Source organism: Neofelis nebulosa, chromosome 8 (genome assembly GCF_028018385.1).
Source record: "Neofelis nebulosa isolate mNeoNeb1 chromosome 8, mNeoNeb1.pri, whole genome shotgun sequence".
Lineage (NCBI taxonomy): Eukaryota > Metazoa > Chordata > Mammalia > Carnivora > Felidae > Neofelis > Neofelis nebulosa.
In genome coordinates this window covers 49,813,153-49,885,241 of record NC_080789.1, presented here as the reverse complement: position 1 = coordinate 49,885,241, position 72,089 = coordinate 49,813,153, and the positions used below count along the sequence as shown (strand labels likewise).

General features: G+C 41.2%; 1 long non-coding RNA gene across 1 annotated transcript; it reads right to left on the bottom strand.

The window, feature by feature from the left end:
- Positions 1-39,744: 39,744 nt before the first annotated feature.
- Positions 39,745-70,112, bottom strand: LOC131519248 (uncharacterized). The gene is made up of 4 exons (XR_009265556.1): positions 70,054-70,112; positions 65,495-65,712; positions 43,344-43,548; positions 39,745-42,029 (listed from the first exon to the last, which is right to left on the bottom strand). It is a non-coding gene; the product is annotated as an uncharacterized LOC131519248 (long non-coding RNA).
- Positions 70,113-72,089: the final 1,977 nt, after the last annotated feature.

Here is a 72,089-nt window from a genome sequence, read left to right as displayed (position 1 = left end):
GTTTATAATGGTAATTACACACACAAGGTGAAAAAATCCAAATATAGAACTGAATAAGTCTCCTGTAGTCAGGATTGGGTTACCAGATGCAGTAAAAGTCAGTTATGTCTATTTTGCATATTATTTTTGTCATAAAACATAAGACTCCAGAGATTTAGGTTTTTGATAGGATGATTTTGATTCAAGTGTGTTCAAATGGCCTGGCTTGTCGTTATGTCCACCCCGTCTGGCCCATCTGTCCCTCTGTCCTCCATCCACAACTTCTGGTGTCTTTTTTCCTGGATTTGCTCTTTACATAACTTTTCTACAGGTAACAGTCAAAATATACATAAAAGACTAGTGATCTATTTTTTAAATTAAATTTATTAACTTTTTAAGACTTAGTTGAGTGTTAATGTGTATCTTGTGGTGGAAATTATTTTTTCTTTGGGTTTTCGCTTGATCCTTTTGCCTCTGCAGATTTGGTGCCTTAATAGAAAAGAATTACAAGTATTTGATGTTCATGGACTATTGGCTATAAAATTTCTGAACCCTTCCATAGACAAAGAATTATAAAAATGAACTTGTCAGCATTTTATTTTGGTGACTTCTATAATAGCCTAAGGTGTGGGAATTTAAGTACAAATAAGTAAACAATTCTCATTAACTGTGAAGGAGTTGAAGTGATTAATGGGGATAGAAAGGAGTTTTCTCTAGAAATAAATATCAAAAATAGTTTAAGCACACATTATGATATTAAACTCTTGGACTTGTTTTACTAGCAATGAAAATGGGAAAATATTTAACATGTGATATTTAAAGGTCAAAGTGTTTTCTAGATAAAGAAATTGTAGGACATGAAAATTATGTGATATTGGTATAATGTTTCAAAGCCTAGGAAATTCTGAAGGCTATCCCAGAATAGCCTTATTTTATAGACTTATAGATCTCTATACAGCTTTTACTTACTGAAGTTAATTTTTTCCTTCAAGGAAACAATCATGAAAAATGCATATTTAATATTAGGCTTTTAAATACTTACAGGAAAAGAAGTGATTTATGAATTTAAAATTCCATAAGATAAATAGGGTTAAAAAAAAATCTAACGGAAATGAAACTTTGTACAAGGTAATATCCTAGGTTGTTTCATTAAAAATTTTAAGTGGAATTTGAAAACTATTATCAACTATTGATAGGAAGTTGCCATAACTTTCATTTTCAGTTGATAACACTATCAAATTAAATATTCTACTATAACAAACATCTGTATTATCTTTTAATGGTTAGAGGCAAGTTTACATAGGATGTCTAAAATAACGTTTATTCTAAATCTAGTAATGTCATTAAACATTTTAAAACACGAAGAAGAAAATCATTTCATCCCTTAAAATATAGCATTGTGGTAAATCGCTTTCCAGAGTTTTCTATGCATAGATTTTTCTTAAACAATTGTCAAGTAGTACATACAATTTTAAACTATACCGTCTATACTTATTATATAGTAATAATTTTTTCTGGTCATTAAAACTTATTTCTAATTTAGTTTTAGTAGTTCATGGAGCATATGTACCATTGTGTACTTATTGGTCTTATTTTTGGTTATACTCTGTTTCTTCTAGTACCAATTAAAAAATCTATCATCTATCTAGTTATGGTTAAAATGTGCATGTTTTGATGCCGCTGTTAGAATACATTTCCAGGAGTAAAATTACTAGATCAAATGGTTATTAAACCATTTTTATGTAACTTTTAGAAGTTTATACTACCAACAACAGTCCAATAATACCAACTGTAGATTGAATACTGCTAAATTTGGAATATAGAGACTACAACTCGCACTAAATCTTCAGTTTCACAGTCCATAGGTCAATTTCTAGTATTTGTCTTCATTTCAGTGCAAACAATAAAGATTATGCTGCCACCCAACGCAAAAGCTGGTGCTCCCTTGCTATATCGCTTTTTTCATGGAAATCAAGTTTTCTATATTTTATCCGCTCAACCTTTCATTGCTTCTAGAAGTTTTTATACATTCTTTGTAAATATTGGAAGTTTTTCAGAAGTACCAGAGGTAAAGCTATAGGAGAAACCAAACACGTGTGCTCCTCTCTCCACAGCGTGGGATGGACAATGGGAGGCTGCTGCCCAGCCATGAACTCCACGGCCACACCTACACGAAGAGCAGTTTAAAAATGGAGGAGTTCCTGATGGGGAACTAATCCGGTGAGAAGTGAGCTAGGTGGTGAGAAGTGAAGAAGTGAGCTAGGTGGTGAGAAGTGAAGAAGTGACCCAGGTCGCTTTGGACCTCTTTGGTTTCTAAGAAGCAGGTGTGCCTTCTCTCTGGTGTTTTCTCCACCCCCCATAAGAAACCTGAGTAGCTGCAGCTGAGCGCTCACCTGAAGCTCAGCAGGGACACCTCCTTCCCCCTCCCCCCACTCTGCTGAGTAACCCTTCCTCCTGGCAGCAAGGCCACAGGCAGAGCCACCATGCTCAGCTCAGTCCTTGGGTGCCCCCTGGGACATCCCTGGAATGAGGGGAGCTCGGGAGGCAAATGGTGTCCCGCCAGCGACCAATCTCCTACTCCTGTCCTCTCCTTCCCTTTGTGGGGCCAAACTCCTCTCCACCTGGACACTAAGGACTTCCAAACTTCTGACGGGAAGGTCACCCTGCTCTCCAGTCTCTAAGTGCAGGAGGGAGTCCACCTGTAAGGTTCAGCCCACGGAGGAGGGCAGCACACATTCTAGTCTACTTTTCCAGTTTACTTGAATCCTCTCTCCCTCCTCTCTGTTTGAGGGCCTTTTTTTTTTTTTTTTTTTTTTTTTTTTTGAAGAGGCAGGAAAAAACTGGCTTGGCCACCTCCTATCCTTTTTCAAATCTTCACTTTCTCATACTTCATCAGCCTTTTGCTCTTGAACTTGGGAGACAAGAATTTCTTTGTATTTTTTAGTTTCTTTCTTAATCTATTTCTAAAACTCCTCCTAGTGTTTTGGGGCCCCGCGTTTCAAAGTCTGAGTGGGAGATCATCATGGGGGTGGGGGGTGAAGAATAATTAATACTTTCAAGTAGTATTCTAGTTCACTTTCAGAAAATAGCACTAGGTTATAGGCTCTGTTCTGCAAGGTGTCTTAGTTTCTAAAATGTCAACAATTTCTTGTCACAATCAATACATACACATCTGTATTCACTTCAATATCTTTATTGAAATTCATTATCTGAATGAAGTCCATTATTTTGAAAAAACCTAAACATCCTTAATTTTAGATATTTAGGGTAGTTCCAATCTTTATGATTAAAGAACACCCTAAACATACCTGTAGTAAATTTTTGCACATGTGCAAAAATACTCCCTGGAAATGGAATTGCTGGAGAAGACGTTATGCACATAGGAAGCCTTCTTGAAACATAGTGTCCTGGCCAGAAAGGCTCAAAACTTACACCTGAACCTGTCTGAAAGTGTCCAATTCCCCCACTCCCACTAATACTGGGTATCATGATCATGGTTAACCCCCAACAACAGGATGCTATTAGATATAAAATGGTTAAGAAGGCAGACCCTGCTGTTAGGAGAACATTTAATAGTATTATAGTAGGAGTGTGATTCTCCCATATGTACAGGGGATTGGTGTTCACGGACTCCAAAAAGGAGGTTAATCTTTCTACTAGAAGTGCCTTAAAGCCCAGACTGACCTATCAGAGAGTCCTGAAATACAATACTCTAACAATAGCGAAGGCAGTTACTGTCAGCAAATGTAGGATTAGACCTCATCTGTGCCACTTTCCCTGCCTTCCCTTCTCCTTTGCAAGGACTTGGTCCTATGGTCAGATTTCTCAAACGCTCTATTTTCCATTATGCTCTCCTGGGAAAAATGATAATCTACACAGATGATTTTACACCAGAACCCCTCTTTACAAGTTTTGAGAAACGTCACCCCATGTTTGTCCATAGAGCCTTGGCAAGATAGTCACCTTGGGGGGAGATCTCACCTAACTGTGATGCACATAGTATGGGTTGAAGGTTTTCTTGGATTGAAAAGCAAAGCAAAACAGCACAGAATAGCAAAGAGAAGGAAGAGGCATATTTCAGAATGCCTTTCTTTTTCTACGTTCTTTATCTTTGTGCATGGCATTGCCACCTACCTGGTCAGACAGTCTGATAATCTCCTACATTCTCATGCATCCGTCTCTGAATAGATGCGATCACTATCAGTTCTCAATTCTACCTCCTAAAAAATACTTCTTTTGATTTCCCTCATATCCTCTGGCCTGATTCGGTACCAGTCTCCTAATTGGTTTTTTGACTCTCACAGCAGTGGGGAGGATAGATTGGAAGAAGAAAGAAATCAATGTTGTCTTTCTAAAGTAAAATATTTGTGGTGCCTGGGTGGCTCAGTTGGTTGAGCAACCGATTCTTGGCATCGGCTTGGGTGGTTGATCTCACAGTTGTGGCATTGAGCCCCCATGTCAGCCTCCGCGCTGGGCATGGAGCCTGCTTGGGTTCTCTCTCCCTCCCCTTCTGCCCCTCTCTCACTTGCATGCATGTGTGTTTTCTCGCTCTCTCAAAAATAAACATTAGAAATAGTTTTAAAATATTTATTTAACTTTATTAAAGTTATTTTATTTTATTTTATTTTATTTTATTTTTTATTTATTTTTGGGACAGAGAGAGACAGAGCATGAACGGGGGAGGGGCAGAGAGAGAGGGAGACACAGAATCGGAAACAGGCTCCAGGCTCCGAGCCATCAGCCCAGAGCCTGACGCGGGGCTCGAACTCACGGACCGCGAGATCGTGACCTGGCTGAAGTCGGACGCTTAACCGACTGCGCCACCCAGGCGCCCCTTATTAAAGTTATTTTAAATTTAAATAAAAATTAATAATTTTTTTAACGTTTATTTTTGAGAGACAGCAAGAGAGCGAGTGAGCATGAGAGGGGGGAGGGGCAGATAGCAAGGGAGACATAGAATCCAAAGCAGGTTCCAGGCTCCGAGCTGTCAGCACAGAGCTGGATGCAGGGCTCCAACCCACAGATAGTGAGATCATGACCTGAGCCGAAGTTGGACGCTCAACCGACTGAGCGACCCAGGTGCCCCAAAATGAACATTTTAAAGTGAAATATTTGATGGTATTCATCTTTCAGTTAAAATCTTTCAGTAATTCCCCATTGCCTAGAGATAAGTATAAATCTTGAGGTTTTCACTGTCTTCTGGTCTTTCCTAAGCGTTCCCCCATCTCCCTGTCCTGTCCACTCACCTGCCACTTTATCTCCTACTTCTCCTAATCTAGATGATTTAGGTTTACACATTCCCTGCTAGTCCATGCATTTTCACAAGCTGTTACTCTTTTTTGGATGCTCTTCTTGCTATTTCCCCCACTCCTGGTGCATCCAAACTCATCTGTCAGACTTGTTTGAAGTGCTACCTTCTCTTTGAAACTTCCCCTAACTTCCCCTGGAAGTTAATCACTGCCCCTATTGTTTTCCTGTAGGCACGTTCTTCATTAACACATGCTTATTGACTTAGTGTGTTTAAGGAATTGGGATACAAGGATGAAAAAGACATAATCCCTGCCCTTAAAGAGCATCCTCAGTCTAGTGGGGATGCTTAAGCTGAGTCTTAAAAAAATAGTGGACAATTGTGCTTTAGTCATCTAGCGGCCATTTATGCTACTTAGGGTAACAGCCCCCGTTTTTTAGCAGAAGATCCATCCCTTTGCTATTTTTAGTCCTTGTGGTCTGGTGGAGCAATGGGATAGGCTCACGACAAATAGGGTGACCCAGATCTAAGCCAACAAATGCTTTCATTTTCTCTGGGTTTAGCAGTTGGGGCTGGGGTGTTCACATGACTCGAGTCAATCGGAGCTACTGAGATGCCTGGAAAGAGATATTCTCTCATCCTAGCTAGACTTAAGCCTCAAGAATAGAGGCTGGAATTATCACAGCCACTTGCTAGTGTGAGGTCACTGAGAATTAAATCAACACATGTCAAAAAGCAGGGATAAGCAGAGTGATGGAGAAAAACAGAGTCCCCAGGACAAATTTTGAGCCCTTAATCCAGTTATTCCTGAAGCCAGCTTACCCCACAAATTCAGCTCCATAAGCCAACCAATTCCCTTTCTATACTTACCCCAGCTTGAGTTGTTTTTTCTTCCACTTGTAACCACTAGAATCTTAAATCACGTAATAAGATTTTGATAGGTGAATAATGGAAGTACTGGAAAATGAAAATAGCATATGCAGGGGGGATAGAAGAATAGATGAGAAAGCTAAATTGCAGGATGTGAAAAGATGGATAGGAAAAAGAGAACATGGGAGAAAAGGAAAACAGAATCAATGTTTAGACCAGATGAAAACTGACAAGAGCTAGCTTGACAAGTGCTAACCAGACTAAAGGATCAACTCTTTTGGGATCTGAAGAAAGAGGAGGACACAGGACAAACCACTGTCCCTAAGATTGGAGAGACAGACAAATGCAGGGAGCCACAGCTTACCTGAACAGAGACCAGTGGAAACCATATTGGAAAGCATGGCTGGAAGGAAATTCCAACTGTAACTGCAAATTGCCGGGAGCTTGGTGCAGACCACTCTGTTAAGAATTCCACGCAGACTCAGTCTTAGGGGGCCCCCACACTCCCTACCTCTAGGAGTTTGACCAGGTTCTCATAGTAACTATTGGTGAAAAATCTTGGGCTTCCAGCAAGGTGAGGAGCCATTTTGAAATACGCAAGAGCACTCTGTTCTTCTTAATAAGGCCTGCCTTCAGGGGAAACTAATTAACCACACCCTAACGGGTTAGAGTATTATCGGCATCTAACTGACCAGGGAGAATGGAAATACCCAACTCCAGCTGGCTCTAGCCTTCCACATGGGAGGAGGAAAATAGCCAACTTCAGCCCAATCTAGCCATCCTGTCCCACCTGAGAGGGGTGGAACTGAGAAACACCTGTGAAGTTCACAGCTTACTAAAAGACTGAGGCCTAATCCTAAGACTACAAAAATGCTTCTCTTCCCACCCCTCCTCCACCTCACAACCACATTACTAAAAGCTTACTTACATCAATTCAATTCACCCAGTCCATTGTGTCCAGCAATCAAGAAAAACTCACGAAGCATACCAAAAGGCAGAAAACACAACTGAAGAGACAGAACAGGCATCAGAACCAGACGTGTCAGGGATGTTGGGATTATCAGACAGGGTTTTTTGTTTTTTTTTAATTGAACTACGGTTATAACGGTGTTATATTAATTATAATGAGTGGTTTGACAATTCCATACCTTATGTAATGTTCACCATGATAAGTACAGTCACCATATAAAATGATTCCAATATTACTGACTATATTCCCTACATTAAACTCTTCATTCCCTTGACTTATTTATTTCCTAACTGGAAGTTTGTACCTCTTAGTAATGCCCTTCACCTACTTCACCCATTCCCCACCCCATCTCCTCTGGCAACCGCAAGTTCTCTGTATTTGTGAGTCTGTTTCTATTTTTTTGTTTGCTCATTTGTTTGTTTGTTGTTGTTTTTGACTCCACATATAAGTGAAATCCCATGGTATTTGTCTTTCTCTGACAGAGAATTTAAAACAACTCTAATCACAATGCCAGGAGTGCTAGTGGATAAAGCAGACAGCATGCAAGGATGGGCAACGGGGGCCGAGAAATGGGAATCCTAAGAAAAAAACCAAAAAGAAATACTAGAGATCAAAAACATTGTAAAAGGAATGAGGAATGCCTTTGATGGGGTTATTAGCAGATTGGACACAGCTGAGGGAAGAGTCGCTGCTTGAGGATATTTCAATAAAAACCTTTACAACTGAAAAGCAAAGAAAATAAAGATTGAAAAGGACAGAGTAAAATATCCAAGGACTGTGTGGGACAACTACAAATGATGTAACATATTCATAATGGGAATACCACAAGGAAAAGAAAGAGAGGAAGGAACAGACGAAATCTTTGAAACGATGATTGAGAATTTCCCCCAAATTAAAAAAAAATTTTTTTAATGTTTATTTATTTTTGAGAGAGAGGCAGAATGCAAACAAGGAGAGGCAGAGAGAGAGAGAGAGAGAGAGAGAGGGAGACACAGAATCTGAAGCAGGCTCCAGGCTCTGAGCTGTCAGCACAGAGTCCTATGCGGGGCTTGAACCCACGGACCATGAGATCATGACCTAAGCCAAAGTGAGAGGCTTAACTGACTGAGCCACCCAGGTGCCCCAAGAATTTTCCCCAAATTAATGTCAGACACTAAACCATAGCTACAGGAAGTTCAGAGAACACCAAGTAGGACAAATGCCAAAACAAACAAACAAAACCCCACAAACTACACTTGGGTATATCATTTTCCAACGAAAGTAAATCAAGGATAAAGAAAAAAATCCCAAAGAAACCGGAGGAGGAAAGAAAAACACCTTAAGTGTCGAGAAACAAAGATAAAAATTGTATCTGACTTCTGCTCAGAAACCATGTAAACAAGAAGAGAGTGGAGTAAAATATTTTATGCATGGAGAGGAAAAAAAAAAAACCCCATCAACCTAGAATTTAGAATTCTGTAGCCTGCAAAATTAAACAAACTGATTCTAAAAATTGGTCAGACTTTAACAGGCATCTCACCAAAGAGGATATACAGATGGCAAATGAGCATGTGAGAAGACGCCCCAGATCAAATGTCGTCAGGGAAATGCAAATTAGAATAACAAGGCGATACCACTATACATCTATTAGATGGCCAAAATCTCGCACACGAACACCAAATGCTGGTGAGGATGTGAAGCAACAGGAACTCTCATTTATTGCTGGTGGAATGCAAAATGGCACAGCCACTTTGGAAGACAGTTTGTGGTTTCTTAAAAAACTAAGCATTCTTACCTTATGATCTAGCAATCATGCTCTTTGGTATTTACCTAAATGGAATTGAAAAACTTATTTCCACTCAAACACCTGCACACGGATGTTTATGCATAGCAGCTTTATTCATAGAGAACCCTTACATGTATATCATTAAGTAAAAGAAGTCAATCTGAAAAGTCTATATATTGTAAGAGTCCAACTATATGATATTCTGGAAGAGGTAAAATTATTAGGACAGGAGAAAGATCAGTGTTTTCCGAGGTTTGTAGGCGTGAGGGGCAATGAATAGGCAAAGTATGGGGATTTTCAGGGCAGTGAAAATACCCTTCAGGATGCCATAGTGATGAATATGTGTCATATTATACATTTGTCCAAACCCACAGAATGTACAACACCAAGAGTGGACTCTAATGTAATCTATGGATTTAGGGTGATTATGATGTGTCGATGTGGGTTCATCAGTTGTGATGACTGTACCACCGTGGTGGGGGATGTTGATCTTGGGAGAGGCTCTTCTTCATTCCTTAACCTGCTCCCTACCATATGGACCCTCTGATCCCTGTGTCTTTCTGGGTTTCTGTTGGTTGGCATCTGCCTCTGTGAGCACTTGGGTTCAGTTTTCTCTCTTCTGTCAGGGCCGTTCACCATGTCCCTATCCATTTTCATTTTCCAAATGCTTGTCAACATCTCTTGTTCATACTCTTATTTTCCTTGTCCTGGAAGCTTTGCCTTGTGTTATTCTTTTACTGTAATTTGAGTGCATTTGGGGGGGACAGAGGAGATAAGTGAATGTGCTCAACCCACTATGTTTATTCCAGAATCTGTGATTTCTCAATTTCTATCTTTATTTAAAAGTAATGCAAATGTTACTTGACCTGAGAATAAGTAAATCTGTGAATTCTGTTTTATGGTTTTAGTATTTGATTTCCGATGGTGGTTGGTGTAATTCTAAACTACCCCTCATGATTCCTGTCACCTGGTGTATATACCCCATGTAATCCATTCCCCTTGAGTAGGGGCAGGAGGTGTGAAAGTGATGGATATCATGGTTATCCATGGTTAGGTTATATTATATGACAAAGATGGAGGGATTTTTTTGCAGATGTAATTGAGGTCCCCAGTCGTTTGAATTAATTGAAAGGGAATTTGTCCTGGGTGGGCTGGACCTAATCAGGTGGGGGGTGGGGTGGGGTGGTGAAATCTATAGGTCAGGGAAATTCCAAGCAGCAGAGATGCTCTCCTGCTGGCTTTGAAGAAGCAAACAATCATGTGAAATGCTCCTGGTGGGCGCCATGTGTCAGGGACCTAAGAAGATGGCATGTAGTAACAGAGTAATTCCCAGGCAACAGTCAGCTAGAAAGATGAGGACACAGTCCTATAATCACACGGAACTGATTCTACCAACAACCAGCAAACTTGGAAGAGGACCCAGGTCTTGGATGAGATTGAGGCCATGATTGACATTTTAGCCTCACAAGTACCTCGGTACCCCCGAGGAGAGTACCCAGCTAACATGTACCTGGACACCTAATCCATGTGATGTAACAGTTTGTATTGTTTCAAGCCACTAAATTTTGGTAATTTATTAGATAGCGGTGGAAAACCCCAGTTTGCCATACTTTGTATTCTTTTTCCATTGAGGTCAATTTTTTTTTCTCTCTGAGGCTTTAGAACAGGACATTGGGGTTATGGGGGCACACTGTGATGACTGGTTGGTTGTTTTATTTAGTTATGTATGCTATTTCCCCATGTAAAACTGTAGGATGGCTTTACTTTTAGATGCCTTTCCAAAAAGAACATTAATTGAGTGAGTCTTCATCATTTCTGTATTTATGGAGACTAACTCGTTTGGTAATGAAGTAACAATAGGAATAACAACAGCAATCTCTCCTAACATTTATTGAGTGTTCGTGCCAGGTGGCAAACATCGTGAAAAATGCTTTTCGTGTAATCCTCCCCAAACCCCATCAAGTAAGTATTATTATTCCCTCTGGAGAGTTGAGGACACAAAGTCCCGAGGAATATGCTCAAGGTCACATACTTTGTGATGACAGGCTGAGAATTCCGTCTCGGGCTGCCTAACTCCTCAGCCCGTGCATTTAACACCTACGTAAGGCTGCCTGCAGGAATCTACAGAATGTCGACATTGCTGAAAATAAAACAGTGGACACAGCAATCTTGCAGTTCACGCTGACAGATTTGACTGCTCACAAGCAGCCCTGCAGGTTCATGTGGTTTCGCTGTAATGTAATTTCACGTCATCTAAATTAGGGAGAGCAGATTAACTGGTGAGGGAGCCCCACCAGTCGCCGGGGTGGTTCTCAGCCAATGGCCGTTGTGTTCTCATGCTCATTAAGAAACCCAAGGGATCATGCCAGAGTGGATACGTTTCTCTGTACACTGTAGGGGGAAATTATATGTAGAGTGGAATAAAAGGCAGAGTTCTAATAGTATTGAGCAAGGGGGAGATGGATATAAGGACCAGTAGCACATGGGAAACAAAGGAAAGGGGTCACTTCACTGTTGCGGGGAGGGGAGACTAGGCCAATACGGTCTCTCAATGGTATACATGAAGGGAACTTTTGGCTTACGTTTGAGGCCTAAATGGGACTTCTGAGTTCCTCTCGAGCCTACAACCAAAGTTTGGAGTCTTACCACCTCTGCTTGGCCTCCCAGTAGAGGAGCTCTCTCATCAGTGACCAACATGTGTGGGCATGTGATGGGACAGAGCAAGACTGCTGGGCCCCAGAGGCAGCCCTGACCCAGGGACTATTCCTGCCCTACGGAATGAACAGGAGGCAGAGATTCACCCAAGGGAACCAGCTACCTGAAACATATTAATCAGCATGTCCTATTCTGACCAATCAGATTGGTTCCTTCTGTGGAGACTGTCTAGGGAGGGCAGAAGCATGCCTCTTCCTATGATGGCAATTACAGGAGTCTAGAAGGATCTCCCAAGATGTGAGATGAATCGACTGCATGCTATTTATCTTACGGTTAAAACAAAAGCGCTTATATCTTCCCCTATACTCACATGTTGAGCTTGATCTGACTTCTAAGTTTAAGGGGAAAAAAATCGCAAGAGCGTGGGATTGAGCTGCAGTTTCCTTCCGAGCTGCACTCCCCAGCCTATCTACCCGCATTATAACTTTTCATCGCGAGCCTGCCTATGTTGTCACCACAGGCACATCCTATGAGATAAAATTTAAAGTTGGAAATGGGAGAGCTTTTGAAAGCTATAATTAATTTTGAATTCCTTATAAACAACCCACATCTACCCCCTTTTATTACTGCATTAAAAATGTTTTAGTGTGTTAATATTTTAACATCTAGTTCCAAACCCAGGCTTAATTGCCTAGCCAGCCTTTTGGGATTAATTATAAGTCCAGAGCTGTCATTACAACCGACTGGTTTCTCTGGTCAGGAGCGGCCTGCCTCGTTGTGCGCTTGACTATCTGGTTTGAAAGGTTTTGAAGTTTTGTTGGAAAAGCTGTGCCGCTGCCTCCCTTATGAGCTCATCTTCCAATTTGTTTTGATGAAGGTCACGTGGAGTGCGAATATTGGACTTCTGACCCCAGAACCTATGGTTTCGTTGTTTAAGTGCGCAAAGACAAAGATACCGAAAATAGGTGAAGTGGAAAGAAGTCTAGAGGCAGAAGATAGCAGTGATTTGAATTCACTCAAACCAGAAAGATGTACTGTTTCCTCTGCGGTTGGCACTGTTATAGGCAGCGGGGACACAGGAGTGAGCCCGACAACTCCCTGCTTTCCAGGTGCTCATGTTCTCGTGGAGAAGAAGGGAGATGATGATCACAAATTAACAAGTGCAGAGCATATCAAATGGTGATAATGCTAAGAAAAATTAAAGCAGAGAAAGGAGACAGAGAGTGCTCTTTCATATAGAAGGTTGAAGGAAGGCCTCTCTGATAAGGTGATGTATGACCAGGGACTTGATGGAAGTAAGGCAGCATAAGAGGAGGAAGAACCTTTGGTCAGAGGAGGCAGCAAATACAAAGGCCCTGGGGTGAGTGAGTGAGGATGTTCAAAGAACAGCAAGGAGGCCAGTGGGTCTGGGACAAAGGGAGTGAGGGGAATTGCAAAAGGAGGTCATGCCTCTCCGCTAACTTCTGGCATTTTGCTAGCAGTCTTTGGCATTCTTTGGGCTTCTAGAAGCATCACCCCGAGAATGTCTGTCTCCAAATTTCCTCTTTATAAACACAACAGTCATATTGGAATAGAACCCACCCTGACGAGCTCGTTCTAACTTGATTACCTCTGTAAAGGCTCCATCTTCAAAGAAGGTCACATTTTGAGGTACTAGGAGTTAGGACTCCTACATATTTCTGGGGGGGGGGGAGGCCCACTTCAGTCTATAACCTGGGGCTAAAGTCAAAGTGATGGCAGGGCTGCTGTCCCTCTGGGAACTTCACAGGAGAACCCGTTTCCTGACTTTTCTATCTTCAAGAGGCTGCCCACATTCCTCGGCTCATTGCCCTCCTCCAGCAATGACACAGTTCCAACCTCTCCTTCTGTGGTCACATCTCCTTTTCTGACTCTGACACTCTTGCCTCCCTCTTTATAAGGACACTTGTGATTACATCTGGAAAATCAAGAATAATCTACCCCCACCTCAAGATCCTTAACCACATCTGCAAAGATCCTTTTGCCACAAAAGGGAACATATCCACAGATGCTGGGGATTAGGACTCAGACATTTCTGAGGGGGCAATATTCTGCTTCCCTTATTTTAAAGTTTATCTATTTATTTTGAGAGAGAGAGAGAGAGAGAGAGAGCGAGCGAGCACATACCAGGGAGGGGCAGAGAGAGGGAGAATCCCAAGCAGCCTCTGCACTGTCAACACAGAGCCTGATGTGGGGCTCGAATTCATGAACAGCGAGATTATGACCTGAGCTGAAACCAACACTTAGCCGACTGAGCCACCTGGGGGCCCCTCTGCATGGTATTTTGAAAGCCATCACCCTGCCTGTCATGTGCAAGGGGGAAAGACTGTGTAGCAGGAGACTCATTAGCAGGCTGTGGCCGTGATGCTGGTGTCCAGGGCAGAGGTGTTGAGAAGTGATCAAATTCCGGAATCATTGTGAAGAACGAGTTGCCCATGGAGCCCATGAGAGGCGTAAGACTGTAACAGAGAACTCCTCATTGTAGCTTTCTCAGAAAAACAATAACTGACATTTGTTTACCCCAGTAAAATGTTCAACATGACTTTGCACTAATTTTCTCGTCGGAACTCCCTATGCCGTTGTTGTGTATCATTTTAATACTTAATTTAAGTAACAGGGAGTTAAGGATCAGAGAGGGGGCTTCTAGTGATTCTCGTTTTATTTCATAAAAGTTATTTTCTTGAAATTGGCTATTTCAATGCTTTGATTTTTTTTTTCTTTAAGTAGACGCCACGCCCAGCATGGACCCCAGCACAGAGCTTGAACTCACAGCCCTGAGATCAAGACCTATGCTGAGATCGACAGTCAGACGCTTAACTTACTAAACCACCCAGGCACCCCAATCCTTTGATAGGTTTTAAACACAGACATGACTAGTTAAGCCTAGACTGGTGATGAAGAGAAACAGATGCCATTCGATATCACCAGTGTTTTCTAAATAAGTTTACTAATTACAAAGCCAGAGAGAGTTCCATATTTTTGGTGAGAATAAATGAGTTAATGTACATAAAGAGTCTAGAACATTGTCTGACATATGTCAGTCCTATAAAATGTTAGCAATCATTACAGTTATTACTTGTCACTTAGATTCTGTATTCCCAAAAGATACTGAAAATGTCAATTCAGGGGGAAACAAAAAAGCACAACAAAACAAAGAGACAGAGTAGAGGAAAAAATTGCACTCAAGTAGCTAGAATAAATTAGTTGCTACACTCAAACATTTAATTTAGTTCTGAGCACCCAGGCAGCTAGATCAAAACAAGGAAACACGTTATGTAAGATAGTTCTTGTTGCTGCGTAATTGAAATCAAATTAGGGGGTCTAAAGAAACAGAACTTTTCATGGACTTCTAATAATAATTTAATGCGTAGATCCTCACATTAGGAGCTCTAGAAACAGAATTGTGTTTTTGTTTTTGTTTTTGTTTTCTTTTGTTTTGGTAAAAGCCATTAAACCTCAGTGCGGTCCTCCACGCATGTGCTAAACCCACATATCCCGCTGTTTACTTCTTGTAAGTTGTTCATCCTCCCTCTTGTTGCCAGAGTGACTTTTAAAAAGGCAAACCTGATCATGTTACTCCCTTGCTTAAAATTTATCCTTGACACTCACTCCATTGCTCCACAGTGGTGTTTTCAGGCTTATTTTTAGCCAGAGGACCATTTCTTCAAATCAGAGTGTTTGTGGAAGTCCAATAGGTATTGGACATAGGCTGAGCTGCTCCAGGCAGAGTGGGTGTGGGGGGACCTGTCTGCCTGGCTTCACCTCCTCTCTCCTCTTGCATCCGGTCTGGTCCTCTGAACTGTCAGGATCCAATCAGAGCCCCTCAGCACGGCCTCAAAGGCCTTGTTTCCACCCTCTGGTGTTGCCCCCCAGTCTGCACTTGGGCTGAGCTTCGATAAGAATATAATTTATGGACCAAACTGTTTTTGAGATTAAGTAATTATTTTAAAAATAATTAAAATCATCTGACTTTGGAAATGTTTACTTTTTGGTCAACCAATTGGCTTTATCTTATTGGTGGATATATAAAACAATTCCAAAAAATGAGGCTTTATAACAGCATTAAAGCAGACATACTGATTATCTAAATGTTTAAAAATAACATAAGTATAACAATTATTCTAGAAACATTACTGTATTTTATTTCGTTTCTTAGCTGGATCTATGATACTGTATTTCTCCTTTTTCTTTCATTTTTTCAATATAGTTCTAACATTTTCATAAAGTTCCCTATAATATTCAAAATTGGATTTATGGTATATAACTGGGAAGTTTTTGACACTCTTAATTGACTTTTCTCTGAAGATCTTATTTTTAATGAGAATATATTCTCTCTGTGGGCGCTGGGGTACTTAGTAAGCTCAGAGCAAATTCTGCTCAGTTGAAGATATTCTCAGTCCCAATTTTTTTAATATTAAAGCAAGTAAAAATTTTAGCCCAGGTATTTTTGTTTCAATCCAGAATACTTTTCTTTGACATGTATTTTTATAAGACAAAATTCATCAAAGAGGTTGTCTTTATGATTATTTGAAATGGTTCACCAAATGCAAATGTTGTAAAAGTATAAGCTTCTCAACCATATTCCGTTCTATTCTGGAACTGAATGCAATTTCTCTAATTAAAAATAGGTGCTCCATCAAAAGATTTTCCCCAAGTCAAGACATTTTAAAGCGCAATTATGAAATTTCAAAATTAAACACTGTAACCATTTTAATCGTTTATTGTCACAGTCTTTCAGTTCCTTGCTTTCATGGGGACTACATTCCCTGCTGGTCTGTTTGTAATGTCTGTTTTCAATAGCCTTAATTTCCTAAAACATTTAGCAAGCTGAAGTTTTTTTGGTCCTCCATTTGTTGAATGCCTTGATTAATAAAGATCCCATACTTTCAAATAAAATGCAACCAAAATGTAGAGAATTTGCTTACAAAAATGCCTCATACCGTTGTAGGCTGCTTATGTCGATTTAAAAAGTAATTTGTTTAAAGAATCAAGCACTTCAAAAATCAAACTGATAAAAGGCAGCGGAGAAAACATGCTAAATTACTGTTTTTCAACATCAGCTTCCTCACCTCAGTTTTGTAGTTATTTTAACTATGTATAGTGATATAAAATATGTAAAAATCACTCTATTTTAATTGGCAGATTCTTCCATAATCATTGGACAGATTTATGTATGATTTGTGAATTACATATTAGTGCTTCCTGGATTTCTTAATTTAGCAAATATTGATTTTACCACAATTTTGGTTTTAGACTCTGGCCTCCAGAAGTGTGAGAAAATGACTGTTGTTTCAAGTCACCAAGTTTATGGTAATTTGTTACAGCAGCCTCAGAAAACAAATACATATGCCTTTACAATAGTACTTATCACATGTAACTATAGGGTCTGCTGCACTAAAACATAAATTTCTTAAAGACATCTTATTTACCTTATATCTCTAGCTTACATTTGTTTACCTTGGAATATTGGATTCTTGGTTGAATGAATGAATGATGTCAACGTATTAAGCTGTCATTTTTATAGAGCAAGGACTTAAAAAAAGTATAAACAGACTCATAATCTTGTTTTAAAAATATATTTGAAAAAGCTTAAATTCATTTTATTAAAATTAAAATTGGCGTAAGTCATAGCCTCCATTTTTACTGGGTAATGGAAAACTCAGTCTTTCGTAGTCTGTTCTGGTTTAAGGCTCCGCCTCTTTCAGAATTCTCTACCCTTTTCCTCAGAAGAGGTTCAGGTGGCCTAACTTCCTCAGGGCCTGCTATAGACTGACTTCCACAAAACTCTTATGTTAAAACCTAATCACCCCCAAAATGATGGTATTAGGAGGTGGGCCTTTGGGAGGTGATTAGGTCATGAGGGTGGAGACCTCAGAAGCAGAATTAGTGATCTTATACAAGAGGCCCAAGAGAGCTTTCTCACCCCCCCTGCCACGTGAGGACCCAGTGAGAAGACAGCCACATACCAGGAAGAGTGTTCTCACCAGACACGGAATCTGTAGGTGTCTTGTTCTTGGACATCCCAGCCTCCAGAACTGTGAGAAATTTCTGTTGTTGATAAGCCACCTAGTGTATGGTATTTTGTTCTAGCAGCCCGAACGGATTATGATAGGCCTCATCCTGGCATTGGAAGTCAGTCCAGTCTCCGTGGAGATGTGGGTCTCTGCCTGGTTCTCAGGCTTCAGGCCTCACGGCCATTACTTCCCTTGAGGGGACTGTGATCCCACTGAGGCATCTGGTTGTCACCACCGCTGCCTTCACGCTGCTTCCCCAGGCAGCTCTTGGGAGCTGTGGGCCAGCTCTCAGCCACTTTGTACACTTCTCTGGAAGCTTGGGAATGAGGAGGGTGGGACTTGCTGGGACCTCCCCCACACCCAACAGCCTACTTATCTTCTCTGTCCATTGCCGCCAGATTAAATGTGGCCTTCTTCCTAAGACTTGTACCCTCCTGGACAATACTCTGGGAAGCTTCTGCTCTGGGATCCCCTCATATTTTCCTGGGATTTCTGTTGTAGTTTCTGTAGTCCTGCCGTCTCCTTGCTCCCAGGATTCAGTCTACGGCCTGGAGCGCTGGGCGTTTCTGCGGGACCCTCCGGCTTATTTATGCTGTCACAGCCCTTCTGATTCTCCCTTTTCCGCTCTCTAGTCAAACTCTTGTTTTATTTATTTCAGGGGTACGGTAGCAACTCTTGTCATCGCACTGTAGGGGCTATTGTGTAAAGTCTGTGTCCTCGGTCCTTGAGTGTATGATACTTAAGGCCTAGTGTTTTAGAAGTTAGAAACAAAAGACAGAAAATCAGCTGAATCCAAAAAACAAAACCAAGAAGCCATTCTTTCTCAAAGTCCTGGCTTTTACAATTGAAAGCCAGGGCTTTTGCAATTGAAGGCAGCACCTATAGGGGAAAACCCTGCGGCTGCCCCAGTGTGGGTGTGGGGCCCAGAGCTGCAGGGGGGGGGGGGGGGTTGGGGGGGCAGGGCACATACTATAGGTCAATATTATTACTCTATTATTATAGCATGGCAAAAGTGTACTATTGAAAGCAAAATAATTACTTGGAGACTTAAAAAAAAAAGGCTTTCCTGAAAGGGGATATTTGAACAAAGTGTTAGTGATGAGTAGACTGAAAAACTGACATTATAAAATATGTGCATTCTGACCTTTATTTATCTCAAGTCTCCGCAGATCATCAAAATTGGTGAAAGGAGTAAGCTGACAGTTCATAATCTGGAATATTGAGATCGTAAATAATATTGGAAACTATATGTCAACTCTGTATTCTAGCAAGCCTGGTATTTTCTGACATTGACAGCAAAGCATGTTAATTTGGGGAGCTGTGGTTTCCCTTGGTCACAGGCTCTTCAGAAGTTAAGAGATTTGCCCGAATATCCTCCTTCTCTGGATTTAGTAATGGTGCCTTTATAGAGTCAGTGAGAAATTTTAAGTATGGACTGATTAGTTAATTTCTACACTGGAAACAGAACTCCCTTTATAACAAAGTTGACTTTAGGAGAAAAAATAATGAAGCCTAGATTTTGAGGGAGTTGAGCTGGGAGAAGAGGGAAAGTTCTGATGTCTGTTCTGAGTCCATGAGTAAAAAAATCAGATTTGCATAATACCCAAGTGTCAGTGGCATGCCTGGCATGGTGCTATGTGCCTGCATATTAGAGGGACTAGTCACATGGGCATGGGTGGCCCATTCATTGTTGGACTTCAGAGAGACTTAGTGGTTCTCCAGGAAAGCCTGGAAAAGCTGAGAAGTTATAACCACTTCCACGAAAGGTTTATTCCTGTGGGTCCAAAACTTTGGCTGATGGGGAAATGGGACTGTCTAGAACACCAAATAGATGGTAAGAGGGAGAAGGAGGAAAGTAAGTGGTCCTGTCTTCCTGCCTGTGTGAACTGGCAGGCTGTCCATAGTGTCCATGCAAACATCTGCAACTTGCTTGCTGTGTGTTAGACACAGTCCTGAGTGTTAAGGTAGTCAATGGTTAGTCCTTACCCATGGGTGGCAAGAGGAGAAAACAAACAACTTTACTGGTTTGCAATGGCACCTCGATGGAGGTATAAACAGGGTCTTGTAGGAGCGTGGAGGTGAAGGACTCCAGACTCCCTGGAGGAGATAAAGGGAAAGCAACTTCTGAGCTGCAGTTTAAAGAACAAATAGGCATTATCTAGAGGTCAAGGGGGACGCTATTAGAGGCAGAAAGAAGGGATAGCGTAGGTGAAGCACAGAGACCCGAGGGAACCTGGCACATTTCGAGAAACTTCTAAGTAGTTCTGTGTGCTACTAGTTGAGCTCGTGGTGAGAGACTGGAAGATGAGAAATTGTCTAAAATCAACCCACGAGAGACTGGTGAAATCTACAGGGAAAGGATCCATGGCAATTTAGATATATTTGTGAAATATATTTGTAGATATATATTTGAAATGAATTTGATGAAGGCAGCCAGCCTCTCAGTTTACTTTTATGTAGTCTTACTGTCAGGTTAGCACATGGCTGTCTCATTTTGAGGACAGGATGCAGGAAGTTGAAAGATAATCGCCAACTCCATTGCATCAAAACCTTTTATGTCTTGGTCACATGTCTGACTTCCATGGATTTATCGTTAAACACAATGATGTTCTGCAAATATTCAGCTGGCAAATAGCTGAAAGATGAACGGGAAGTTTACCCAAAACTGCTCGATTGTCGAGGCAACCCTGATTTCATCGTGAGAGAGGAAAAGGAAAAAAAGAGGAGGACAGGACGGACTGTAAAGATTCCAAGAATTCGGTTGTGTGCCAGTGAAGCACTTCGATTTTTTGGATATCTATGAACATTGCACTTCTGACCCCAAATGTGGATTGAATGCGAGGCTGGGATGCTGAACTGTTGTTGAGGGTGTGTGGGCAGAGTTCCTGCCGTAAGAAATTTAGCAGTAACAAAGGGTAATTCTCTTTCTGGCTAGCAGCTTTGGAAAGAGTTCCGAGGTGGTGACTGACTGTCAAGTAACCCTCCTGAGTATCATGTTGCATGAGATACACTGTAAAGAGACAGAACCCAGGAAAGGATGAGGCTTCTTTGTATCCACGTTTCTAACGGACCACCACACTTTTCCTTTCAGTTTATGGGTAGCTTGGGAAGCCCAATTCAGACAACATAGTCAACTTTTGGGGAATAGAAATAAATCTTCTAGAGGTTCCTCACAGTGCTTTTTACAGGGCAAGCCCTCAGGAAAAGTTGAATTAAAAAAAAAAAAAAGGCCTGACATATTTCAATGCCATGTTCAAACCTGCCATCTTTCAAAATAGGCCATCAGGTATCACCAACAAATCACTTTTATCGGTTATGAAGGAGAGGTCCCTTCCAATTCTAAAATCTGAAACCTGTTTCATATTCTATGCTTTGTGAATAAGCATAATATATATTCAGAAAAGAAGTCAACAATTCCTGGCTACTTCAGGATGTTGGTGAGTTGTATAAGCTGTAAAACTCTCCCAAAGTCAGGATGGTGGGGCAGGATGGGAGAACAATTTCAGGGAGAACAGATGACTCTTGAGAATTAACCTTGGAGTTCCCCTCTTTGTGTGACTGAAAGCTTGGATTTGGGACTATGAAGTGGTTGGACTAAAATACTTCTTATTCTACAGTTTTATGATTTTTTTCACCCCCCCCACCCCCCGCCGCATGAGGATATTGATGGAGAAGACATGGTGACCAAAATAAAATTGTGTTTTAAAACAATATTTCAAAGCGTTACACTATGAGCCTTTGTTGATATGTAAACTAAACCTTGAGATATGAAGACTGATGGGATCTTGTGTAGAGTGAGTCAAGCATTTCAATTCATTTGGCTGTATTTGTGCCAAATGTGTGCATAACTCCAACACCAGCTAGCCTGGGAAGAAGAGTTAATCTGGAAAAATTCTTAAAACATTCATAATGTTTTAAAATCCTTAGCACGGTTTTGCCAAATTCTGAGACTTAAAAAGCAAAGATAAGGATGATTACTTTCGATGCCAAGCGTGGAAATCCTTCCTTCGGTATCTCTTTGTGCTCCTGGAGTGCAATTGACTCTTGCAAAATGGGATCTCGTATCTCTTTACTAATGAGAATGCAGACCTTCTCTGGGGACTGGCAACTGGAAAGACTCATCACTCATAGGCTTGATGTTATCTCTCGCTCTCAAATAACAGACGCTGGCGTTCTGAACATTTGCCTCTTAGCTTTCTTGGTTGCCCAACGTTATGCTAATTCACCCGGAACGTGATGTAAGTATGTCTCTTCAGTGACTGCAGAGTCTTCACCTTTCTTGAGAACTGAAGAAAATTCTCTTCCCGGAAGCCTGATATCCTGGCATCCTTTTTGTGTGTTCTTGGTCTTTCCTTCCAGGAGATGGCGATAGAACATCATAAATATCAAATTACAATATGCAAGGGTTTGGCCCCCTCAAGGCCTCCCATTCTAGAGCCTACACTAGTGTGGATAATTATTCAGGATTTGAGCCCTGTGTGAGCTATTTCATTGCAAAATAGGCTCTCATATCTCTTTGCTAATGAGAACCCAGGCCTTCTCTGGGGACTGGCAACTCTACAGACTGTTCAAGTTGGTATTTGGCCGGCCTCCCTTCTCCGCTTAGGATACAGGCAAGCAAAAGAAACAAAAGGATATTTGCCAAGAAACCATTTCACATGACCTTGGTTGGGAATGGAAATTCTGCATCCTGCTTGTCCATCCACCAGCTGACTTCTGGTTTCCTTATTAGGAGGGAGAAATTATTCCAAGGTCTATCATCGGTAGCTGCCTGTCTAAAATTAGTGACCTTTCAGAGTGATCTAATTTGAAAGTATCAATTGTTTGATTACCTTGGAGATTTTATTAAAATAAAAATTCCTGATTTAGCAAAACAACTCCAAGAAAAATTGGAATAGGTGAGCAAAAGGGAATCCAATGGAGAATTAAGTATAAGAATCTAGAAGGGGAAGAAAAAGAATCTAGAAGGGGAGAGACGTTGGGCATCTAGAGGCCAGCTGCCAAGGGCAGCTTGGCAACTAAGGATAGGGACTTTCCGTAGGGTGGCCCCGAATGCTTTTTTCTAAGTGTATTTATTTTGAGAGAGAGAGAGAGAGAGAGAGAGAGAGCACGAGTAGGAGAGGGGAGAGACAGAAGGAGAGACAGGGTCCCAAGCAGGCTCTGCGCTGTCAGGGCAGAGTCCCATGCAAGGCTCAAACTCACAAACTGTGAGATCATGACCTAAGCGGAAAGCAAAAGTCGGTCGCTTAACTGACTCAGCCACCCAGGCGTCCCCTGAATACTTTTTTATTCACAAAAAAATAGAACCATTCTGCAGTACTCCATAATTGAAGAGTGGCAAAGATAAATGCTCCTTTCCAGACCAGTATTTTTGTAACTGCTCTTTTACTGACAAGAAGGGTTCTAAGATTGATTAATTTCTTTTAACGTATATATAAGTGACCACCAAGTGTTTACCCGATTTATTCATGACACAGACATTTTTGAGCTCCTGCTATAAGCTGGGTCCTGTGTTAGGAAGTAGGAATGCAAACCTAATTAAATTTGGGTATGCACCTATAAAGGAGACAAAGTACTGCTGTCTCAAGATGTTTGCTGTCTAGTAGATGAACAAGTGAACCGACATCGGTAAATAGTACTTTCTAAAATACATGGATTTTTCAGCTTTCAGGGGTCATCTAGGCCAGCTGTATGCTAGACTGGGAAGCTGGGAAAATATCATAACAGCAAATCCCCGGTTTTAAGCCCTGTCTTATCACTCACTAACTGTATGACCTTGGGCAAATTCTTGAAACTCTCTAAACTTTAGTTTCCTCATGGAAAGCGGGAATAATAATACTCGATGTGGGAATCGGATGAAATAATGTAAGTCAAGCGTTTGGTATGGTACTTGGTTCAGATTCAGTAAGTGGTAGCTACGGTGATCATTTCTGCTTGTCTCCCTTTGGCTGGCTCCCTTCCCACTAGTGAGGGCTTGGTGCCCTCTGCTTGCTTGTTGCTGTGATCCTAGGGAAACACCCCCCGCCCCCCACCAGCCTTTTCAAAGTTGCATGCACACTGTGGTGTGTCCTGTAGGCCTGCTGTCTCCAGAGGCATAGGGTTCTATTTCTAGAACTTATCTCAGACTCCCAGTCCCTGTCTGATACCATCCAGCTAATCTGATGAACTAGCCTGTGCCTAGGAGATCTAGGATAAATGTCACCTTTTAGCTTGTATTAAGGAGGGCTGCTGGGGCACCTAGGTGGCTCAGTCGGTTAAGGGCCCAACTCTTGCCTTCAACTCAGGTCATGATCTCACGGTTTGTGAGTTCGAGCCCCACGGTGCTCTGCGCTGGCGGTGTGGAGCCTGCTGGCATTCTCTCTCTCCTTCCCTCTTGTGCACCTCCCTCACTAGCTCTCTCTCTCTCATAATAGAACAATAAAAACTTAAAAAAAAAAAAAGGAGTTTGTTTCTGCTGAGACAAACTGTTAGTGTACGTTCTCAGGCTTTGTGACATTTTTTTTCCTGAGGAGGGATGTGTGTGGTCCTGGAACCGTTTTAATTCTGTTTCTGGCGGTAGGTAGGACAGCCCATGTATTCGTTATAACATGTTTATGGAGTGGCTCTTTATTTCTAGATGCTGGGTATACAATGGGGGACAAAGCAGACACTGGTGTCTCACTGAATTTGGAGAGAAAAACGGGACCCAGACATTACACCGACAGACCCGAAAAAAATATCTACAGATTATTGTTGGAGGTAATCCACTACCGTGAAGAAAGCAATAGGAGACAAAGGAGCCCGGATTCTCATTCAGACTGTGGGAGTGTGTTAATTTCTTAGGGCTGCTGTAACCAAGCACTAAGGACAGAGAGGCTGAAACAACAGAAATTTGTTATTTCACGCTTCTGAAGGCTAACAGTGTGAGATCAAGGTTTCAGTAGGATTGGTTCCCTTTGAGGGTCATGAGGAGAATCTGTTCGGTGCATCTCTCCTATCTCCTGGTGGTTGGCTAGCCATCCTTGTGTCGCTTGGCTTCTGGAAGCATCACCCTGATCCCTTCACGTGGTGCACATTTGTGTCCAAATTTCCCCTTTTTATAAGGACACTAGTCATATCGGATCAGGAACTCACCCTACTCTAATATGACCTCATCAACACCCAAGAGATAGGGCAGGAGGCTTTTCTTTTAAACCATTTGTAGTTCGCCATTAATGTAACCCTCTAGCTCGGTCTTTCTAATCACAGGGCAGAGAATGGACATCTGGCCAGTGTGACAGATTCATGTAATTTTCTGTCATGTCAGCGTTGTGCAGTAACTGTAGAAACTAAGGAAAGTATCACCTGAGTGTTCACTTATTCATTCATTCAACCAGTGCTATAGGCCAGCACGGTGCCAGCCGATGGCCATCCACTCAAGTGATAGGAAAGGTATCTAATCACAACTGATGGCAAGGCACCTACCCAAATTGACCACATCAGTAAACGGCTGGTATGGGCCCCCAGTGGCAAATGTATGGGTACCAGCCATGAGTATAAGAGTCAACACACAGCAACTATCCTAAGTCCCGTGAAGCCGGCAGCTGACTAACAGAAACATGCCATGTGCGCGTGTGTAACGTGAAACTCTCCAACAGCTACGTTAAAAAGGAGCAAGAAACCAGTGAAGTTAATCTTAGTCTATTTTATGAATCCCAGTACATCAAAACTCTCTTTTCAACCTGTAACCAATATAAAGATTAAGAATGCAAGATATTACATTCTGTTTTAAGACTTAGTCTTCAATATCTGGTGTGCCATTTAATACACTTAGAGCACATCTTAACGCGGATGAGCCACATTTCAAATGCTCAACAGCGACATGTTGTTACTGGCTACCATGTTGAACAGCACCGACCCACGGGGTGAATGCAGGGGGCTAGCTCTCACTTACAAAGAGATCTAGATAAGAAAAAAGGTCCTCTGGGGCGCCTGGGTGGCGCAGTCGGTTAAGCGTCCGACTTCAGCCAGGTCACGATCTCGCGGTCCATGAGTTCGAGCCCCGCGTCAGGCTCTGGGCTGACGGCTCAGAGCCTGGAGCCTGTTTCCGATTCTGTCTCTCCCTCTCTCTCTGCCCCTCCCCCGTTCATGCTCTGTCTCTCTCTGTCCCAAAAATAAATAAAAAAACGTTGAAAAAAAAATTTAAAAAAAAAGAAAAAAAAAAGAAAAAAGGTCCTCTGAGGGCACAAAAATATATATGGCAGAGGGAGCACGCAGTGGGAGGAAGATGTTAAAATACTAAATGAATATATTTTTCATTTCTTTTTCCTCCAACTTGAAATCATGTTTTCCTACAGCCTTTCTGTCAGTATGATTCCCCAGAAAGCAGTGAATATAAATAACACTTTGGGGAGAAGGAAATAATCTGGGGCGAGTCTCCATCAAATAAGACAAAGAAGTAAAAGCAGATGTTTCTGATCTAAGGAGGAGACAAGTAGACAGCAGAGAGGATGAGAGGAAGGGGGTAGAGTGAGATATCGGTGTCTGTGCTTTCTCCTCCTCTCTTAGGGCTGAGGGGTGAGGTATACACACACCCATGTAAGCATGAGGGGACATAATGGAATTGAAGGTAGTGGCCTGCTTCCATGGGAATAGCCTAGGGAAGGATGCAAGCTTCTAGACACCCTGTATTTAAGTGGACACCATATCCAAAAAAGGAGAAAAGGCAGTAAAGTGGAATGGGGTGGGGGACAGGGAGAGAAAGAGAGTGACAGAAAGACAGCCTGAGGCCATGGGGAACCACAGCCTTTGGGAGACCTCAGAGCACCTGTGTGCCCTGATGAAGGGACTTGGAGGTGCTCAGAGGCCAGAGAACCACAGAGGTTTGGGGTCAGAGAAACAGGTGCAGAATTTGAGGACCTGTCTTAACTGGAGGCAAACGGGATCATAGACTATAGCCTACTGAGACATCGGCTCAATGCCCCTTAAGGCTTGAAGGGAGACAAGGGACCTCAGAGGATGTTGTGGAGGCCCACAGAAGATCATCCATTCTTCAAACACCCTCAGAACCTGGAGCACATGCCGATAACCATTGTTGAGGTGTGTTTGCATTGGTCAGGGTCTAGTCAGGAAGGCAGAACCCACCACAGGTGGTAGAGGGTATTTATTAGGGACACTGGTTAGAGAGGTGTTGGGAGAGTTTAAAAGGGGAAAGGGTGAGGCAACCCTGCAATTCACAAAGGCAGGAAGCCATTTCTTCCAGGGCCTCACTAGCGCCCTGTAGGGAGGATATCAACCCAACTACTCAGTATTTCTCTGGCTGGTTGGCAGGGAGCAAGGGAAGGACAATGGAGGTGTTTGAAGAATAGGAGAGGTTGATAAAAAGAAGTGAGTGAATGCAACGTGTGAGCTGGTTGTTACATCAGGGCGGGTAGTAGCAGCCGTGGAAACTCTTTCGGAACAGCAGCCAAGGGGGCGTGGTCTTGGAGCAGGCTCTTGGCTTGCTTAAGCGTGGGGTGGCCCTGCCCTTGAGGTGCCACTCCACCCCGGGGAGCTGAGGACTTGGGCTCAGTGCTCTCCGCTTATCTCAAGTGTATCTCAAGTGTGATGGAGAGCCAGCTGTGTCTGTTCACGTTTCTAGGAGCCAAACTACCTGGGAGGCCATTCTTGCCAGTCAAACTACCTAGGGGGTCTGGCAGCAGCATTTCCGAAGATGCCGTGGATGTTGGCAATTCTTATTCTTCTAAAACACTTGTTCCCAGAGGCTACCAGTGAGGCTCTAATTGAGGGAGGGCGTGAAGAAGCTTTGAGGAAAAATTCTCACTGTGCTTTAGAGGAGACTGTGCTTATCACTGGGAAATATCACTGGGGTGTGATATTTTAAGAGGAAACGCTGGAGTCTAAAATTCTGGTTTCCCAGTGATATCCTCACCCAACTTCATCTGAAGGGAAAACAATTCTGAGCAAAGGTCATCTGGTACTTTTGGAGGAAACTTTTGATGATTTTATTTTCTGCTTTGAGCTATAAGGATTAGAAGGGGAAAAAATTAGACACAAGAGAAACAAAAAGAAGAAATAGTTTCATAAATGGTAATAGATATTTCCCACCACACTGATATGAAAATACTGTCTCTGGCACTTTCAAAGCCAAGGTCAAAGATTTTATTTCAAGGAAAAATGATAAATGATTCAGAAATCATTCAGCTAATAGATTCTCTATGCCTTTCCATTTCTTCCCCTGTCTGTGCTTTTCCTTTTCTCATTAAGATCTCCACCAGTGTTGGAGTCATCATAATTATGTTCTAGTATCTGTAAAACTGGTTGGCTTTCTTGTTTATCGATATCTTTGATAAAATATTTGCGGTAAGACAGGTTGAGAAAGATGACAGAAGGTAACATCTAGGTTCATAGATGATCTATGATCCTAATGCAAACAATTCCCAGTTTCTGCAAGTCAAATTACTTTTGCAATTTGTAACTCAATGGGTTTTTTCTTATATGAAGAAGAATATTCCTTTGTCACAAATTCCGACTTTAGGGGAAAAAAAGTTAAAGTTATTGAACTATTACAGTTATTACGGTTTTGTGAAATAAAACTTTGGTTTTGGTACTTTGCACTGATATTTCTTGGAGTCAGTGATGGTGCTAAGGGAGGAAAAAGTATAGCCAAAGGGTCTCCAGGAGAAAAAGCGCCCACAGTGTAAGAGTCATCTCCCCCCAAAGAAGCGACACTTAGGAATGACCACCTTGGCCGTTGTGCCAATAAGGGCTCCCATTAATACAATAATTTAAAGGGTACGGGTGCTAAGCCTGTCCTCACCCTAGATGCCTCTCCTATACAACAGGATTTCTTCTGTTTGATTTGCTGCCTGAAATTCTGCCAATGTGTTCTTTTGAATGAACACTCTGGGCTTCCTTTTAAAATGCAAATATCTCTAGATGGGTTAGGCAGTTACTGCCAAATAAGAATTGATTTAACTGGATTGCTTTCCAGCAACCTAAACCTTCTTGGAGATTATAATGCACATCAGGGAAGGACAGGATTTTAGAGTTTCTGTGGGTGGAGTGGGGGAAGGGGAAGATTGCCAAGATACATTTAGGCAGCATGAAAGAGCAAGGAAGGCAGTTGACTTATGGGAAATTTTGCCCAGAACTTAGCCTGTTGCCTCTTCAAACTTTACTTCCAGAAAGAATATCCCTGATTTGCAGAACAAATAAAAACTTCTTTGGGACTCCCATTTTCAGTTGATCGAATAAATATTGTTGAAGCCACCACGAAGGGCTAAGATATTGAGTGAGGCGATATTGGCATTTCATGAGCACCTATTATGTGACATGAGAGTTGCATGTATTATTTTACTTCATCTCCTCAGAACCCATTTGGCAGGTGATAAAACCTAAACCCAGAGAATGTTCAGCCACGGGGTAGGGAGTGGCAGAGCTGGAATTCGAATCTAGTTCCTCATGTCCTCCACGAGCCTGAACTCTTAGGTATCAAATTTCTGAATTTTTATTTGGTCTGTGTGTCTAGAAGAGAGCTAACGGGATTTTTTTTTTTTTTTTTTTTTGGCTTGGTCATAGGACACGTGTATATCTATTTTTATTAAATATACTATCAAAAGCTTTCCATAGTGTTTAAGCCAATTTTCACTCCCACTAACAGGGTATGAGAGTTCCAGTTGCTCCACATCCTTGCAAATACATGGGATTGTCAGTTTTTATTTTTAAGTTCGGATATAATTGACTTTTTTTTTTTATCCTATATTTGTTTCAGGTGTACAACATGATTGATTGCAAAATGATTACCACAATAAGTCTGGTTCACACCCATCACCACACGTAGTTACGGTTATTTTCCTGGAATCTTCTTTTTATAGAATGCGTAGAGCTTTTCTTTTTTTTTTTTTTTAACGTTTTTTAATTTATTTTTGAGACAGAGAGAGACAGAGCACGAACGGGGGAGGGGCAGAGAGAGAGGGAGACACAGAACCGCAAGCAGGCTCCAGGCTCTGAGCCGTCAGCCCAGAGCCCGACGTGGGGCTCGAACTCACGGACCGCGAGATCGTGACCTGAGCCGAAGTCGGACGCTCAACCGACTGAGCCACCCAGGCGCCCCCGTAGAGCTTTTCTAAAAAAAACACCGAGTAATTACAGGAGGGGGAAATACGAAAGGAAATCTGATACCAGGTCTCGTATGTCTCCCTAGGGCAAAATTATCTCCTGTCATAATGTTAGAAGATTTAGATGCAAATAACCTGAGCATGGGACATGAGCTCTCACAGCTGATGGACATACGTACTGCCACTTAGAAGCATCGAGGACATTCTGTTAAAATAGTGAAGAATATATATATTGTCACAAGCAAAAATATATTTAATGAAGTTGTAATGCCGTGTGAAGAATCCATATTTCAGAACAAGCCTGGCAGAAGAGTAATACTTTCTTTTAATTGAAGTAATTTTTTACTTTTTCCATGATAATTTTAACGTGTCAGTACACAATAGGAATAACTTTATTCCCTGGCTAATTGGAATGTGTAATTCTGACAGAGGCATAGATCATCTTAATTAGAAATAAGGTTTATGATGTTGAGATAATGGCCTTTGGTTTAGTAATTTGGAGCAAGGTAATTTAGAATGGAAACAGAAGCTTGACCCTGGCTTGCTTCCGGTTCAGGTCTGTTGGTGCACATGGTTTATTCGCCTTCCAAGTGAAGCTCAGCTCTGCAGAGCCTGGGCCAGGCCAAGGCAAGACCTTGCAGGAAAGAGGTAGTGGTCCTGTTGCTGAGTCGTCCCTTCTCTGAGCTGTGATTCTACCGCTCGGTGCTCCCTTGCACCTGCTTCATAAGTATCCCGGGCCTTCAAGGAATCCGTGAGTCTGCCAGTCACTGCCATTCGGGGTACACCCTCCTCCTCCTCTTCCTCCTCCTCCTCTCATCCACTCAACTTAAACTCTAACACAGGTATGCTGTTCCTACCTAGTTTGAAAGGAAGGATTGGACTATACCCAGAACCACAGAGGAAGGGTCAGGGTTTTTGCAGTGACCCAAAATACCAAGCCCGGGCAGAAGTCAAACTGTGCATCACCCACCATGCCCTGCCTTCTTCTTGGCCAAGTGGCGCCATTTTTCCCACTGTGTACCCTGTGGGGACTGAGGCAGCCCATGGGGACCTGTATGTAATTCAGGCACCCAGAGGGAGTTTCTTGTTCTGTTCTGTACAAGAGCCCCACATAGCAGGCAGTGGCTCTGCCTAAATTGATTATTATTGCAGTGACATCGGCCTTTAAGGATTTTATTTCAAAATGCCCTTATAGACATGATCTCACTTGAAAATTACAATAACCCAGTGACTGAAAATGGGTCAGGGACCATTTATCTCTATGGTGCAGACGAAGAAGGTGTGGTTTGGATTGAATAACTTTTCTAAAGTCCTAGATCTTGATCTTGAACCTTGTGCTTGTAACTTTATTTATTTATTATGTAAAAATGTTTAATGTTTATTTATTTACTTTTGAGAGAGAGAGAGAGAGAGAGAGAGAGAAAGTGCACAAGCAGGGGAGGGACAGAGAGAGAGAGGGAAACAGAATCTGAAGCAGGCTCCAGGCTCTGAGCTGTCAGCACAGAGCCCCACGTGGGGCTGGGAATTCACAAACCGTGAGATCATGACCTGAGCTGAAGTCAGACGCTTAATTGACTGAGCCACCCAGGCGCCCCGAAAGCATTTGAGAATACGGAACTAAAAGTTAATTTCCATCACTACCCCACATTTTCTGCTGTCTTTTTTGTAATTCCTACCACCTGTCCCTCCCTGTCCCTCCCTTCTCTCTCACACATATCCCTGAGCAACCAGCGATCTGCTTTCTGTCACCGTAGATAAGTTTGCATTGACAATTTTACAGAAGTGGAATCATATAGCATGTGCCCTTTCTTGTTTGGCCTCTGTTACTCAGTGTCATTAGTTTGGGATTTATCCGTATTGTGCCAAGTATGCCCCCATTTGGTTATCCCTCTATTAATGGGCATTTGGGTTGTCTTCAGTTTTCGGCCATTACAAATAAAACCTATGAACATTTTTGGGGCAATTTATGGACATTTATGTCTTTGTATGGACGTATGTTTTCCTTTCTCTTGAGTTAATACCTAGGAATAGAATGGCTGGGTTCAGAAAAGTTGCTCACTCCAGTTGCTGCATGGAAGGGAAACCCTCTGGTGGACGAGTTGTGCACAGCCTGTTTTGTACCCAGGCGTTGGTGGGAGTCTGTCTCTTTAGTCTGAAAGTTTTGCTCTTCGATGATTCTGCAGTGTTAAACTCTCTAACTTTCAGACCCATGCAAATTCAAACTCTGAGAACTATCTTCGGGAGGAGACCAGTTGTATTTTTGCAGGCTCCTTCTTTCCAGTAGGATTTTGCCTTCTATGCAACAGAAGACTGAGGGCAGCAAATGATCCCTGGAAAAACCTAGCCCTGCATTTGGGTCTCCTGTAGTTTTCAGTCTGCTGGATATGTGTGAACACAAAAAGCTCTGCTGGTTTCACTCTATCTGGGCCAAGCTCAATCACTGGTCTCTCACCAATGGCATTTATCTCTTGGCGAGTGCCCCGAAGGAAGAAAACAGGTGGTTATGGTCAACTCACCTAGGAAGAGTTTTCCCTACTCTGGATGGGATTTTTGAGTTAATCTAAACCTCATTGCCTCCAGAAAACTCTAGTATCTTAAAATAATGATTTTTGGGGCACCTGGGTGGCTTGGTTGGTTAAGCGTCCGACTTCGGCTCAGGTCATGATCTCACGGTCTGTGAGTTCAAGCCCCGCGTCGGGCTCTGTGCTGACCGCTCAGAGCCTGGAGCCTGTTTCAGATTCTGTGTTTCCCTCTCTCTCTGCCCCTCCCCTGTTCATGCTCTGTCTGTCTCTGTCTCAAAAATAAATAAACGTTAAAAAAAAATGATTTTTTTTTTTTGCAGTTTGTTTGTCTTTTGTTTATTGCAGTGGGAATGTTGGCCCTCTGTAACCTCTGACATTCTATTTTACATTTAATGGTGCTGATGCTGGTGATTGGAGACCTACACCTTCAAATACCAACGTAGTTTACACGAGACAAGGCAATATACTTGCTTAGCCTATGTAAATTGTGTATTAATCTACAACTGAGGATTTAAGGTCTAAATACATTACCAGAGAATGTACAAGAAGACAAAATCTTAGTTTAATCAGCTGCTGAGAATGAAAAATATTCCAAATTCAGTTTGCCATTGGTCATAAAAGTGTACACACAGTTAAATCAAATTGTATCCAATTCCAAAAGTGTGATTTTTATGAGTGCCTTTTTTCAAAAACGTTAAGTTTGGGAAGCATGCTCTCTAGTCCCTCTCTATTAGATTTGAAATTCAATTTTTAGAACAGGGAAAGAAAAAAAGGTCTTTTGAAGATCTTTTGAAGAAGTTCATTCCCTGCTGATTGAACTTCTTTAATTAATTTTTTTTTCATCTTTTCAAACTATTCGTTACGGGGGTATAACTTACAGTTACAAAATTGCACCCATTTAACATTCATATTTCAGTGAACTTTGACAAATGTATGCACCTGGGCAACCGTCCTCACTGTCAAAATACAGAACAATTCTCAGATGTTCCCACCTTTTATTAGTCTGCTACAGACCTTCTACTCCAGCAAGGACATTTCCTTCCTTTCTCACATAAATTGGTCGTTTCTGACTCAAGCATCTACACAGATCATCACTTACTGCTTCTTCTACTCACCCCTCAAAGACTTTCCTGACTGAGTCCTCTGATCTCTGTTCCCTTCTTTTTGTTGGAGCCCTCTAAATGCTTACGAGACGAGGCCTCGGAACTGTTTTAAGGGAGGCATGTCGGTATGTTACTTTATAAAGCTGTTCTCCATGTGATTCATTTTTCTCCACCCTCACTGCCCCTCCAGGAGCCAGAGGGGCTGTTTCTCTTGAAATCCCCCAGAGTGCTCTTTACTATATTTTCTTCTTTCAATGCTATTAATAGAAGCAATTTGCAGAATGTAAATGAACTTCACTTTCCAAAGTCCTAGACGTACCCCAGGGAACCTCTGTGGGCTTTATTCTGTGCAGAGAGCTCTGAGCACACACTCGCAATACACGGTGCCGTTAGCTCATTCAACCTTTCAGCGTAATTTCATACCTGACTAGTATGGGATTGTTTTTTACAAAAGCACTGACCCACGGCAGTGGCAGCATCTGTCTACTGGTGTGTTGAACACTAAATTGGAATTTTAATGGCTAATAATTAACTAGAATAATATCTCATTTGGACAGAAGCCATTTAATTCTCTCCTGTGAGCTCAAATATTATTTGGGTAACTATCAAGGCCAGGGAAGTCAGAGGAAAATTTTATTATGACGTTTTAAGTAAGAAAGGTAAAATAAGAAATTAAGATTTTCTGAAAATGCTTCTTAACAATAATAACCATTCTGAAATGGTGTTGATTGATGCAAAATGATTTTGCTATTGAAACCTGGGATGTTTCTGCTATTTTTTTTTTTTTTATAAATTTTTTTTTTCAACGTTTTTTATTTATTTTTGGGACAGAGAGAGACAGAGCATGAACGGGGGAGGGGCAGAGAGAGAGGAAGCCACAGAATCGGAAACAGGCTCCAGGCTCCGAGCCATCAGCCCAGAGCCTGACGCGGGGCTCGAACTCACGGACCGCGAGATCATGACCTGGCTGAAGCCGGACGCTTAACCGACTGCGCCACCCAGGCGCCCCTGTTTCTGCTATTTTTAAGCCAAGCGAGGCTCAAAGAAATAATATTGGCCCTTATACCTATAATGCTACTACACATTTGAGTTTTTGATAGATTCTAAGGAAAATCTAGAGAAATAAAATTCATCAGTTTTATTTAAGCCTAGTACCAATAACTTTCTTTTATAATATCTTATGAGAATGCTTGCTAAGTCCCCTCTTTGCTTTCCCCTTTTGGTAGGGATAGCCTTAAATGAAGAGACTAGAAACTATGAAAATGACAAAACACAAAGAGAAGGAAAGAGTGTGAGAAAAGATCTGTGTAATCCCTGACCAATGTAATCAACTGATGAATAATCCAGAGTTGGTAGAGGTCAAGGACTTAAAGCAGGACATGAAGATTTATTAAGAACATCCTAAAGCCAGGGGCTTTCCATGCGGTGTCTCATTTAACTCTTTACCACTCTGTACATATAGGATCTCTCTATAGAACAGGATCTATCTATATCTGTATCTATATCTGTATCTATCAATATCTGTATCAGTGTCTATATCTGTCTGTATCTATATCTATCTATCTATCTATCTATCTATCTATCTATCTATATTATTTTGGAGATGAAGAAACTGAGACTCAGAGCAGTTTAACTTACTAGATAAGGCCACAGAGATCCAGAGTCAAAACCCTTATTTTCTGACTCAGAGGCTTATGTAACTGCTGCCCACATCCATGTCTAGCTTCTCACAGTCATCAAATGGTGGCAAGGAAGCAAATATTGCCTCTTAGCGCCTCGCTCTTTGCCAGCGTACATGTGAGCAGCAGACCCAGATATGGTAACCTCACTCTTTTGACATTTCCATTTGCTTGACAAGTTTACTTATCTGAAACGTTTCTTGATCGATTCAAAGAGAAATGCATCGGTCCTCGGAGAGTAAGCACCGTTCCTCCTTTCCCTAGGCACTGGCAGGGACTGTCACCTTGCTGTGACACCTCCCAGCCTTCCTAGTTGTGGCTTTTAGGAAGCTTCCTCCTAAGGTGAGCGTCGAGACTCCAGGCCTCAACGCTGCCTTGAGACTGACAGAGGTGGACTCTGTGGGTGACAGAAACCCAATTAATACACCGGACACACAAAAATGGTCTCTAAGCGCTGGAAACGGGGCCAGGTGGCAACGACAGAGACAGATGTGCTTTGTCTGCCCTCTGGGTGTCCGCTTTGCCCTGTCCTAACAGCTTCCTTCTCACACTGTCACTGTCACTCAAGTGCTCTCTCTCACTCTTTTCCTTTTCAAGCAGTGTCATTTGCATTCACACCGTGAAAGGCAGTTTTACAGGTTAGGGCATGTCAGGAATACAAAGTTGTGGAGGTGGAAGGTGTGAGTCCAGTGAGATTTACTTTTACTTTTATGAAATCGATTATGTAAAGCAATTTATTTGGTCGCCACTTGGTTCTGAGGATGGAAAGCTATAGATGAGTGCAAAGTTAGGAATGCCCGATGAACGTAAGTTGTCTGTGTTACACGAGGGGCGGTGGGTGTCCTACTTAATAGCTGTCATAATACTAACAGTTCAAATTTGTGCGTGCTCACTGCGGGCAAGAAATTGTGCTAAACTTACCAGATTATTTGGTTATAAGATCATCTTTTTTGAGGTAGATACTGTTGTATTCACTTAAAGGTAAAGAAACTGACATTTAGAGAGCTTAAGTAATGCGGAGGCACATGGGCACTAGGCGACAGAGCTGGGACAGGAAGCAAGGTTTGTCTGACTTGGGAGTCTGCGCCTTCAGGCACCACACTGTTTCTTTCTGTCATTTTATGGTAGAAAGAGTGTAGTAAGCCAAAGGCCCCCAAGCTGCAAGTTGTTAATTTTCTCCTTCTGGGTCACTGGCAGAACCAGAAATGGAATCCAGATTTTTGAGTCTTGGTCCATTGAAAACTAATTGGCTGCTTTTGCTTCTTTGGAAAGCGTTTCCTTTTTCACTGTTTCAGGAAATAGATCCGGAGTAAAACATATACCAATAGGAATTATTTTTTTTAAACTGCACACAAAATGCATGCTTGTGCATTTGGTTACTCTATAGTCCACTCTGGTGAGCAGAAATGCAGAATGCCCAAACCCAGGCCAGGCTAGGTCCACCTCAGAACTCTCTTTGTCTTCATGTCAACACCACGTCAACACAGAGAGGGCAGCTCAGAGCCCTGGAAGTCTCCTTATTGGTGGTTAGTGATTTTATCACAAAGAGAAGTCTCAGTGGGAAAGCAGGCATACTGGGTTTCAGAGCCCACCCATCTTTCTAATCTTTTCCTCAGCAGTAGGTAAGGCTACCTACTCGTTGCTGCCGTAGGATTTCATGCTTGCTGTTGGTTCCAAAGGCAGAGACATTATCACGAATTCCAATAAACCAAATCCTGTTAAATTGTGCTGTTCTTGGGTTAGCTCTTTCAAACTTCACTTAGGAACTATGACTGAGAGACATTACACAATATATATTATTTGTCATCATGCTTGTTATAAGTGGGATCCAAGCTGTGAACAAAATGGTCGAAGGCCATAAACCACGGCTTCCTTAAGGTCTACCATAACTGTTGGCATTTCTGACTGAATTCACTCAATTTCCACTGCAAGGTTTTGTGAAAAATAATACTGTATCCATTCCTGGGACTTTGAGAAAGCGTTTGAGACTTTCCAACATTCAATTTAGGTACCTAAAGGTTACTTCCAAAAGTGGGTCTCTTTCCTATAAAAGCTCAGTGTAAGCTGAGGTCAAATGCATTTGACTGAATTTTTAAGCCTTTCTTTTGTCTCTCCAAACTGACTGGCTTTGTGTTTAAAAAAACCCACACATTTCTATGATACAATGACTTTCCTGCACTCTAACAGTGTGTAAATGGCAGAAAAATGTCACACAATTAGATGTTCAGTATGGCCCTCACTTTATAATGGATATGGATTTCATTTTTAGAGTGAACATAGACTTTATGGATCCATCTCTGTATCCCAGTAAATGGGAGTGAAAAGGTGAGCAATTGAATCAAAGATGATTTTGGTAAGAAAACCAAATAGGGAATAGGATTTGGAAAACAGGAACTCCTCACTGGAGATTAGTTCATTAGTTTCCTACTGCTGCTGTAGCAAATTACCACTATCCTAGTAGCTTCAAACAACATCCATTTCTTTTCTTTCAGTTTTGTGGGTTAGATGTCTGGTAGGCTCATCTTATGGTCCCACGGGCTAACATCAAGGTGTCAGTAGGGCTGCGCTCCTTCCTGGAGGCTCTTCGGCCAGAATCTCTCCCTCTAGTCTCATTCAGGTTGTTCGCTCAATCTGGTTCTTTGCTGTTGAAGAACTGAGGTCTTTGTTTTCTTGCTAGCTGCCCACAGGAGGTTTTACTCAGCTCCTAGAGCCACCCGCATTCCCTGGCTCATGGTTCCCTTCCTCCATCTTCAAAGCCAACAAAGGTGGCTCAGATCTCATGACACTTCATATCTCTCAGACCTTCGTTTCATCCTGCCTCATCTTCTCTTTGCTGCTTTCTGCTGCTACATCCCACTGACTGCAGCCAGAGACATAGCTCTCCTTTAAGGGCTCCACTGATTATATTTGGCTCATCCAGATAATCCAGGATAATCTCCCTATTTTAAGATCTGTAAATGTAATTACATCTGCAAAGTTTTTTTTTTTTTTCTTCACAACAATACCTAGATTTGTGTTTGGTTGAATAATCTTGGAGGGCCATCTTTAGAGTTCTGTCTACCATAGCAGTGAATATAGCAGAGGTCACCCATTAGTGTCTCCTTGGCCAGATGTGGATGGGTGGCAAGGTTTGATTTAGAATTCCACATCACTGCTGCCTCTAATATTTTTAGTTTGTAAGAAGAAGACCATCAGATGATCAATAAATTATGTAGTCAGTACACAGAAATAGATTTTAATGTAACCAAAGGGAATTTACATATATACTGAAATGAGAAGTCACTTGTGTGTTTATAAAGTCACTGGAAATACGTTGCAGGAGGTCATGGAGAGGACAGGACCAGGGAACTAGACCCAGGCAGTTGGAGGCTACTCAACCCTCCCCTGTCCTTGGAATGTACCTTCTGCCCATGGTTCTTACAGCCAGAGCTGTTTTCAAGGATGCAGCCTTGAGAGAGCAATGTGTTGTTAAGACCATCTGGACAGTGTATGTGACTAGACCCAGTTAAGGTCTCTGTATAAACTTTTGAGATGTGGCAGGTGGTGTGGAGATCTATTTGTCTTGTGGCCACCCACAAGGAGACTGGTAAGTTCCCTGCTTATTAAAACTGCCACCTACCAATCTGGAGTGGCCTGCCTCTTTCTCAGGTCTCTCCTTACCTTCTGTGTGTTGGGCCAGTTTCAGATTTTACCCGGGAAGCTTCTGAGGTTTCGAACCAACAATATATATACATAAAGTAGAGTCCATAGATAATCTTTCTCTGTTTAGCCCAGACGTACCAAGACTCCAAAGGTATCTGTAGAGGATCAGCATTGCCTTAGCTCTCAAAGTGCTGACTCCCTCATCTGACACAGCCCACTAGGGATCAGGTTAGAGCTGGAGATGGCTTTACTAATGACCTCACATGGGGCAGTGGGATTGAGAAGGTGATGACTTAGAACTAAGGTCTCCTGGCATGTTGAAGCTGAACCTCAAGGCAGCTGAAAGAATAAGGTAGTGGAGAAAGACTCCCAGGGCTGGGAGGGAGGCAGTTTCTCTGTGGTTAGTAGAGGATAAAGGAAAGGGAGACCCCGAGAAGTGGGGCATTTTTCTGATGTTCCCTAAATTCCTAAGCCAATGTTTTGGACAGATCCCAGTGACTTTTCCATTTGCCCATCTCTGTGTTCACAGTTCTCATCCTTCAATCCACACTAGGAAGGTTGCAAGGGTTAAGGCAACAGAAAAAGCACATTTACAAATGAACATGATGTAAACTATTCTAGGCAAATAAACATTCACATGGTTTTCGCTTAGCTGAGGGCTCTCATGAATTATGGATTAAGTACGATGAAATATGGAAATGAAAACTTAGGACACTTTCAGCCAATAGTCAAATACAATATACTCTCTGTAATCCAGTATATCCCATTGATTTTTTTTTTTTTTTTTAAATTTTTTTTCCAACATTTTTTATTTACTTTTGGGACAGAGAGAGACAGAGCATGAACGGGGGAGGGGCAGAGAGAGAGGGAGACACAGAATCGGAAACAGGCTCCAGGCTCCGAGCCATCAGCCCAGAGCCTGACGCGGGGCTCGAACTCACGGACCGCGAGATCGTGACCTGGCTGAAGTCGGACGCTTAACCGACTGCGCCACCCAGGTGCCCCCCCATTGATTTTTTTTTAATGTTTATTTATTTTGAAGGAGAGAGAGACAGAGTGTGAGCAGGGGTGGGGGGCAGAGAGAGAGGGAGACACAGAATCCGAAGCAGGCCCCAGGCTTTGAACTGTCAGGACAGAGCCTGACGTGGGGCTCAAACTCACAAACCGTGAGATCGTAATCTAAGCTGAAGTCTGACGCTTAACTGACTGGGCCACCCAGGTGCCCCAAGTATATCCCATGTAAATTGCACTTTCCTTTTTGGCTGGTAGTTTATACTGAGGTGACTAATGTGTCTGATAACGACCTGGAGACACAACCCATGACTTCTGAATTGCCAAAGAAAGATGAAAACATGCTCAGTTTGGGTTTTAGAAATTATATGCATATTCTTTGGGAACTGACATTTAATGTTCCATACAAATGCTAAAACCTCTGATTTAACTACAATGTTTGATTGACAGACTGCCCATTCTCTATATAGTGTGTCAGCTCTAGATTGCTATTGGGTTTTTAGCACTCCCTCTCTGTTTTCTTTGCACGATCCCGTGGAAAGATTTTCATGAACAATGGCCATAGCTTGGCCCAGGTTCAGAGATTCAGGACAATCCAATGGTGAAGTGGAGAGCTTGGTCCTGCCGGAGCGGTGTCCCCAGGGCGCATGTCAGTGAGAGGTCTGTTAGCACATGGGTTGAAATTATATATATATATGGTATTTAACATGGTAAGGCATTTTGAGGGATGTATATCATACTACAAGTAGTTGTGGATTTAAATTCTCTATATTCAAATACAGGGTCTATTAGCTTATTAGCTAATGTAATAGCTAATGTAATGTAATAATGTAATAACTTATTAGCTCTGTAAATCTGGGTAAGGTTACCTCTCTGAGCTTCAGTTTTTTCATTTGTAGAGTGAGACTAGCACTTCAAAACATTGATGTAAAAATTAAATGACACAAGTGATTGACACAGAAGCCCTCGGTAGGTCTTAGCTTTGATTATTGATATGCAAATCCATCTACTCAATGCTTGTATTATAAAGGCTTGTGAGTAAACACCAGTAAGGATGATTGTCTTTGGATAACTAAGTAGAGGAGAATTCTTTTTTGTTTTTAATTTTTTTTTATGTTTACTTATTTTTGAGAGAGCGAGAGACAGTGAGAGTGGGGAGGGGCAGAGAGAGAAGGAGACACAGAATCCGAAGCAGGCTCTAGGCTCTGAACTGTCAGCTCAAAGCCCGATATGGGGCATGAACCCACGAACCGCGAGATCATGACCTGAGCCAAAGTCGGACGCTTAACCAACTGAGCCACCCAGGCACCCGAGGAGAATTCTAATTTAAGCAGATTCAATATAAGAACGTCTTAATATTAAAAACAGTAAAAAGCTATGGCGAGGTTGTCTTGACCCCACGGGCTGGGATACGACTGTCAGGACGGAAAGGAGAACAAATCCACATGCCTTTGATCCTTCTGACCACCACCTGGACTGGGCTAGCAAGCTGACCAGTGAGAGTTTACTGAATCCCACTACGTGTTTGACGACACTGTCTCATTCAATCCTTGCAAGAGCTACTGGGGATACTATTATAATCGATCTCCAATTTACAGATGAAGAAACTGAGATTGAATAGTGTTCACTGTCACAGTCCCAAGCTAATAAATGGTGGGGCTGACATTGAAATCCCAGTCTTCGTCCACACGGTGAGTATGGCATTACCATGGAGTATCACCTCTGACACACACCCGGGGGTCACTCCTGCCGGCACTAAGGAAGCTGGGAAGAGACTTCCCACAGGGACAGCCTGGCCATTCTGACCCAAAGGACAAGTTCGCCTGGAGGCCCATAGAACAGGGTTATTCATTTGTAACCGTTTCATTATAATGGCACCTCCTTCATTTACTTAAGTAGTCAGATAAGTTTAAGGCAAATAATTATAATAATAGGCATCAAATATTGGCTTACTCTGTACTAGGTAGTACAAGCAGAACTTTACATATATGTAATCTCCATAATGACCCACAAAGTACGTATCATTATTCCCTTACTACAGATGAGTAGAAAGACTCAGGGAGGAGAAGTAACTTGCCCAAGGCACAAAGTGAGCTGTAGGAATGAGAAATGGTCAGTATCTCTGCAGTGTTCATATAAGACAGTGGGAATCAAGGGATCATCAAAGAGCTATCTAGAAAGCCAGCAGTTGCTGGCAAATGAGTCACTTCTGTCCCTCCAAACCTTGTGAATTTAGCCGTGGGTATTTTGGGAAACTAAAGTTCTTCTTGTGGTTAGAGGGGGAACAGATGGCTTGAGAAAACCAAAGTCACAAAGGACCTGAATAATAGTAGGTGCTCTATCAGAAAGAATTCAATAGCAGCTGTGTAACAAAATAATATAATAAAAAAATATGCTCACAGTGATGGCATTCTTCTCTCTCACGTTTGATGAAATAGTCATGACATTTTCTCAGAAAGGCATGAGCGAGAATCACCTGGAGAGAAAAAGAAAAAAAAAAACGTGACTGTTTTAGGTTCGTTTGCAACTTGTCACCACAGATATTTGAAAGCCTTAAAGCTTTTTCAAGTTTGCCAGTTGACAGAGGAAATGATGATAAAAAAACAAAGTGAGGTTGAAGAGGACAGAACGCAAAAGCTGCTCACCAACACCACGCAGCTCACGTCCCACACCTATTCCCCCCGGGTAGCTCAATCCACACAGATCGACAGCATTTAAACTTTTTTTCCATTTTTAAATTGCTTTTTAAAAACCCTCACAAAACGGGCTACATTAATGCTTAATTTAAACTTTCATTACAGAAAATGTATCAATGAGCAAGGTTTAAATTGATTCAAAAAAACCTCAAACCCTCCAAAAATGATGATTGATCAGTGAACAGCCTTTGACGTATGGCTCCCTTTTGATGTATGGCCTACAAATTGCCAGTTGTAATTTGTAATTACAAATTTGTAATTACAATTTGTAGGCCTTCTCCTTGCTTGTAAGCTGGCAGGCCCTCCGTCCCATGAATAGGAAAGAGATGTCTCCTGCATTTCTTTCTTTTTCTTTTTAAATGCTTAAAAAAATGTTTATTCATGTCTGGACGACAGAGAGAGACAGAGCACAAGCAGGGTGGGGCAGAGAGAGAGGGGGACACAGAATCTGAAGCAGGCCCCGGGCTCTGAGCTGTCAGCACAGAGCCCAACGCGGGGCTCGAACTCAGGAACCGTAAGATCATGACCTGAGCTGAAGCCGGACACTCAACCGACTGAGCCACCGAGGTGCCCCTCTTTTTTTTTTTTTTTTAATGTTTTATTTATTTTTGACAGAGAGAAAAAGAGCACGAGTGGGGGAGGGCAGAGAGGGAGACACAGAATCCGAAGCAGGCTCCAGGCTCTGAGCTGTCAGCACAGAGCCCGACGCGGGGCTCGAACTGTGAGATCATGACCTGAGCCAAAGTCAGGTGCCTAACCGACTGAGCCACCAGGCGCCCCAAGTCTCCCGCATTTCAACGTTAGCCCTTCTTGCAGCTCTGCTTTAATCACAGATTTTCCAGAACGATGTGCTCTAAGCTTGTCCATGTGGCACAAAAACCATTGCAAATGGGAGGCACGCTCAAGGAAGCCTTTAGAAACTTGTGGTCAAGTCAGAAAAAGGAAGCCTTTGGACTGGCATTATTGTTATATCCCCAACATTATGTAATAAGATAATCATAATAATAATAATAGCAGCTACAATTGGTAGAGCACTTAACATGGGTCAGGCAGTAGGCCAGGTTCTTTAATCCAAGATCTCACTTCACTCTTACCTAACAGATGAGAAATCTGGACTTTGGAGAGGAGCTGGGTCATGAAGCTGGTGGCTGTGATGTGAAGCTGATGGCCATCCGCTGATGGCCTGATGGTATAAGATCTAAGAACCCAGGCTCAGGGATCCAGTGAATTGGGTACACCACTTTTGCTTGTGTAATTTGGACCACGTCATATAACCCGTCCATGCATCTGTTTCGTCATCTGTAAAAAAAAAAAAAAAGGGTGAAAATAAGACCTCCCTGGTTGACTCAGTTCATGTCAACTAACCGACATCCTGAAGGTTATGTCCTCGAGCCACACACCATGCACCAGCCCCTGAAGCCAAGAGTCTGTGTTGAGAGAGCAAACCACAGATTCTGTTTGAAATTCTAGCTCCTTGACTCCTGTAGGTTGCCATTCTGCTCGCCAAACTTAAGCATCTTTCCGTTTTAATACACACTTACATCTGAGGAAGCGCTTCCATTTAGAATGTCAAGAGTAATGGCACGAGGCTCCAGTCATCAAAGACTATGCCGCACAAGTTGATGCTGGATTTTATTTTCTTCTTTTACCTAAAAATTGGTTAAGTTTTGGGTTTTGGTTACATTTGTGTTTTAAAAATTGAACAAACCACCATAAATTTACTCTTAAAAATGTGTGTTTTTTTTTTAAAGTTTATTTATTAGAGAGAGAGAGACAGCGAGCATGGGAGCACACAAGAAGAAGAGGGGCAAAGAGAGAGAGGGAGAGAGAGAATCCCAAGCAGGCTCCACACTGCAGCACAGAGACCGAGGCAGGGCTCGATCTCATGAACTGCAAGATCAGGACCTGAGCCCAAATCAAGAGTTGGACACCTAACCAACTGAGCCACCGGGCACCCCTCCCCCCCAAATTTGTGTTTTAAATGTATGTAAGTGGTATGTATATAAGTGAAATATAATACAACCTGTTGTTAAAAAACCCTCAAAACAGAAAACCATGAAACACAGAAATGTATAAAATAAAAAGCTAATATTTCTCTTTAATCCATTTCAACTCTAACTCCTCCCCAGTCCAGAGGCAGCCACTGATAATAGTTTCTTTGTGTGTATCATACAGATTGTTTCCTGAGCATTTTTATATGGGGATAAATATGCACCTCTGCCTATTCTTCAATCATAAATGGGATAATATTTAACATAATTTAAGCGGCACTACTAACAATAGCCAAACTACGGAAGGAGTCCAAATGTCCATCAACTGATGAATGGATAAAGAAGACGTGGAACATACATACAATGGAATATTACTCAGCCACCAGAAAGAATGGAATCTTGCCATTTGCAATGATGTGAATGGAGCTAGAATGTATTATGCTAAGTGAAATAAGTCAGTCAGAGAAAGACAAATACCACATAATTTCACTCATATGTGAAATTTAAGAAACAAAGCAGATGAACATACAGGAGGGAGGAAAAAGAGGGAAACAAACCACGAGAGACTCTTAGAGAACAAACAGGGTTGATGGAGGGAGGTGGGTGGGGGATGGGCTAGATGGGTGATGGGTCCTAAGGGGGGCACTTGTTGGGATGAGCACTGGGTGGTGTGTGTAATTGACGAGTCACTGAATTCTACTCCTGAAACCAATATTGCACTGTAGGTTAATTAACTAGCAGCTAAATAAAAATCTGGAAGAAGACATATTTGACATGATATTTTCATTTTTATGGGGGCCTTATTAAATGAAATTTAAAGTCATCATTGCAGCAATGAAGACCCTTACTATCCGCTTGCCCCTCCCCCAACATCAACACCCTGACAGGTGCCCTGTCTTCAGGAAAATGTCCCTGTTATCTTCTGAATGAGACCTGGTCACCATCACCTTTATAGATTTGCTATTCTGGGTCCCTAGCCTGGAATGCCTTATCCTATTTTTTCTACCTTTACAATATCACTCCTTTCTTTTTAAAAAAAAATTTTTTTAATGTTTATTTATTTTTGAGACAGAGACAGAGCATGAAAGGGGCAGGGTCAGAGAGAGAGAGGGAGACACAGAATCCAAAGCAGGCTCCAGGCTCTGAGCTGTCAGCACAGAGCCCGACGCGGGGCTCGAACTCACGGACCGTGAGATCATGACCTGAGCCAAAGTCATACGCTTAACCGACTGAGCCACCCAGGCACCCCAATATCACTCCTGTCTTTAAGGGCGAGCCAAACCCCCTTTTCTCAGAAGGCCTTCTCAGACTGTCTAATCTCTCTGAGATTACCTAGTACTGTCGACCATGACTTATGTACCTTTTGTATTCTAGTTACCATGCCACAGCCCGCTGGAGCACTTTTGTGCATATCCTGTCTCCTCAATAGAATTTTGGTGTTTAGCATGCACAACGGGCACACTTCAAAGACATATTCGAAGACTTGAACTGAATTGTTTTAAAGGAGGGCAGACCAAATAGGGTCTTTGAATATTATGTCTGTGGTTTGACCTGCTTAGTAACTTTCTGTGAGCAGCTGGGTTGCTTGCAGCTTGGTTCATCTTAGAACTGGTTGAGAAAGGAGTGCCTTCCTTAATGGATCTTCTGAGGGTCTCCTCCATTGCCCGGGGCTGGGGTTTCCTTGTGACATAAAGGAATGTTGAGAATTACACTGACATATACTTTTAATATTCCTCAATACATGTCAAGTATTTTTCACTGCTACGGTCTCTCCTTTGGTCAGGATGCATTGGCCCCATAAACACTCAAATCAAGCTGAGTTAGGTGGTTATAGCAAATAAATTGTGTGGTCCGTTATAAGATCACCACCTGTGATTGAGAAGAATGGTCATCAATTTCAGCCACCTTATGGATAAAAACTTGGTTGTGTAACATAAGGTCCAGCGAACCTTAGCTGGGACGATGCTGGAGCAGTGTGCACATGGAAAACAGGTGAATTACTTAAAATTATTTACGATTTTTGTTTCTATTAAGGTATTTTTAAATAATGGAATGCCAGGTTAATTTATCAAGTTTAGCAAACTGCTGGTGATATTGAAGCTTTGGATTTATTGGATTAAACTTATGTGACTACGTTTGACTTAATAGGTTAACTAAAGTAAACCTCCCAGCAAATGTGACATAGTTAGTCATTTTTACCTAACAGATATATCGTGGTAATCCTTTAAATCCTATTACAGTAACCTTGCTGGGGTGGTGCTAAATTCTTTGGACTGGAATTTAAGGCTTTTAATGAGTGTATGGTAAACTGAGCTTTGGAACCCTTTATTTATGGGAAAATTTTGAACCTGTGTAACTTTTTAGCACTTTAATTTTGTTATTATTTTTTATTGAGGTATCATTAACATGTAACATGATATTAGTTTCAGGTGTACAATGTAATGATTTGATATTTGTATATATTGCGAAATGATCACCGCAATAAGGCTAGTTAATGTCTGTCAGCATACATGGTTACAGAAGTTGTTTTTTTTTTTTTTTTGTAATGAGAACTTTTAAGATCTGCTCTCTTAGTAACTTGCAAATAATGCAATACAATGTGACTAACTATATTCTCCATGCTGTACATTACGTTCCCGTGACTTATTTATTTTATAACTGGGGTTTGTACCTTTTGAGTTCCTTCACCCATTTTGCCCACTCTCCATCCCACCTCTGGCAACTGCCAATCTGTTCTCTGGATCTCTGAGCTTGGTTTTCTTGTTTTGTTTTGTTTTTAAAATTCCACACGTAAATCAGATCACATGGTATTTGTCTTACCTGTGTGGTTTTTAAAAATCAGTCTTTCCCCTAAAATACCTAATACCTCCTTATATTGTTTTTTGCAGATTCAGTACATATAATTTTTTTTCAGTAACTACTTATATTCTTACCTATATTATTCAATAATTAGAGACTCTTACATTAATTCCTCATATTTATTATAGGGAGCTTTCTTGGTAACCTGGTATTCCATTATAGAAATAAATTAGCTATTGATAAATAGAAACTTCATAACCAGAATGCTGTAGAAACACCTCATAAATTTTTTCTCCTTAGCACATTTAAAAAGCATTAAAATAAATGACAAAGAACTTGCTAAATGTTTATGACTTTGGTTTATGCATGTGGGCTAATGGGATGAAAGGCTAATCCGTCACTTGGCTCTTACTGCATTTAATTAGCTTGGATCACTTTATACTATACCAGAAATGCCTTATCTCCTTTTCTCTTTTTTTCCAGGACAAAGTAAAATGAACAGTAACAGGAAATAGTTACCTTAAGTTCAGGGTTGATGTAAATGGTGAGAAATACAAGCTTACTGTAGAAAACAAACAATGAACATACAGCCAGCCACCACTCTGAACATCTGAATGTCTGAAGAGACCACTTCAATTGTGGACCCTATTTGCTTCTTTGTGTCATTGGCTGCCTCTTTTGTCTGTGACATTATATCAGTGATGTCTGGCGAGAGGCAACTGTTACATAGACAGGCACCCAGTGTTTAGGCAATAAGACTTAAGGATCCGTGTTCTCAGTTTTAGGAAACAACTTCATATTCTTATGTCTCAATTATGCACTTTATATTTTTTAATGTTTTTTAAATCATTATTAGTTGTTCATAAGACAAATTTGACAATCAGAGGGTTGTTCTTGGTGGAGATACATGGCTATAGATTATGTGGAATACGCCTAATTTTTTTTTTTAATTTCAGCTTTATTGAGGTATCATTCACATGTAAAATGATAAGATATTTAAAATGTACATCATGGTGACAATAAAAAACTTACACATTGCAAAAAGATTCCCCCTGTCTAGTTAATTAAAACATCCATCACCTCACTTTTTATTTATTTGTTTCCTTATTTATTTATTTTGGTGAGGATATTTAAGTTCTCTCTTCGCAAATTTTAGTTATACAATCCAGTGCCATCAACTACAGTCACTATGTTTTACTTTAGATCCTCAGACGTGCTTATCTCATAGCTTAAAGTTTGTACCCATTTACCAACCTCTCCCTATTTTCCCCAACCCCCAGCCCCTGGCTACTTTTCCATTCTGTTTTCATGGGTTTGATTTTTTAAAAAGGATGATACATATATGTGATCCATGCAGTATTTGCCTTTCTCTGGCTTATTTCCCTGAGCATAATGTCCTCAAGTTCCATTCATATCGTCACAAAAGGTGGGATTTCCTTCCTTCTCGTGGCTAATATTCCATTGCGTGTATGTGTATATATGTACATATATCTTCTTTATGCATTCATTTGCTGATGGACACTTAGGTTGTTTCCATACCTTGGCTCTTGTGAGTAGTACAACAGTTCTATTTTTAACAGAAGAAACGCCATGACTGTGGCTTGACAGATGTTCATTAACTGCTATATCGAATTATGTAATAAAAAATGACTTCTATCTTGGACAATGAAGGCAGCAGCAAATTACTGCTTGGTTTAGTTTGGTGTCGTAGACACCTGGATTCTAGTTTCAGGTTAGCAGCCAGCTGATTGTGTCAATTTAAGAAAGTAGTTTAACTATTGTAGATTCGTTTTAACCATAAAATGAGAGGTTTTTTCCCCCCAGATATCTGCTTTCAACTTCTATACCCTACATTGATATTCCAGGAGCTCTTGGGCTGGGGGCCAGCCAATAGCACGGAAGGGAGGAAGCCCCAAAGAAATGGGTCTCTAAGACCTTCCTGATGAGAAACTCTGCTTTTTTAAGTTTGTTGTGCCTTTGGGGGAGGGGGTGGGAGGAGTTTCTCTGCTTAACAAATGGGTTGGAAAAACTCTGTCCAAGATGATAACTAGATTTCTTTCTAGCTTTTCATTCCATACTTTGAAGCAGTAGATGTAACTTGCAACATGAATGAAAGATGCATGTAATTTTAAAAGAAATGCCGTTGGAAGAACACAGTAATTCCTGTCCATTGTGGCTTGAAATTTTATATACGACTGTGATAAATGGAACACACTGCAGGAGGGGAAAGGCAGTCTTGGAATGACATTCTCTTGGCTAATTGCTGCATATGATATTTATCTCTGTGAATCTAATGAAGTCAGGCAGGCTCTACTTGAAGTGACTCTTCAAATTCAGTTCATATGAGCCTGGGTGGCTCGGTCGGTTAAGCGTCATACTTGGACTCAGGTCATGATCTCCCCGTCTGTGAGTTTGAGCCCCACGTCGGGCTCTGTGCTGACAGCTCTGAGCCTGGAGCCTGCTTTGGATTCTGTGTCTCCCTCTCTCTGCCCTTCCCCTGCTCTCTTTCTCTCTCTCTCAAAAATAAATAAAGATTAAAAACATTAGAAACAATAACGTAAATTCAGTTCATATAAACAGTTCTCTCAGTTTAAAATGTCCCTATATTGAATCAATTTCACTATCTAATTTAATTGGGAACATTGTTTTATTAATCACAATTACCAATACGTTGTGTTTTCTTAGTCTGTGAGGTTTTTTATTTTTTTTTAATTTGGAATTTCCTTGGAAATATTTTAAAAATATTTTTAAAAAACTCCCAAGGTTTATAGAAATGGTGAGAGTGGAGGGAAAAAGAAATAAGGATTTAGCAAAAGGAAATTTAAAATATACCTGGGATACAGGGAGCTGCTTGGCATTTGTTCAGTATATGGATAAAGAGTCCCTGCAATTGAAGCAGAAGCCAGTTTGAGAATTGCTTCTCTGGTTTGGAAAACTGGTGCTGTGACTCGATGCAAAGGGACACCAAAGGGGACAGAGAGAGGGGGGTCCTATTTCATTTTCCTGTGGTTTCACATCCTCACATCTGCCACCTGTCTTCTCACCGTGCAGGGCTTCTAGGGACCCAACTCTATTTGAACTTACTCGTCTTGATTTCTACAGGAGGTGGCAAGGCATCACGCTGTCTGTCCCCTGTGCTCTCGCTCTCTTCCAAGAAACTTTGTCCTTTAAACCTATTAATACTTTGCCCCGAGAAATGTGCCCCTAGGTAGAGGTGGGACATCAGGGTCAGGATTTTCTGTGCTTGAGCTTAGAAGGGCTTCTGCAGCCAATAGTCAGGAAATGTCACTGCGGCTAAACAGGGACAATAAATCCCCAAGCTACCCAGTAATGCAATCTCCCTCAACATGGAAAAAGGTCAGGCTTGAACTGTAAATAAATTCCTGTCACACAGCAGCGTATGTCTTCAGGTGAGATAGTAAATCTTCTTGGAGATAAATAGCCACAGATACCATAATTCTCTTCCTATGGTCCTGGGCTTCATCAGTTAATTTTTCTACAGTCAATCTTCCATAAAGCTTGGGTATTAACATTCCCTCGGTGTGTAAAGACCTCCCTGAGCACACAAGCTCAATGAGGTGGGGGTGGGGGGCTGGGCTCCAGAGGGTTCTATACTCTATAAACCATGAACAAAATTTATAGAGTATAGGCTCTAATACCCCGAGAGGGAAGAAAATTTTGATATACAGCCTGTTTGTATTTAAAAGAAGGTAGGACATAATTGATGCTTCCTTTGGTATATAAAATTCTTCAATTTTTTTTTGTGTCAAACCTTTTCAAATGCTATAAATGGAATATCCAACACATTACAATGTATTACATTCAGTTTTCTTTATCTTAACAGTCCAGAGGTTAGTACTTGGAGTCAAACACCTGAAGTCTCAATTCTGATTCTTTACTCAGTTGATCAGCATTTATGAAGCTACCAAGTGATAAATATACAAAGATGAATGAAGTTGGCTGCCCCAAAGAACTCACAGCCTGGCTGCAGGGGAGAAACACATGCATACACACACACACACACACACACACACACACACACACTTAAAATATAATATCCTGGGGCGCCTGGGTGGCTCAGTCGGTTAAACATCCGACTTTGGCTCAGGTCATGATCTCGCGGTCCGTGAGTTCGAGTCCCGCGTCGGGCTCTGTGATGACAGCTCAGAGCCTGGAGCCTGTTTCGGATTCTGTGTCTCCCTCTCTCTCTGACCCTCCCCTGTTCATGCTCTGTCTTTCTCTGTCTCAAAAATAAATAAACGTTAAAAAATTTTTTTTTAAATATAATATCCTAAGTGCTATATCCAGGGTTTCCCCAAAAGGCAACAGAGGAGGGAGCCAGTAACTGGGAAATTTGGGAAGGTTTCACCAAGGGAATTGTATGATCAATTTCTTGGAGAATGAGTAGTTTTCCTCAAGGTAGAAAAGGAAGGAGAAATACATACAGATCGAGAAAGGTTGTGTACAAAGACCCAGAAATGTAAAAGACCTTGGCATATCTACACAACTGAAAATTTCAAATATGATAGAAGCTTAAGGTATATGTTGGGAAGTAGTAGGAGGTTTAACTTTGAAAGGTTAGCAAAGTTTAGGTCAAGGCCAAAGACATGCACAGCAAAGACAAAGGAGGTTGCATCTAGCAAATTTCATCATGTCTCTGGCAGCCAAATATAAAGCAAGATGAGGTCTCTTTCTATACCTAAGACACACCCCTATCTTTGCAAAATAAAAACTTATCCTAGATAGCCAAATGAGCTGTAGTACTTCATTGAAATCTGCTGGCTTTGAACTCTGATCATGAAGGAGTCCTTAAATAGCAGTGCATTTTAGAAGAGCCCTTGTCTTTGACCTCTGCTTTTTTCATTTGGCAGAAGTTAAGAATGACAGTTTTTAGAATATAGGGTCAAGTCCTTTGAGTGATCCAAGAGCTCCTGGAAAAAAGGAAGTCATTAGGGAAGTTATTCGTACTTCTCTTTGTTTCATATTTTGGCAATACTATTTTGTGTTTTTGTAGAGCAACTGACGTTTGAAATATAAACTGAAGGTTTTTTATTGCTCAGCATTTGGCATTTGTTTTATAACTCTTGTGAATATATGCAAAGAGGAGAAGGTCACTAGGGAGTAAGCATTTTGATATATGTTGACAGAGCACTACCTTGCCAGAATCTGAGTTCTTACTTAATAGCAAGCAGGATCATTACTAATTTCTAAGTCTCACAGTGAAACATGAGTTCAGGTCCATTACAGCCAGCTGTTTGAACTAGGGACTAAGATGTTTGCAGTGTCTTAGGAGAAGTGCTAAAACCAGCTCTGAAAGGACACATACAAAGAACAGCAGTGTTTTCTTTTCTTTCCTTTTTTTTTTTAAAGGAATTCCAGTGTATGTAAAATGGACTTCTAATCGGATGGAAGATGCTGGAATGGATTTCTAAGAATCCTACTTCCTTGGATATTTTGATCTGAATGCAAGGATATATTCATTTTAAATTTTTTTCCAAATTTTTGTCTAAATTATGGTTAACATATAGTGTGATATTGGTTTCAGGAGTGGAATCTAGTGATCACTTACATATAACACCCATTGCTCATCACAAGTGCCTTCCTTCATATCCATCACCCATTTAGCCCCCCCCCCCCAACACCTGCCTTCCTGCAACCCTCAGTTTGTTCTCTTAAGAATCTCTTATGGTTTGCTTCCCTCTCTTTCTTTGTTTTCCCTTCTCAAATGCTTATCTGTTTTGTTTCTTAAATGCCACATGTAAGTGAAATCATATGCTACTTCTCTTTCTCTGACTGACTTATTTTGTTTAACACAATACACTCTAACTCCATCCATGTCATTGCAAATGGCAAGATTCCATTCTTTTCGATGGCTGAGTAATGTTCCATTGTGTGTGTGTGTGTGTGTGTGTGTGTGTGTATACAAAATCTTCTTTATCCATTATCCATATTTGGGTTCTTTCCATATTTGGGGTATTGTTGATAATGCTGCTGTAAACATCAGGGTGCATGTAATCCTCTGAATCTGTATGTTTATATCCTTTGGGTAAATACCTAGTAGTGCAATTGCTGGGTCATAGAGTAGTTCTATTTTTAACTTTCTGAGGAACCTCCATACTGTTTTCCAGAGAGGCTGCACCAGTTTGCATTCCCACTAACAGTGCAAAGGGGTTCCCCTTTCTCTTCATCCTCGCCAACATCTGTTGTTTCCTGAGTTGTTAATTGTGGCCATCCTGACAGGTGTGAGGTGGTATCTCATCTTGGTTTTGATTTGTATTTCCCTGATGATGAGTGATATGGAGCATTTTTTCATGTGTCAGCTGGCCATCTGGATGTCTTCTTTGGAGAAGTGTCTATTCATGTCTTTTGCCCATCTCTTTACTGCTTCTTTGTTTTTTGGGTGTTGAGTTTGATAAGTTCTTTGTAGACTGTGGATATTAACCCCTTATCAGATATTTCATTTACAAATCTTCTCCCATTCCATCAGTTGCATTTTAGTTTTATTGACAGGTTACTTCACTGTGCAGGAACTTTTCATCTTAATGAAGTCCCAATAGTTCATTTTTGCTTTGGTTTTCCTTGCCTCTGATGACGTGTCTAGTAAGAAGTTGCTGTGGCCAAGGCCAAAAAGGTTGCTGCCTGTGTTCTCCTCTAGGATTTTGATGGTTTTCTGTCTCACATTTAGGTCTTTCATGCATTTTTGAGTTTATTTTTATGTATGGTGTAAGTAAATGATCCAGTTTTATTCTTCTGAATGTTGCTGTCTAGTTTTCCCAATACCATTTGTTGAAGAGACTATTAACATTGGATATTCTTTTTAAAAAATGTTTATTTATTTTTGAGAGAGAGAGAAAGAAGTGGGGGAGGAGCAGAGACAATAGGAGACACAGGATCTGAGGCAGGCTCTAGGCTCCGAGTTGTCAGTGAAGAGCCTGACACAGGGCTCAAACCTACAGACTATGAGATCATGACCTGAGCCGAAGCCAGACACTTGATCGACTGAGCCACCCAGACGCTCCTTTCATTCTTCCTGCTTTGTCGAAGATGGGTTGACCATACATTTGTGGGTCTATTTCTGGGTTCTCTGTTCTGTTCCATTGGTCTATGTGTCTGTTTTTGTGCCAATACCATACTGTCTTGATGACTATAGCTTTGTAATATAGCTTAAAATCCAGAATTGTGATGCCTCCAGCTTTGCTTTGCTTTTTCAGGATTGCTTTAGCTATTTGAAGTCTTTTGTAGTTCCATACAATTTTTAGGATTGTTTGTTCTAGCTCTGTGAAAAATGCTGGTGGTATTTTGATGGGGATTGCATTAAGAATGTAGATAGCTTTGGGTAGTGTCAACATTTTAACAATGTTCATTCTTCCACCTCATGAGCATGGAATGCTTTTCCATTTTTGGGGGTAAGTGTTCAGTAGTTTTCAGAGTACAGATGTTTTACCTCTTTGGTTAGGTTTATTCCTTGGTATCTTGTTTTGGGTACAATTGTAAATGGGATCGATTCCTTGATTTCCTTTTCTTCTGTTTCATTATTGGTATATAGAAATGCAACAGATTTTTGTACATTGATTTTATATCCTGCAATTTTGCTGAATTCATGTATTTGTTCTAGCAGTTCTTTGGTGAAGTCTTAGGTTTTCTACATAGAGTACCATGTTGTCTGCAAATAGTGAAAGTTTGACTTCCTCCTTGCTGATTTGGATGCCTTTTATTTATTTTTATTTTCTGATTGCTGAGGCTAGGACTTCCAGTACTGTGTTAAATAATAATGGTGAGAGCAGACATCCCTGTCTTGTTTTTGACCTTAGAAGAAAAGCTCTCAGTTTTTCCCCATTGACAATGATATTAGCTGTAGGTCTTTCGTATAGGATGTTGGGGTATGTTCCATCTCTATGCTTTTTGTTGAGGGTTTTTATCAAGAACGGATGATGTATTTTGTGAAATGCTTTTTTCTGCATCTATCGAGAGGATCATATGGTTCTTATCCTTTCCTTTATTAACATGGTGTATCACGTTGATTGGTTTGTGAATATTGAACCACCCCTGCAGCCCAGGAATAAATCTCAGTTGATTGTGGTGAATAATTCTTTTACTGTCCTGTTGGATTCAATTTACTAGTATCTTGTTGAGAATTTTTTCATCCATGTTCATCAGGGATATTGGCCTGTAATTCTCCATTCTAGCAGGGTCTTTTTCTGGTTTTGGAATCAAGGTAATGCTGGCCTTATAGAATGAGTTTGGAAGTTTTCGTTCCATCTCTACTTTCTTGAAAAGTTTGAGAAGAATAGGTACTAATTCTGCTTTAAATGTCTGGTAGCATTCCCTTGGGAAGCCATCTGGCCCTGGACTTTTGTTTCTTGGGAGATTTTTGCTGACTGATTCAATTTCTTTGCTGGTTATGGGTCTGATCAAATTTTCTATTTCTTCCTATTTCAGCTTTGGTAGTTTGTATGTTTCTAGGAATTAATCCATTTCTTCCAGATTGCCCAGTTTGCTGAAATATAATTTTTCATAATATTCTCTTATGATTGTTTATACTTCTGTGGTGTTGGTTATGATCTCTCCTCTTTCATTCATGATTTTATTTATTTGGGTCCTCTCTCTTTTCTTTTTGTTAAGTCTGGCTAGGGGTTTATCAAGTTTATTAATTCTTTCAAAGAACCAGCTCTTAGTTTCAGTGATCTGTTCTACTAGGTTTTTGTTGTTGTTGTTGTTGTTTTTTGTTTGTTTCTATATCATTTATTTCTACTCCAATCCTTATTATTTCTCTTCTTGTACCAATTTAGGCTTAATTTGTCTTCCCTTTCTAGCTCCTTTAGGTGTAAGGTTAGGTTGTGTATTTGAGTCTTGCTTCTTGAGATCAGTCTCTATTGCAATACACTTCCCTTTTAGGGCCACCTTTGCTGCATCCCAGAGGTTTTGGAGTGTCGTGTTTTCATTTTAATTTGTACCTGTGTATTTTTTTATATCTTCTTTAATATTCTGGTTAACCCATTCATTCTTTAGTAGGATGTTCTTTAACCTCCATGTATTTGTGGTCTTTCCAAATTGTTTCTTGTGGTTGACTTTCACTAATGGTCTGAAAATATGCATGGTATGATCTTGATCTTTCTGTATCTATCGAGGACTGATTTGTGACCTAGAATGTGGTCTATTCTGAAGAATGTTCCATGTGCACTTGAAAAGAATGTGTATTCTGCTGCTTTAGGATGAAATGCTCTGAATATATATATATATATGTGTATATATATATGTATATATGTATATGTATATATATATGTATACATATGTATATATGTATATGTATATATATATGTATACATATGTATATATGTATATGTATATATATATGTATACATATGTATATATGTATATGTATATATATGTATATATGTATATGTATATATATATGTATATATGTATATATATATATATATATATATTTTTTTTTTTTTTTTTTTTGAGATAGAGAGGGTGCAAGTGAGCAAGGGACAGAGACAGAATCCCATGATGGCGGGTGGGGGGGTACAGGGGAGAGAGGAAGGGAGAGGGAGAGAGAGAGAATAAAGCAGGGCTCACCTGGGGCTTGTGTTTTTATCTGAAGCTGGGCTGGAGCTCACCAGAAGCAGAGCGCTGGCTCACCCGAAGCAGGGCTCATGTTCAAATGATGTGGGGCTTGGGCTTACCCAAAGCGGGGCTTGTCCTCACCAACTGTGAGATCATGACCTGAGCTGAAGTCAGATGCCCAACTGACTGAGCCACACAGGCACCCTCCTGAATATATCTGTTAAGTTCATCTGGTCCAGTGTGCCATTCAAAGCCATTGTTTCCTTGTTGATTATCTCCTTAGATGATCTGTCCATTGTTGTAAGTGGGGTATTAAAATCTCCTATGGTGTTATTATCAATGAGTTTCTTTATGTTTGCTATTAATTGATTTATATGTTTGGGTGTTTTCAAGTTGGGGGCATAAATAATTACAATTATTATATCTTGTTGATGGATAGACCCCTTAATTATGATATAATGCCCTTCTTCATCTCTTGTTACAGTCTTTGTTTTAAAATCTAGTCTGCCTCTTAAAGGCAGCATATAGATGGGTCTTGTTTTTTTATTCATTCTGGTACCCTATGTCTTTTAATTGGAGCATTTAGTGCATTTACATTCAGAGTGATCACTGAAAGTTATGAATTTAGTGCCATTGTGTTACCTGATGAGTTGGTGTTTCTGGTGATATTTATTGTCTGATCCTTTGTAGACTTTGTTGCTTTGTTCTTCTTCTTTTTTTTTTTTGTTCACTCAGAGTTCCCCTTAAAATTTCTTGCAGGGCTGGTTTAATGGTCACAAACTCCTTTAGTTATTGTTTATCTGATAAAGTATTTATCTCTCTTTCCATTCTGAATGACAACCTTGCTGGATCAAGGATTCTTGACTGCATATTTTTCCCATTCAGCACATTGAATATTTCCTGCCACTCTCTTCTGGCCTACCCAGCTTCTGTGGACAGGTCTACTACTAACCTTATGTGCCTACCCTTGTAGGTTTAGGACCATTTGTCCCTAAATGCTTTCAGAATTCTCTCTTTATCTTTATATTTTGCAAGTTTCATTATGTTATGTCATGGTGTTGACCCGTTATTGTTGATTTTGGGCAGAGTTCTCTGTGCCTCTTGGACTTGAATGTCTGTTTCCTTCCCCAGATTAGGGGAATTCTCAGCTATAATTTGTTCAAATAAACTTTCTACTCCTTTTCCTTGCTTTTCTTCTTCTGAGACTCCTATGATGTGGATATTGCTTCATTTCATGGAATCACTTAGTTCCCTAAGTCTCCCCTCATGACTTACTAATTTCTGTTCCCTCTTTTTTTCAACTTCATTATTTTCCATAATTTTATCTTCTATTTCACCTCTTCTCTCCTCTGCTTCTTTAATCCTCATTGTCACTGTATTCCATTTGTTTTGCAACTCACTTACAGTATTTTTTATTTTATCCTGACTAGTTCTTAGGTCTTTGATCTCTGTAGCATGTGTTTCTCTGGTGTCTTCTATGCTTTTTTTTCAGGCCCAGCTAGGAGTCTTATGACTGCTGTTCTAAATTCTTGTTCAGCTATATTGCTTAGATCTTTTTTGACCCAGTCCCTGGCTGTGACTTATTCTTGGCCTTACTTTATGTGTGTGTGTGGGGAGGGGGGTGGGGTGGGAGGGGGGTGGGGTGGGAGGGGTTCCTCCATCTTATCATTTGGCTACATCTGTCTTTTGTGTGTTTTAAAAGCCTGTTATGTTTCCTGTACCTGAGAGTACTGTTATATTAAAAAGGGGTCATACACTGTCCAGGGTCTGGAACTTCAGAAAGTGTTTCTGGCACTTGCTGTATGCACTCTGCTGTTGCATTTTGGCTGCTCTTTCTCATGGTCAGTCCTCTGCAGAGCTCCTCCTTCCTTGCAGTGGTGGAGCATTTGGACCTTTAACTAGGTGTGCTTTGATTTGTTTGTTGAAGTACCCCTGGAAAAAACATTGGGGAGAAGGCCTGATCCTTAAAAAAGAGAAAAGGAAAGGGGACAAAAAATATCAGAGAATCAAAAAACTATAAGGATTATTCCAAAGAAGAAGAAAGAATAAAGAAGAAGAAAAGAAAAACAAACAAAAAAAGAATTAAAAAAAGCCTAATCCAAAAAAAGGAGAAAAGTAAATAAAAAAAAAAAAACAAATAAGAAACTAGAAGACTGATTCAAGAAGAAAAAAGAGAAGAAGAAAGAAACAAAGCAAAAAGAACTGTAGGTGTCACTTTGAAGTCTTGGATTTTCAGTGCACTTGGTTCATGGGGGGTGTTGGATGCACTGGTCTTCTAGAAGAGAGGTCTGCTGCTTTGGCTTAGAGTCAGTCTTGCCCCAGTAAATAAGCAGTTGCCAGGCATGGGGTGAGTGGATTTGGGGTTTGGCATAAGTGGGTTCTGTCTCCATGGGCAACCACTGTGTTGCTCTCTGAATTCCCACCGTGCTGGTATTGGGGGAAAATTGTGCCTCCCCAATCTTGTCTCCTCTCTGACTGTGGATCTCACATACCTTCTGTTCAGACAGATGTCACAAAATAGTGAGGGCAGTAAGCTCACCCTGAGCCACAACTCTCCTGCGTTTTTTCCTTGGTGGGTGGCTAGAATTCAAAACCCAAAATCTTATGGAGCACCTGGATGGCTCAGTTGGTTAAGCAAACGACTCTTGATTTGAGCTCAGGTCATCATCTCACAGCTTGTGACTTTGAGCCCCACGTTAGGCTCTGTGCTGACAGTGGGGAGCCTGCTTGGGATTCTCTCTCTCTCCCTCTCTCTCTGCCCCTCCCCTGCTCATGCTCTCTCTCTCCCTCTTTCTCCAAATAAATAAATAAACTGAAAAAGAATTTTAAAGGACTCCCTCCTCCAGAGTAGGGCCCCTCTATGCTATGTGAAGTCTTCTGTCCCCGAGAAACAGCCCCACACCTGCACAGTGCATGAAATCTATGGTGTAGCACTGCTGAAAGCAGCAAAGGTTATATTCTCTCTGGGTGTGCCTCTGCACCCTGCTGATGAAAGGCCTTTGGCTAGTGCCTGCAGTGTCTTTTGTCCTTGGAATGCAATAAACCCTCTTCCAAAAGTCCTCCAGGAAGGGGACTATTCTCTCTCAGTGCACCCTTGAGACTGCTGCACCCTGCTATGCTCTTCAGGGCCAGCACCCTCCTCCCCAGGAATGCACACCACGGCTCTGCTCCAGAGAAAGTTGCACACTTCCAAACATCACGGTTTGAGCTTCAAATGCCATTTGCAAAAAAATAACTGGGACACTCAGTACTTCTCTGTGGTCTAGAGAGGTTTTCCTCTTGTGCTAACTCAATGCCACACTTTCTCAACACCTTCTCTTTCTCTCCCTTTTGTCTTTCCACAGAAGGTTCCCTCTCCTCCACAGCACTACCATTTTTCTCTCCCCCAACTCACTTCCACACACCTCATACCTACCAAGCTGTCTCCCTCCAACTGTGGAGATCCTTCTGTCAGTCCGCAGATCGATTTTCTGGGTATTCTAAGCGATCTGATCTGAACACAGCTGTGTTTGAGGGACAAGGAAAGCCCAGAGCCCCCTACTTCTCTGCCATCTTAACTTTTCCTTGTACCTGGTTTCCTCAGCAATGAGCTGTGACCAGCAAAGCTCATTAGAGACTCAATGTCCAGGATTCTTGCTGGAAACTGGCCACATAGACTTACTTTCCTTAGAATACACTAAAATTCTAGACTCCCAGAAAGAAAGCAGATGTTCAGCATAGATCACATGGTTTGCACAATTTTGCAGAGTAAGCCATTAGTATCAGTTCTTGGAATGGTGGGAGTTGTCCTGAAATCCAAGTTCCCATGTGTCAGTCAGAGGGCAAGCTTGGTAGCAGGCCTTTCTAGAAAGAGGCATTTTCAGGCCTGCTGTGTTTACTCCTTTCTGCACAGGTAGGTTGCTCTACCAGCACAAACTCTTCCATGCTCTTCCTTGTGGCTGGCCCATGACAACCTTGGCCCACTCTATCAGCAAATTGGACATAGCTATACAGAAATGCAGATAGAATGGCTTTTGCCAGACTGCAGAGTATCAGAAAGGGAGGTCTGGTGTAGCAAGTTCTTGTCTTATATCCATGTGCTAGTCAGGCTTGATGTGGTCTACATGACTCATGTCTCAACTTTGAGTTGATTTGCATCCCTTGGCCCATGAAACTTGGCTAATCCTCACAAGGTTGTGCTCTTCTAGATGCCCTTGGTACCTTCAAACTTGTATATGGCCCTTATCCTATGTTGTATCACATCACAGCTCTACTGGAGACAGAGTTATTGTTATGTGAGTAGAAATGGTCTTGCTGACTCCCTTGGACCTACTAGCAAAGGCAAAGGACGTTTGATTGGTAGAACAGCTTCTAGGCTTGGACTTTACTCATTAAGAAAATAAAACTGCACATGCTCAAAACAAAACAAAACAAAAAGCCAAACAACAACAACAACAACAACAACAAAAACAACAAAGACCTTGAATGGCTAGAAAGGTCCTGGAGCTACTTCTGAAAGAACAAGTCAGGTTTGGGATGTTAGACTAAGGTAAGGGCATTGAGAGAGACAAAGAAAAAGGTAACCCCTTGCTGGAATTGGGATAGGAGAATAGATTTAAAGGAAGCAGACACTGAAGGGTTTTGAGGAAAGGATCCTTAGGACAGCTGCTTTGGTTTGTACACTGTCATGTCTGTTAGTTGCTTATTTGAAAGACTTCAGTACATTTATACATTTCTTTTCAATATTTAAAAATTTTCTTAGATGTCATCTGATGTGTTTAAGTGCAATGTCATTCTGAAACATGAGGTGGTCTGCGTTTGTTGCCTGGCTGAGTTTGTTTTTCTATCATCTATTCCATCAGCTTCTTGAGGACAGGAAATGTAAAGGATACTTTGTACATTTTGGATACTAATAAAGATGTGATGAATGAACACACACATACATTATTTGGCAAAAGAAAAGGAGAGTGATGTTGTTTTGTAATATGCCCAGCAATCAGGATCTAAGTAATGCCAGAAAGGATTTTTTCTGGAAGGAGCAAATTAGTTGTACCAGATGCCAAACCACACTCTAAATGAGCAAGGGGTAAAGGTGAGAGAGCTGGGGACAGGCAAAAATTTTAGGCATAGTTCTGAAGCATTTCAAATGATATAGCAGCAGGATTTTGAAGAGATCTAAAAGGACAGCAAATATTCTAATCCAGTATCAAAAGTAAATTGGATGTTTTTGAACAAAGCAATATAAGACTTCTCTAAAGCAGTCTAAAGTAAAGTCACAGCCAATTGGCTAATGTAAACTTTGGCAATAAACTAAAAAGGACTTTACAAAGACCCAACCAAATGATTTTTTAAATTTTCAGACAATTTTGCTATGAGCTGGCATTGAATTTCATTTCATACCTGCTATAAGCAAAGAGATCTTACCAATGCAAAGATATTCTTTCGGTAAGAATGTTTTCTAGGAAAAGAGAATGGCTGGATAGTCTTTGTTTGACAGGAATAAACAAAAACAATGTCTGGTTAAATACCATTTGATTCCTGACAGAGAACTGAAAGTGTGGGTAGCAAGTTCCCAGAAGAGATCTGAGGCTAATTAAAGTTTATCAGAAAATTCTTTAAGCATTTTTATTCAGGAATGGTAATTTTTCCCCAGAAGAATTTGTAAATAATCTTATAAAATGATTTTTGTAATCAGACCACGTTTGGGCATTTTTTCCATATTAAGAAAGAACATAGTTGATTTTTTCAATCATATCAGTATTCACAGACACATGTTGTGCATATAGATCTTCAAATGTAAAGGAAGCTGTCATATGTCATCCGAACTGTTATAGTTGGAAAAAGAATGACTTCAGTCACCATAGGGGGAGGGACACGGAACGTCTCTGGTCTCGAGAATATGTCATTCATTATCAAGTGTAAGTAGGCACATTAGGTAGATCCCTTGCTGCAGGTTGCTATCTTTAGAATAGCCAAAATAATTATAAGAAAGAGGGGTGGCTTATGGAACCCAAGGGCTAGAATGCAGCTGGGCCTTGGGAAGGTTGCAATAGTTGCCTGGAAACCTGTGGGAAATCCTGAGTACTCTCTCTGGTCTCTTGCTTCTTTCTATGCATCTGTTGCCTTCTTTCTTGGGGAACAGCTTTTCCTGTGTCTCAGCCCAGTGGAAGATGGCAGCCAGCAGTTTCCATGTTCACAAGGTCTAGCCACACAGAGGGACCAACTTTCATTCTTGCTCCCAATTTCAGATTTCTAGGAGGTTGGGGCTTCTCACTTGCTCAGCTTGGTACATTGCCATTCCACTAAACTGAGACCAGGGAATTCAGTTGTATCATATAAAAAGGTCTGCTGGGTCCTCTCGATAGATTGGGAAGTTCTTAGAGAAGGAAGAATTGTTGTAAGTGGGGCAAACATACTCCAAAGTGTATGACATTAGGCTTGATCAAAAGCAGGGATTATTATTTAAAAGTTCAATATAGCAAGACAAAAACCTGTTAACTACTGAGCAGCCCTAGAGAACAAAAAGTTTGAAACTATGGAGTGCCTAGGTGGCTCAGTCAATTAAGCGTCCAACTCCTGATTTTGGCTCAGGTCATGGGCTCATAGTTTACGACTTTGAGTTCTGCATCGGGCTCTGTTCTGGCAGTGCGGAGCCTGCTTGGGATTCTTTCTCTCCCTCTGCCCCTCCCTTGCTAGCACACACTCTCTACCTATCTCTCTCCCAAAATAAATAAATAGACATCAAAAAAATTAAAAAAAAATTTGATCTTAGCTCTGGAAGTTTCAATAGGATGTCATACTCACAATGGCTCCCAAACCTGGACAATTATCAGAAACAGATTTAGATTTAGATGTTTAGATTTAGAAATGAGTTTCCTGGTTCTCCTTTAAGATTCTGATTCATTAAGTCTGAAATCTGCATTTAAAATCTTCTTTACTGATGCTATTAATTAAGTAGATTTGGAGACCACTGATCTACTGTATACTCTGGCTTCTGGATAGCAAAGATCTTATTTAAAGGGTTTTCAGGGAAAGACACTCATAATCTGAAACATTTCTTGTTATTTTTTGACCTGAGTATCAGAAACTTTTTCTTTACAACCAAATAAAAATTACCACCTACAATGAAATGTTCAAAGCATGTTTTGCCTTATATTTATTCTATGCTTATTCTTTCCTAGCTTCTATCCAAATCCTTTACACATTTCCAGTTCCATTATATGTGCATTATTCAAATCCAACTATGTATATCTGGACAAAAACATTTCCCTTTAAAATATGCTGGAAATTTTGCCAGACCACTGTTCAGTTCTCTTCAGGGCCTGACACCATCCCAGAAGCAACTTCAATCTTATTGGCTAGTTCCAGCCTGGATTTTGTCTGGAGGACATGCTGGACAATGCCTGGATGTTCTCTGGAGCAAGTGTAATTTGAGGGGTGAATGCAGTTTCAGGGAACCAAGTTCGCTATGAGAGAAGCTATAATATCTGGCATTGGACAAAGTGAGGAGGTCAGAGGCAGCAGCTGACAAGAGATGTTTGACGCTGGAGTCATCAGAACAGGCTAGAAAATATGAGTGTGGGGTGTGGCCAGGCAGGATGGCCTGGTATTGCTCAGGGAACAAAGGAGACTTCTTGGGGTGCCCTCTCACTCAGGCTGGGAAGCAATGGGCAGATTGGCCCTGATGCCAGGCATTAGAAACTTACCATTTGGTTGTCACTTTATGCAATACTTAATTGATTTCCTATATCTCTTACTGACTTCTGTCCAATTTTCTATTCTGTAACTCATGCAGTCTATTAAAAATTCTCTTGGACTTTTCTAGTTTATTCTTCCAGTATCTTCATTCTGGCATGTTAATCCTGTGGTGCACCATACAATGGCACATGAGTCTTTAGTGGAGAGGCTCAGTAATACTGATTGATTTGATTTTTAAGTGCTTTCATTTTTTTTTCCAGGAAGTACAGAGGTACAAATAAGTAGGGGGTGTACAAATAAGGGGAGAGAAAGAGGGGGCCATGAGTATGGGCCTTTTAAAACAATATCTTATTGGGGTGCTGCAGTGAATTTTTGAGCACCATGTTTTAAGAATAGGCTTTGGAGAAAAATGATGGAAACATGTGAAGGACTGAAGAGTTGAGGCCCATGTACATGGGTTAAGAGAATCGGGTGGTTGACTGAAAAGTTGAGAAGTCTGTGGGGTGTGGTCATATGGAAGCATAATCTGTGGGAATATAGTTTTGAAGGTGGTCTTTGCAAAGACATGACACATCTTCCCAGGGCATCAATTTATGTAAATATCAGTGTGGGGGAGAAGATTATTTTTTTAAGTTTATTTATTTTGAGAGAGACAGAGATAGCACAAGTGAGGAAGGAGCAGAGAGAGAGAGAGAGAGAGAGAGAGAGAGGGAGAATCCCAAGCAGACTCTGAGCCGCCAGCACAGAGTCTGGCTCAACTCTGTGGGGCTCAAACCCACGAAGCCACGAGATCATGACCTGAGCCCAAACCAAGAGTTGTCCACTTAACTGACTGAGCCACCCAGGCGCCCTGGGAGAAGATCATTTTTGTGTGACTCCGTCATAGCTATATGATGGAGCAGAGTGCAAAATTCTCACAAATTGTTAACATAAAACACAAAAGAAATGTTAAGCTTTCATCTGAGTTGCCATGGTTTAGTTTTTTGAATCCTGGGTATACGCATTTAATTTCTTTAGCCGTCTAGAAGCACCCAGTTTTCAATTACAACATGGAGGAAGATGGTGACCAACTTCCTACCAGCTCAAAAGAACTAGAATTATGGGATACAGAAAATTTTTAACTTCAGTACAAAGGAGGACTTTCATCAGGGTGAATACAAACACATCAGATCGTCAAGTGAATTTAGAAACAAGAATATACTTCTTACCTTAAAGAAAAGGGTAACGTGGAGCGGACTGGATATGCTGCCCTCCAAATCTTGGGTGTCTTCTCTCTGAGATGGAGTCTCACCTGGGGGGTGTGCTTCCTTCTTCTGATGAGCCTTCTTTGCTGAACTGGAATCATGGTGAACACACTTCTTGCTAATGATCTCAGAGGACAGGGCTGAGGCAAAATTTCCCAGAATGTTGTTATATTTAGACCTATCTGGAAGCAAGTTACCAGATTTGAACGGAGTATTTTCATATCAAGAAATTCTGATTCCAATTGCAAAAGAAATAGCATGGATTTAAGTGAAAAGTGAATGTAATACTCTTTTTCAGTCTCATCTTCCAAAAGTAACTACTGATAACACTTTCTTATACATCCTTTCAAATATTTCACGTGCATGAATAAGGAGATACACACATGCATGCACACACACACTCATGATCCTATTATTCACATTTCTTTACCTTGCTTTTTTCATTTAAAATGTGCAGAACATTTACTATACAATTTCCTACGGCATCTTTCCTAATAGCTACAGACAGCTGCAGAGTATTCCATCCCGTGGCTGTACCATTCATTACTTAAACAATCCCGTATTTCAGGAAATTTAAGCTGTGTGACAGATGTAGCAAGTTGCTTATGAATATCCATTCTTCTTTCTGATGAAGACAACTCTGATTTTGTTCAAAACAGCAATATTCTCGGGGCGCCTGGGTGGCTCATTTGGTGGAGCGTCCGACTTCGGCTCAGGTCATGATGTCACGGTCTGTGAGTTCGAGCCCTGGAAGCTCTGCACATGGAGACTGTTTTTGAATTGTTTCTGTTATAAATGAAGTTTCAATCACTGCCCGTTTGCCTGATTATTTCCTTAGACGAAAGAATCACGTGTGGGGCAGAAGTTTGAGAAGTAGCCAGTGGATGAGACAGTGTTTGGGGGTGGGAAGCAGCCATCTTTTTGGGTGTATTCCACAGTACAATGACCCTCCGGATTTTGTTGATAATACAAGTTGACTCAGTGGCACATCGTGCATTGCCAACATAATTCTTGTAGTTACTCATATCCCTGTTTCTTCCTGGCTTCCTTCCTGCCTGTCTACTCCTGGCACTTTGTGGCCAGAGGTCAGCCTCCTGTCTGTGTCTTTGACAGTCTGGATGTTATTGCCATTTGCATTCCGCCCGGGTCTGTTCTGATTATTTCAGCACGACTTGGTCAAAGGAGAAGAGCAAGCGAAGTCAGTCCCTCTCATGGGGAGACAGTTCATCCAGGCTGCAGGCAAATTTATTTCCGTTGCATCTTGATATCCAAGGTGGAAAAAATTGAGGTCACACATCACAGGCAGGCAGAAAACAGAATTCTCAAGCGTTTTGAAGCCATTTCACTTTATTGAAAATATATTGCAGCGCAGGGATGGGCAAGGGTGATCATCAAGATACTTAACAATCATAAAATGTGGATGTTCCTTATCAGAATGGACGCTGGCACTAAGCAACCGGCTGCCCTGGTGTGTACCCACTATCAGCTGGGGGGACAGGGAAATGGGATTCTCCTTTTTTATCCTCAGGAACTAAATTATGAAATTCTTGCCAGCTGGACTTCCCTTCAGCAGGTGCTTATCTCTCCTAACCAGTCTATGAGAAAGAATTTTCCTAAATCCCCCTTAAAAAAAAAAAAATCTCTCTTTGATTATATCATCAGTGGATATTTTTTCTTAAAGGTCCAAATATTCTAACTTGGATGTATTAGAACTCTTTGGGTTGCAAGCAAGTAACAGAGCCTAAGTCAGATTATATTCAACATAAAGGGGAAGTTTTGGGGTTCCATGACTAGGAAGTCTAGGATGGAAACCACCAGGTATGTTTGGATTCAGGCTCAATGGTATTGTTAAGACTCTTCAGTAATTATCTCTGTTCCTCTTTGGATGCTGGCCCCATTCTTTTCTCTGGCACGTGGTCTTCTTCCAGACTAGTGATCAGGGCCAGTCTCATGGGTGTGTGACTCTCACGCTCACAAAGGTCCTGGCACTGGAAGGGCCCTGAGCACAGGCATGTGAACAAGCCCATCTCCAAGTAACTGAGCCAGACTTGGATCAGCAGAACCCCCCACCTGGCTTATGAACAATAATAAATGCTTGCTGCATTTGTGTTATGTAGTATTACAGCAATAGATAACAAATCCAGGTGACTGTTAATACTCTCCCAATGCTTTACCAACCATTGTGAGACTTTTTAAAACAGGCACTATGTGGTATTCACCTTCCTGTTCCCTAGCAGTACTTAGCACAGCACCTTACACTTAGCACTTGGCCAATAAATATTTGTTGGGACAAAATTGCCCTCCATTACTTCCTTATTACTCTGTTTCTCTTTTCAGTGAAATGTCCTAAGTGACTTTTCTGTGGTTAAGGACATCATCCCCATTTTACTGGGCTTCTGACCTGACCCCTCCATCGAGGCTGTTCTGGAACTACTCGCCAGTGCCATCTGTGCTGCTTACTGGTTATGATGGTCACCCTTCTTCCCTTCCCTTACTTGGCATCTCCACAGCTTTAGGTACAGTTGGTTCCTTCTTTCTTTAGAGGACACTTTCTTTTTCTGGCTTTTGTGGCACCACATTTGCTTGGTTTTTCTTTTTGCTGGCTACCTTTCTGCAGGCTCCTTTGATGGAGCTTCTTTCTTCTTAACATAAACAATTGGACCTTGGATTTCTTCTTTACTTTTCTTTCTGTTCTCTCCTTTGGTGACTTCAACTATCCTCTTGGCATCAAATACCATTTCTATACTCATCACCCTTAAATACTTACTTCCAGCACAGACTTCCCCAAAATCTGTCTGCTTGCCTGGTGACTCCACTTGGGTTTCCAGATGACATTTTATTTATTTTTAAACGTTTATTTATTTATTTATTTATTTATTTAGAGAGTGAGTGAGTGAGTAGGGGAGGAGCAGAGACAGAACCCCAAGCTGTTGGTGCAGAGCCCAACACGTGCCACAATCTCATGACTGTGAGATCATGACCTGAGACAACATCAGGAGTCAGATGCTCAACCGGCTGAGCCCCACAGGTACTCCTCCAGAGGATATTTTAAACCTAATACCACTAAAACAACCATTCTTTGTGGACCTCCTCACTCTGTTCCTATTCCTTAGGTCCCATTGCAGTAAGTGGCACCACTACCCCACCCCGCTGGGCATGACAAAAATCTAGGCATTGTTCTTGTTTCCTCTATTTCCTTTACTCCAACATTTATCCCAGAAAGATCTACCAATTCTACTTCAAAATCTATCCTGCATTCTTCCACTTTTCTACATCTTTACTATCCCCTAACCCAAGGCATCATCGTCTCTTGTCTGGAGGAATATAACAGTTGCCATATTAATTCTCTATCTTGTCTCATCATCCATTCTTCCCTTTGCAGCCAGAACACAATATTAAAACATTGTAGATCAGATTATGGTTATGTTATTCTTCCGACTTAAATACCCTTCTTGTCTGAGTTCTTCTAAAACTCGGGGAAAAGAAATCCAGTCTTTATCCCTTCTTAGGAAGGCCTCCTCTTATGACCCTGTGCTCAACTTTTAGCATCTTCACATCAGCAACAACTCTCCAGCCACACTAAGCTGCTTTTGGCTCCCTGAAATTGGTTCCTACTGTAGGTGCTTTGCATTAACACTTTTCTCTGGAATGTGTTTATTATTCCTTGATCTTTGCATGACTGTTTCTCATCACACAGATCAACTTTATTTTCTCTTCTTTTTATTTGAGAGAGAGAGAGAGAAAGAGAGAGAGAGAGAGAGAGAGAGAGAAAGAGAGCATGAGTTGGGGAGAAGGGCAGAGGGAGGGAGACAGAGAATCTCAAGCAGGCTCCATGCTCAGTGCAGAGCCCCATGTGGGGCTCAATCCCACCACCCTGGGATCATGACCTGAGCCAAATCAAGAGTCGGATGCTCAACCAGACTGAGCCACTCAGGCGTCCCCAGTGTTAATTTACCTTCAAAGAGAGGCCTTTCTTAGACCACTCAATCTAAGTTTACTACAAAGTCACCCTCTTACCTCCTCCTACTTTTACATCCTGGCATAACATTGATCACCCTCTAACACTGTTCTTGGCCTTGTCTCTTTCTCTGTCATATCCCAAGGCCTAGTATTTTCCCACATTTTCTCAAATGTGGTGGGCTCTCCCTACGTATTTGTTGAATGAAAATGAGAAAAGAAATGTTGAATAGTGGGAAAGGCTGAACTTACCTAATTTTCCTTTCATTAAGAATGGTATTTATAACTCAAACCTGAAAATAGCATTCTGACAGTTTTCCACATAATCCAACATTTTGAAGACAAAAGTTCAGTTTTGATTAAGAGTCTTTTATTCTTTTTTTTAAAATCAATTTTTTAAATGTTTATTCATTTTTGGGAGAGAGAGAGAGACAGAGACAGAGAGAAAAAGGGAGATACAGAACTTGAAACAGGCTCTAGGTTCAGAGCTGTCAGCACAGAGCCCAACATGGGGCTCGAACCCACAAGATGTGAGATCATGACCTGAGCCAAAGTCTGATGCTTACCTGACTGAGCCACCCAGGCACCCCAAGGGTCTTTTATTCTTGATGACAATGAGATGCTGAAAAAAGAAAGCAAAAGAGGGGGTAAAAACCCAATTCACTACTAACTTTAGATAAATAATTGCTATTGCATATATATAAAATTCTCAAAAATAAAATGATTATTGGAGTTGGCAGTCAACCAAGATTCATATAACCATCAACCTCCTCTCTCTTTCTCTCTCACTCTTTTTCTCATCGCCATTTCTTGGGTGGATGTTATGGAATTTTAAAAGAAGAAAAATTATCCAATGCATATGACACCTGTGAGAACTGTATAAATCAGGAGATAGACACGTATCCCTGCTCCCTAGTGGCAGCTAATAGGTTAAGAAGAGAACTTCACTGTGATCAAACACAAAGCAAAACACTGGGAAATACCATAATAGAATTATACCATTATCAAGAAAAGTGTGTCTGTGTGGTAGCAGTTGGAGACAATGAAGAGGAGTCACACATTTTGGAAAAGGTGGATGAATGAGTTAGATAATCTGATGACATAACATGCATAGCACAAAGGCACTAAGATCAATAGAAGATGACGCCATTTGCTTTAAAAACCTTTTCAGCTCCAACAAATCAGACGTCTTAACAAAAGTCAGATGGATTTTCATACTGTTGTCTTCGCTAGTGTAAGAGCTGAGAATGAATAAAGCTTTCCACCGATCCTTGCAAATGCTCCAGGGGCCCCATTCAGTGCAGAGTAAGATCAGCACCCCCTATAATTAGCCACTTGCTCTGAATCGCAGGCCACAGATAAACTTTCCAGCAGCCCTTGGGAAGGCACGAGAGCCCTCAGAAAGGTGACCCTGCTGGCAAATTAAAAGCATCTAAGTGGGTGTGCACACTTTACTTGAAGAAAGGCATAAATTAGTCATGATATTTATTGCAGGACAAAAGAATCCTCAGTTATCTTCTCTTACCAAATATCTGTCTTGGACAGTTGGAGAAACTGGACAGGACAATGAGTCAATAACGTTCACACTGCTGAGTGGCCTTTTTGGTGAGCTCCTTGTATCAAGAGTTTGCAAAAGGCGACTGAGGTGGGTGATGTCACCACCTGTTTCTCCATAATAGCTGGGGTCTTCAGCTAAGAAAAGAAAAGAAAAGAAAAGAAAAGAAAAAAGAAAAGAAAAGAAAAGAAAAGAAAATGCTGGACTCTGCGATTGTATACGCCCTAGTATTTTGGAAAAGCAAGTGTGGTTAAATCAACATATAACTTATTTTCTTTTTTCTCAACCTCAGTCATGACTTTTTTGACTCTTAGGTAAACAGGTCTATTGTCATTTTAAATTGGAAATGGATTCTGAGTTCAGAAATTAAGTGTATTTGGCCCAAGACCTCTGAAATGGATTTAATTCAAATATTCTCTTCTTTCTCAGCTCTGTCTTCCTCAGGCTGGATGCTTCCTGGGACGAGAGGGTGGTTGCTGCTCTCTCTTTATATCTCTTCGTCTGGCTTTTCCTTCTCTCCCTCTCCAGCTTGCCAGGCAGTTTCTAACTCCTTGAGGGTAGCAGGATGGCAGGATGCTAGGGTAGACTGGGTCTTCATGGGCTTTTCCACAGCTGGGGTCTGCCCTGCTTTCTTCCTCTTCCTTTGGGACAGGCTGATGAGTCTAGAGCATAGCTGGTGAAGTATGGCTGTGGGCCACATCCAGCATGCTACCTGTATTTGTTAATAAAGTTTTAGTGCAACAGAGACATATGTATTTATTTATGGATTGTTTATGGTTGCTTTCATGCTACAAACAGAGAGTTGAGTAGTTGTGACACAGATCATATAGCCCTAAAAGCCTAAATTATTTATTATCGGGCTCTTTCCAAAACAAGTTTGCTAACTGCTTTGTCTAGAGTTTGAGCAGTCATTTTTAACTTCTTCTGGAACCGGCAGACATCCAACTTTCCCCTCCAACTTCTTGCTGATAGTTTTCTTCCAGCACTGCGGGAGGTCCTATTGCTGACCCTACTTTGGCTTTCTCCCATGGCCCGCATCTGTCTAAG